The sequence below is a fragment of the Pinus tabuliformis genome, chromosome 8, assembly GCF_031772625.1.
Source record: "Pinus tabuliformis cultivar Carrire ecotype Pingquan chromosome 8, CPIR1, whole genome shotgun sequence".
Lineage (NCBI taxonomy): Eukaryota > Viridiplantae > Streptophyta > Pinopsida > Pinales > Pinaceae > Pinus > Pinus tabuliformis.
The window spans coordinates 2,050,338,211-2,050,410,299 of NC_142294.1; the positions used below are offsets into that span (position 1 = coordinate 2,050,338,211).

Sequence of the window (72,089 nt, forward strand, 5' to 3'; positions counted from 1 at the left end):
GGGGCTTCAGCTGTTTGGTCTTGCTGTATTGGCTGCCCTTCTTTTTTCCCTTCTTCTTGCTGTTCTACTTGCTTTTCTGCTTGCTGTTCTGCTATAGGAGGTGGCTGTACCTGCTCCATCTGCTTCCCTTTATCCTTGCTGGATTCCTGTTGAACAGTTCCGGCTGCTTGCTACTGGGCTGTAGAGGATGAGGCAGCTGCTCCGAGTTGCCTTTGATAGGAAGAGGAAACCTGCCCACAAGTTTCCAAGTCAGCCTCTTTCTCAATATTCTTTGCCTCTCTTTGTAGCATTTGCTCTCTAGTCATTGGCTCTTCTAGAGTGCCCTCTTTCCAACTTAATGAATTGGCATGTTTCTCAATATGAGGCAGTCTTACGTGAGCATAGCCACCCAATTTGTATTTTACCCTCCTGAGGGAAATGAAATGATTAGGGTCATAAGGTACCCATTGGAAACTGGTTTGCAATTTGAGGGTCTCTAGGATCAAATTTGCTTCCTTCCATCCTTCCTCCCTTTTGTTGTATAGAAATGGGCCTAGCTGGTTCCTTACTTTTAGTTGCACCTTCTTGTTTTTACTGTGGAAATGGACAAAGTCTGCATTTCCAAACTGCCTAAAATATTCTACGGCAAAAAGTCTCATAGGGACATATCTTGCCAGCCTATAAGGGTTCAACTCACAGCCATATATTCTGATTACTGTATGGTGTTGGTAAAAGTACCAATCACCAATGCTGTAGGCCTTTGAGAGGTGAAGTATCCTTTGCATCTCATCTGTCAATCTTGGAGGAGGGACACCCAATAACAAGGTCATAGCTGGATGGATAAAAAGGTCTATGAATTCACAGTAGGTGTATGGTGAAAAAGTTATATGATGAAAGACTGAAGACCAAAACACCACAGACCTTGGGTTTCCCTGGGCATTTAGCTTCTTGAGAGGAACAGGTAAAGCATCTGGTTGACAAAATAAGAACAAGTGATAGATGTACCTAGTGTATTTAAACACCTTTTCCCTTTCTAGATTCATCAATTGTTCATGAATCTTGTTGGCAATGTATGTAGCAAAATCATAGTGCACAGCAGGAGGCATTCCAGGGGAGAATATGGACAGCATGGCCATAATGGTTTCATCAACATCCTCATATGACCCATAACCCAGGATGTAACTAATCAAATCCACAAGCATCTTGCCCAGGATGTAACTAATCAAATCCACAAGCATCCTCATATTGATATCCTATAGGAGGGGTTCTCACAACTTCAGAGCTTGGTTGAACGAACAACTGATTAATTTTGATGATCTGAGCACTGGACAGCTTGCCCCCTTTCTTTAGCAAGTCATTGATTGAGAGAGGAGTCAGTGGCTTTGCAGTATGAAAGTGCAACATCTCATTTATGGACTCAGGGGTGATATGGAACAATACTGAACCTGAGGGGCTAAGGACAGCTCTTTGACATGGATCATAGCTGGAGCGGCATTGATTTATCAAGACTGGGAGGACATTGACTTGAGGGAGATTGTAAATGGGCAAATTGGAGTCCCAAATTCCTAAAATATCAGCCCCAGTGAGATATTGGGCCTTTAACTCATTTTGCAGGTGAATGTTAAATTTGGAACTCATGGCAAATGAGTCTATCATCTGGTAATCCCTATCACCCAGGGCCTTCCACTCTAGCTCTCTATGTGGGGCATTCAGAGGTTGAATATTCAGGGCTACTGGTGTTTCCATGGTTAAGTAGTACTATGACTTGTACTAGAACTGGTTTCAGTGGGCAGAACAACACAGAGGGGCACTTTTGCAACAGTGAGGCAAATTGCAAGGAAAAATGGGGTAAACTATGGTGAGAATAGTTTAAAGTGCTCCAAAGAGAGTTAATTGAGCATATGCAGGGACTAGTACCACTGTTTTCCTGGTGAATTTGTGCAGCTCAGGTTTTAAGTCCACGAATGCGCGGACTGACTGTGGGTTTTGTGAAAACTTGGCTAAACGAGGCTCTGCAGGTGAATTTCGACTCAACAATTGAAAATGAAGGCTGGCCACCAGGGATTTGTTGGTAAATACAAGCTTCCTCACTCTTTTAACTTAGTTTCAGACAATTATGGACACAACCAAGCGTGGAGGGAACGATTTGGATAAATACCTGGTGAATTGCCGGCAATGGTTACAAATGCAGGTGGGTTGAGGGCGCCAACGGTCTTCGGGTCAATTTCTGTAGGTTGGCGACGGATGGTCGTAATTTGCATGCACAGGTTAGCAACAGTCTTTTTGGAAAAAGTGACAAAAACCACGAATTTTGGCTAAAATATGCACTTTTTGGATTATTGGCGCTTTTTTTGGATGACGTCAGCATGACGTCATCAGGTGGGGTCAGGGTCGGGTGACGTCAGCATGACATCATCGAGTGACGTGGCAGCCTGTGAGTGGTCCACGGGGATTGCATAGGTGGCGGATATGTCGGAGCGTTGGCGGGCGGGGGTGCTGACAGGGCGCCGAGTTGAACTGACGTGGGCGTGACGTAGTAATGACGTGGGCATGGCGGTACAGCGCAAGCGGTAAGTGGTTTTTCTCGGATCGCTCTGGATACGGTCATGGTATTGTCAGAGGGCGGGCCGAGAGAATATGGGGGTGACGCGTGGCAGAGGCCTGACGTCACCCTCTGACAGTTTCTCGGGCGATAAAGTGCAGTCATCGGGGCCGACCCGATATGGATGTGGGCTGACGGATGGGAAAGCCCAGATCCGACGGTCGACGGGTCGCTAAAGTGCCAGGACATTACGGCAGCGGGCGGAGGAATTTTTTAATATATTTTTCGACATGCGCGCCTGGGCGGAACTTTGGTATATAACGAAAATTTGGGTTTTTCAAAGTATTTTCTGTGGAAAATGCGCATCATGCCAAACTTTGGATAAAGCAGAAAAGTGGGTTTTTTGGTGTATTTGGCGAATAGCGCGGGTTAGGGGTAATAGTGGGTGTTTTACAAGGTTTGTTGCAAATGAAGTGGGTAAATGACTTCAAAGGTTTGTGAAGGGAAAGAGGGGGTAGGGCTTAGGTTATCAAACTGACCAGAGGTCAATTTAATCCCTGTTGTTGGGCATATGGCTATAATTGCCAGGGGGGAGGGAATATTTATACATTGCTTGGGGTTTATACACCGTAGTGTTTATAATAGTAGGGGAAAAGGGGAGTATAGGGGATTTAGATAATAAGAAGTTAGGAGTTAATATGAGTGGAGGAAGGGGGTGAGGGGGTAAAACACTAAGTTTTTATGAAATCAACTTAGTTTAGGAAGTAGATCAAAATGAAAAGAATTTTACACAAGAAATGTGGCTCTTAAAGAGACAAGAATCCACAAAAGACTTTGACTTTCTTTCATGAACATAGGTAGTGTTGAGAGGTTAGCAATGAATGTGATGGGGGATAATCTGGAAGTTTAGACATGCTTCATTGTATTGCTGCAAAATTGCTGAATAAGAGACCTGCACTGGCACCATGTTGTTAGCTTTGCTTAGGCCAGTGAAGTGCCATAAACCATGCTTTCTGCAACCCCAACTACCTACCCATTCTATTGCCTAGCATTTTTTATTACTTCAAAGAGGGTGCATTTAGACTTGCAAACCCTTATGTGCCTTTTCTTTTCCTTTGGCTTTTTTCTTTTTATTTTCTATCTAAGGCTAGCCTTATTTCTTCCAAGGCCCCAGATTAAACAGTTGGGAACCTTCATTCTCTACCTAACTACTTTATCTGCCAAGATTAAACAGTTTGGACAGACTTCTTTCTCTATTGTGCAACAAGAAATTGAAACATGGCATGATCCAGATTAGGCTGTTGGATCACCCATCCAAAATTCATTCAACATCAAGCTATGTACACATATTTCCTTCTCTTGAAAATATGGGATCTTTGCATCACCAAAGCAGAGCATATTTGGAACTTTCTTTGCCAATCATGAAATATGAAAACTATTGGTATAGGTATCTAACACCCTCTATCCTATTTTTCACCCTCAACTATAATTCTTCAAATCTAGACTCTTTGTTGCAAGGTTATCTCCCACAACTATGTTCTCCTCCTCGTTATGAGAAAAGTTTCACATGATCATCTCCCTCTGACACCTCATTTGTGGTTGTACGTGTTGTTACCTACACACCACAATTGGTTAGTTAATTGAAAAACATAAAATAAGTTACCTATTAACCTCCTCACTTCTGAGACATCACAATATCATATCTAACTCTAAATGGTACTCTCCTTCTTTGCTCTATTCTGATTCTCAATCTCTTGGTTTTGCTCTTTCCTCCTTGAGCAGTCTTCTCCACCTCTGTGTTCTAGTCCTAGATGCAATCTACCTTTATATGTAAATGTCCAAAGAGAGCTTCAGGATCTCATACCACAAATTATGCAATGAGATGCCTTATTTTATTTTGAAATACCTTGGTCTTTCTAATGACCAAGAACTCAACCCCTTTTTTCTTAACTTCCAATTTTCTTAGTAGTCTCTGACTTGGTCTTTATATAATAAAACATCATACAGGGAAACTTTGTCTTACAATGCACTTTTTAGTCTTAGACCATAAACCAAGTTTTAGGGTCACACCCACACCTTTGAGCCATCCGAGGAATCTAATTTCCTCATGCTCTTCTTGTCCACACGTGTAGGAATTTACAGGGTAAGTTCCTCAGAAAGAACACCAAAAGGACACCGCTCACAACTAGATCTCAAATCAATACACCAGTATTTTTGACGTGGTTAAAACCCTCAAAGTGCAAGGAGGGAAACAGTCCACGACCTGTCCCAACGTGGGTACTATAGGCAATTTATTAATCAAAGAATGAAAATTTACATAAGCTTCTCTCATGCACGGATTACCCGAACAATGACCCTCCATGCGCTTTAAATAGAACTCATGGACCAATCGGGTGTCAAGCCACGGATCAAGTGTCGGTAATACCGAGGTGAGAGTGAACCGTCGTATCACTACATATCGTGACCGTCGGATTGTAAGTTACAAAATGTACAACGGTAAAGAAACACACTTTACCTAACTCTAACCTAACTCTATACTAGACCAAGTTGAACTTAACTATATCCTATGTGTCGGAATATCCTAACATCCCCCCTTAAGAACAACTTGGGATAGGATTGAAGGATTTACAAATATGACACAATAGGAGAAGGAAGGAGGCACTAGAGCCTATCCCCCCTTAGTGACAACTTCGCGAACTCCAAGCATATATCGAAGTTTAGTGAACTTCGTCTCTGTGAGAGCCTTTGTGAAGATGTCTGCAACCTGATCATCTGTTGGACAATATTGCACTTCAAGAACATGGTCATGAATGAGCTTTCTGATGAAGTGCATGTGTAGTTCAATGTGTTTGCTGCGCTGATGCTGGACTGGATCTTTGCATAGCTGAATGGCACTTTGATTATCACACCAAAGTGTGGTTGGATGCTGCTGCTCAAAGCCAAACTCTGATAGGATCTGACGAAGCCACAAGGCTTCCTTACTAGCTTCCACAGCACCACGATACTCTGCTTCTGCTGACGAAAGAGAAATGGCAGCCTGTTTCTTACAAGCCCATGCAATAGGTCTTGAACCAAGAGTGAAGACATAACCGGCAGTAGACTTCCGATCATCAGGGTCACCAGCCCAATCAGAATCAGTGAAACCAACTAACAGAGGAGCTGCTTTGGCACTGTAATGAATCCCAAATTGTACTGTACCTCGAACATAACGAAGTATTCTTTTAGCTGCTTTCCAATGACTTTCACGGGGGTTTTGCATAAAATGAGCAACAAGCCCAACAGCAAAGGAAAGATCAGGACGAGTATGGGTTAAATACAAGAGTTTTCCGACAAGTTGACGGTATAAGGTAGCATCAACTTCAGGAGAAGTACAAGAGACTGAAAGTTTGACTCCAGACTGAAAGGGAGAAGGGGCTGGCTTACAATCTTCCATGTGAAAATGACGAAGAATATCACAAGCATACTTGGACTGGGAAAGGAAAATACCCTCCTGGGATTGCAAGACTTGAAGACCGAGAAAATAGTGTAAGTGTCCTAAGTAAGCAGCTCATTTTCAAGTTGATGGGCTCTGATTTCATTTTTAATCCCAAAAACTTTAGCGAGTTTTTCTAATGCTTCATGAGGAGTCTCAAGGTCTGCAATGTGGAATCTAAGATCAGGAGAAATAGACATCCCTATCAAACCACGTGCTTGATCTTGTCTATTTTCCCATTTTGCAACCTTGTCTTCATCTTTTGGTTTCTTCTCTTGGTCTGTGGCTATTCTGAAGAGACCTTTACTTCTAAGTAAATCTTCCATGTAGGCTACCCATTGGAAGTAGTTAGTGCTGTCAAGAATGACTTGGCATGGACTTTCCATTTTTTTTTAAAACTGAAGCTGAAGATGCTGAAAGTAAGTGTTCCAATGGATAGATCTCGAAAAAATAGGCGGTTTTTAAAAAAAACGGCTCTAAAAAAGGCTTCCGGATGAAGAAGTTATGGCTTTTTGAAAAAACATTGTTGAAGTTGCCGGCAAAGTGCGCGAATGTGCGGGAATGAAAAAATCTGCCCCCACAAAATGGAGACTTGAACCCAAGACCTCTACTCTCTTAAAATAGCTTTGAACCAATTGATCTATACAAAAAATTTGAGAGAGAGAGCGAGAGAGAGAGAGAGAGAGAGAGGGGGGGGGCCTTGGTTTGCGTGCTTGCCTTGAGAAAGCTCTTTTTCCCTACAAAACACAAAACACAAAACCCAACACGAATATGCAAAGAAAAACGAACCTTGCGGCTCGAAGTTAGCTTTAGCCAAAAAACTAGAAATTTTAAAAACAAATCTCAAAGTTAACTTTAGCCTAAAAACTAAATATTTTTCTCAATGTTTCTGATTTTCCGAGATCACACTAAGGTGCAGGGAAAAGAGCATATGCATGAGAAAAATCCTTCCTTTCTGTTTCTGATTTGCCCAGATCGCACAGAGTCGGAGGGAAAAGAGCATACACAGAAATGAAAGGTATAGATCTGGTTAAAAAAAGGGCTAAATCAACCGAAACCGAAATAAGCAGAGAGAAAATAACAGTAAACTGCAAAAAAAAAACACTGTATACCTCCCGATCTGAAAAATGTCGCAGCTAGGGCTACCGGAAACCTTTTCGCGTGAAACGAAAGGGGTTCCTCACTGGAATAGATGCTCCGAATGCAACAGAGTAGTCCTCTCGACCCGAAAGCAGTCAGAAACAGCAGATCTAGGAAACGACAGCCGCATGCAGTTCTACCAGCTTCAGATTTGGATCACGAACGGACGCGGCCCTCAAATAGCTCTGATACCATGTAGGAATTTACAGTGTAAGTTCCTCAGAAAGAACACCAAAAGGACACCGCTCACAACTAGATCTCAAATCAATACACCAGTATTTTTGACGTGGTTAAAACCCTCAAAGTGCAAGGAGGGAAATAGTCCACGGCCTGTCCCAACGTGGGTACTACAAGCAATTTATTAATCAAAGAATGAAAATTTACATAAGCTTCTCTCATGCACGGATTACCCGAACAATGACCCTCCATGCACTTTAAATAGAACTCATGGACCAATCGGGTGTCAAGCCACGGATCAAGTGTCGGTAATACCGAGGTGAGAGTGAACCGTCGGATCACTACATATCGTGACCGTCGGATTGTAAGTTACAAAATGTACAACGGTAAAGAAACACACTTTACCTAACTCTAACCTAACTCTATACTAGACCAAGTTGAACTTAACTATATCCTATGTGTCGGAATATCCTAACAACACGTTGGTTAACATGACACATAGAACTCGATGCTTGTAGGAGCTTGTTCATCTCAACTTTCCAACTAGAATTTCATCACTTAACCAGTACCACACTTCTTGTGCAATTTAGACTGGTCACAGATATAGTTCTTTTTTTCACGTCCTCTCTCCTCATAAGCTCGAATTCTCTTCATGGTCCGACTAGTCGATTGGGTCTTGCCCAAGGTTAGGGTTAGTACTAGTCGTGAGTGTCAGCTCTTTTCTTCATACTAGCACCAAGGAATGATTTGTTTGGTTCATTTTCATTTCAAATCCACATTGTTCTTTAAGTTGAACCTGAAGGTCATCCAATGCTTCAATGTATTTATCTCATCTCTCCAACTACACGATGGTTTAATTTCAATAACAATTCATTCCACTTCAGCTTGACTATGATAGCTAGTCGAGGTATCATGAAAAGTCCCTTGACATTCAAATTTGCAGATAGGGTGTGGTAACATCGATGTTGACAAAATTCATAGTGATATGCCTTCAAAACATTAAATCTATAAAACTCCTAGAATGTATAAATTGAATTTTAGCAGGATAATCTTAACATGGATTTCTCTATTTTCTATGGGAGCACCCTTAGATTCCTACTCCCTTATCAATACTTGACAAGATTACTCATTCCATTTTGTGCTCAATTCCACAATAATCTTGTGTTTTTCAATCACTTTAGTTAGACACTGCCTCTTCTGAGCTTTAATTCACAATCTCTCTCTACATCTTGAACAGAGCTTCTATTCTAAGATCTATGCTCAACACAACCTCAACTAAAACAACATAGGGGGTTTCACATTGTCTACAACAATCACATCCATGATAATTTAAAAAAATAAAGGAAACACAAATTATTCTATTACTACTTAAGAGCATAATTTATAAAAAATTTACAAAGGCTCTTTGCCCAATTATTCTCATGAGCTACTACTCTATGGGAGCCTTGACTGTCTCTCTAATTCCTTCCCCTCTAATTTTTGAGAGACTTACTCTGACATTCTTGTACACACATTATATATACAACTTCACTTGCTAGAAATATCTCAACAGAAACAATAGGAATGGGAAATCTGTCTAGTAACTTAAAAGTACCAGATTCCTAGCTCTACACGTTACATTGATTGTTGAAAATGCACCAAGAAATTCCTAATTTAATTTCACCTTGATTAAGTTAGGAGAAAATTCGAATTTCAATTTCAGTAAAATACTTGGAGGTAGTTAACTGAGGTGACACAGCTCTTGTCACTCAGTTAACTCAATTGATTCTAATTGAAGACACTTGAGTTCAGTTCTACATGATTGATTTGTAGCAATATATTTAAGTTAATTTGAGTTATTTTCAGCATAACTAGTTCTCACTGTTAGTAGACCTAGTGGAGGTTCATTAAAGGGTGTGTAAATTTTTTCACACTGAGTGACAAGGGTGTGTAACCTTTTTCAGACTACGTAATCATCTATCTAATTAATCAATCAGCCAAAATTAACTCATGCATACAAAGAATTCAATTTCCCATTTGAGATTGGAGTTCAAGGGCAGTGTACTATTAGTTGTAAACTAGTCAAAGTTGTACAGGTCATGCTTGCAGTCAAAGAAATACATATAGTAATTTTGCAATCCAAATTGGTGAATTTCCTTATTAAAAGGGGCATAATTCCCAAGGGAACAATGCAAGGAAATAGGGGCTTGGAGGCTCAAAATTTTAGCTATGTATAGGCCAAGGTCAGTCAGTCAGGCAGAGGATAGAAGATAAAGGTGTAGGTTGAGCTTAAGCTTGAGCAAAGTATATTGTATTCATCCATATTCTTTGATTAATGAAATACATATAGTAAGGGGTTCTGAGCTATTTCTTTCCCCTAGATAAATCTCTGTGTATGTGTGTTAATTCTTGATGCATGTTAATGATTTGTGTTCTTGATTGTGATTTTCTTTCTATAGATGAGTAGAGTAGCTTCAAGTCTTGTGATCTAGTAAATTTCATGAGAAATTTTGAATCTACACATTAATTTATACATGGTATCAGAACAGGAATCACAATAGAGAAGATAATTCAAAGTTTTCTTTGTAGGTGGATCAAATTTATAGGATCAATTCTTCAGAGCTAGCAGGATGGATTTCTATGGACTAAGACTCGAGTATGCCCTTGAGGGTAGCTCGAATTATGTTTCTTGGAAGGACAAGATGGAGGCAATGTTGGAAGATAATGGGCTGAAGGAATTCATAGATAATGATATCCCAAAGCCTCCAACATCTGATGCTCAAGATCTAGCAGAATGGAAGAAGTGTGTAGCAAAGGCGAGGAGGACCATATTGGAGGGAGTTAGAGACCATATTGTCTCAAATAACCATGGAAAGGAGACTCAATATGAAATCTGGCAGGCCTTGAAAGATTTGTTCAAAACAATACTGACCATAGGAAGCTGGCACTAAAGGACAAGCTTCGAAATATCAATATGTAGAAGGGCGACACAATTCTATAGTACCTCAATAGGTTCACACAATCTCATCATGAATTTGGTCAAGTTGGTGTTACTATAGCATAGGATGATATGGTAAGCCTAGAACTTATAGGCCTTCCCAAGAGCTTTCACAACTACTAGTATCTGGTAAATGGGAGGGAGAAGTTACCAAATTGGGAACACCTTTGGTCCAATTTGGTACGGGAGGAGATAAAGCGAAACACTAGGGACAAAATCAAATCCAAGGGTGATGATGAGGAGAATTTTTCCTTGGCCAGAAAGGAAAATAAAGGGAAAGGGAATAAATCCCAATCCAAAGCAGAATCGGGTCAAGGGGGCAAGAAGAAATACTTTTCCAAAATAGTGTGCTTTCACTGTCATGGACTGGGACATTATGCCACGAAATGTTGACACAAGAAGGAAAGCAAGAAGACCGTAGGAGCAGAAGTGAGTGAAGCCTTGGATTCATACTTTGAACTTAATTTTACCCTCATGGCATGCATGGCAAGCACAATGATGGGTAGTGTGTGGTATATCGACAATGGTGCTTCATTCCACATGACAGGAAACAAAGTTTTTTTTAGTGAATTGGAGGAGAAGGATCTGCAGATGCACATTGAGATGAGAGATGATGGAAGGTATAGCACAACCAACATTGGTACCGTTACTTTTCAGAGGGATTCTGACTCCCCTCTAAGGTCAAGGATGTGATGTATGTATTGGATTTGAAGAAGAATCTAGTTTTTGTCGCGATGTTGGAATACCATGGTTACATTGTGATATTCAACAAAAGAAAGGATTTCTTGACATACATCAACATTGGACAAGTGAAGCATATCAGGGTTTTAGTGAAAAACCTCTACAAATTAGATGTAGAAAACTTTTCAACATTGAGCACAAAAGCAAAGAAGGTGCAGAGTTGAGATGTCAATGAATTATGGCATAGAAAACTTGGCCATTTGCATCATGGTTCTTTGAAGATCATGCAATAGAATTCTACAGGCCATCCCAATGGAGCTCTAGAGAAGCGAGATACATGCAAAGGGTGTACCTTGGGGAAGTACACAAAATCCACCTTCAATTATTGAGATAACAGGCTGCATGTAATCCTTGAAAAGATCCACTCTAATGTATGTGGACCTTTCTCGACAGTCTCCACTGCCAAGCACAGGTATTATGTTATATTTGTGGATGATTTCTCATGAAAGTGTTGGATCTAATTCATGCAAAAGAAAAACTTGGTATTCTCCAAATTTATTGAGTTTAAATCACTTGTTGAGAAAGAGGCTGCTAGGAAAGCGAAGGCTCTTAGGAGTGATAATGGTGGTGAATACGTGTCGAATGAGTTTAAAAAATTTATGTGTAAAGGAAGGCATTGGACAGGAGTTGACAACACCTCATAACCCACAATTGAATGGGGTGGGTGAGAGCAAGAACATAAGTATTGTGGGAGCATCATGGGTGATGTTGCATGAAAAAATCCTACCTCTAGACTTGTTGGCTGAAGCATCCAACACAATTGTCTATTTGCATAGTAGGAGTCCTCACAGGATCCTTGGCATGAGTACACCAGAGGAGGCTTTCTCAGGGAAGAAAAAAGATGTGTCACACTTTGGGATATTTGTGATGTGTGTGGAGCCTAATTATATTCTTTATTTATAGGTACCGTTGCACTGGACCCTAGTTCCTAATGGGGTGGAAACACCACCCTCTTAATCGCAGTCAAGGCGAAGCTAAAAATAGATGAAAATTTTCCTTGTAAAATAATGTAATTTCATAGTCAATCTGAGTCTTTTATTAGGCGGATGATCTGATGGTAGAAGTTATGTTAATTTATGGATTTTTTTCCCTAGAAGGCAACCCTTTTTTTATATGACAGAATTGTATTATGTCTATGTATTATTTTTCTAAGCGAGAAAGAGAGAGGAGACTATGTGAGAGTGAAGAGGAAATTACAACATATCTGCTATAGGTTGTATCTCTTCATTTTTCTTGATAATATAAAAGGAAGGAATAACTACTTCTCCATGGACATACCCCAAATTGGGTGAACCACGTATATCTATGTCTCTCTTGTTTTATGTGCTTTTTGTGTTTGTGTTTCTACAATATTTTATGTGTTCCATTGCTCTGTAATATATAATTTTCTAACACTTTGGATCATGAGTTTACTTTCATGTTTCTAAGGAAGCAAGGAAAAATGTCTTGCCAACAACATACTTCGACATCTTTGTGGGGTACATTGATACACCTCATAACTATCGGGTGTACTTACCATCTCTCAGGATGACAGTGGTCAGATGGGATGTGAAGATTGATGAGGAGAAGGCAATGATGTGTTCTCTTGAGAGGGAGCTTTAGTTGCAGCCTGATCATGAGATTTTGGCTTCAAAGGAAGAAGCTCAAGAAGTTATGGAGCAACCACAAGCAGAGGAGGAGACAATGGAGACATCCACTCAAACAAAGACATCCAGAGAAGGAAGGAAGAAGACTAGGGAAGCTGACAAATTATTGCATGATGCTAGAGAGAATGTGGGAGAAACCACATCACAACACATGAAGAGGAGGTCACCGGATCGGTACACTTGGTACATGGCTCTAATGAGTGAGCTAGTTGAGATAGAACCATCCTCATTTGAGGAAGCAGTGCAACAACTAGTGTAGTTTGATGTGATGGTAAAGGAATATGATTCCATTGTCAAAAACAGTGTTTGGGAAGTGTTCCCAACACCAATAGACAAATTAGTGGTTGGTTTGAGATGCCTTTACAAGGTAAAGCATGCAGTAGATGGGACCATAGAGAAACATATGTCTAGATTTGTGGCCAGGGGGTACTCTCAGGTGGAGGGAATTTACTATGAGGATACCTTTTCTCCAGTAGCAAGGTACCCATTCATCAGGTCAATTATAGCACTGTCAATGTAGATGGGTTGGAAGATCCACCATATGCATGTATTGAGGAGGAGGTGTATATTGAACAAACAAAGGGGTTTGGGACTTTTAACACAAATTTGCATGTGTGCATACTCAAGCGAGTGTTGTATGGACTCAAGCAAGCACTACAACAAAACCAGTGATTTCCGCCAGATTTAGCGCCAGATTTTAGTGCATTTTTTTTGTAATTGTGATGAGCAACCTGGCGCTAAATCTGGCTCTATTGTACAATTTTTAAAGCGTCCTTTTTTGCACCTGATTTTGCATCCTTTTTCACGCTAGATTTTGCATCATTTTTTACACCAAACTATGCATCATTTTTTGCGTCAAATTTTGAACCAAGATTTGCATCTTATTTTATGACAGGTTTTGCTTCTAGTTTTGTGTCATTTTTTGCATCTATTTTTCATTCTCTTTTGCTTCCTATTTTGTGTCATTCTTTGCTTCCATTTTTGCACCATCATTTGCATCAAGTTTACACTGTATTTTGAATCCAATTTAACGTCTTTTTATGCATCCATTTTGTGTCAGTTTTTGCATCTAGTCTTACGCTAGGTTTTGTATCTAGTCTTACACTAGTTTTTGCTTCTATTTTTGCACCAGCTTTGGTGCCTATCTTTGCACCATGTGTTGAATTTGATTTAGCACCAAATTTTGGATCCATTTTTGTGCCCATTTTTGCATCTTTTTTTGGACCATTTTTTACATCCACATTTACGTTTGATTTGTCTCCATTTTTCCCATCTCATTTTGCACCATATTTTGCGTCATTTGTTTCATCCAATTTTGCATCATTTTTAACACCATCTCTTGCATCTAATGTTACATCATTTTGAGCATCCAAATTTGCATTTATATTTGCATCTTATGTTGAGTCATGTGTTGTGTCCACCTTTGCATCTTATTTTGTGTCTAATGGTACATTCAATTTAGAGTCATTTTTTACGTCTACTTTTGTATTTGTTTTTGCACCAAGTTTTGCATCCAATTTTAAGCTATTTTATGCCCCTTTTTGCACCATTTTTTTGTGTCTACTTGTGTCCAATGTTGCACCATTATTTACACCGACTTTTTCATCCAATTTTGCATTTTTTTGGTGTCTAGTTTTACATCGTTTTCACCATCCAAATTTGCATCTTTTTTTGCCTCATTTTGTTTCCACATTTGCATATAATTTTGTGTCTGAGTTCAAGCCTAAATTTGCATGTGATTAGGAATCATTTTTTACATCCAATATGGCATCCTTGGTTTCACCTTTTTCCAGCCCCATTTTGCATCTTGTTTTATGTCTTTTCTTACATCTTTTTTTTTTCCTTTTTTGCACCCAAGTTTGCATCCCAAATTTACACCATTATTTGCATCATCATTTGGCATATTAATTTGTAACGTTTTTTGCTTCTTTTTAACGCTCAACTTTGCATCTTATTTTACATCTAGTTGTTGTCTTTTTTTGCATCTAATTTGGTGCCCATTTATGTGTCCTTGTTTTTGCCCAATTTGATATCCTTTTGTATGCCATGTTTTGTTCCCTTCTTTGTGTCAACTATTGCACAATTTTTCACTTCTAATTTAAAACACTTTGTATGTCAATTGTTTGCATTTTGTATTAATTCCTAATTTAACATCGAATTTTACTTTCAATTTTGCATCCATGGTTACATCCGCATTTGACTTCTTATATAGAGTATATTTTTCTTTACATATATGACCCCCTTTATAGATTCATAGTGAAATATATGATAGTTTCTAAATATCATTAAAGCAGATATCACAATTCAAAATCATTTGTAAAGAAATTTAAGAGAAATTGACAACATCCATCCAAAAAAATAACAATGTGTCATTAACAATTTTCAAAACATGTATAAAATAGCAACATAATACTAATAAAATCAGTATTATTTTTCATCAAAACAAGTAAAATTCAAATATGATTAACAAATCAAAATATTTCATGAATATCGTTATTCTACGATAAATTAACAACATACATAAATCAAACTCATCGTATGATTACAAAATCAAAATGTCTCATTGATATAGGGTAAATTCACAACACCCATCTAAACATAACAATGTCATTCTACACAATAATTTCTTCATAAAAAACAATGCATGTGCATGCCTAGCTACCACCACCATGATCATACTCATGATCATCTTGACCATCCTCATTACTCTGATCCATGTCATCACCAACACCGCAACTATCATCATCATCTCCTCCTTCAGCACCATCATCCTCATCCTCATCCTCATCATCTCCTTATATATGTTGAACATAATTTGGATCATCGTCTTGGCAATCATTACCTATAGCATTCTGACAAAAAAAATCAATATTACATGTTAGTATTAATTACATAACACAACGCATGTTTTTGTTATACAATGTTAACCATAAAATGAGGTAAGATATAATATCTAATAGTACTAAAAAATAAAATGAAAATATGGTTTAAAAGTATATTGGAAATCCAACTAAGATTACATACCATAGAGTCCATCCAAACAACAAATTCAACCCATCTCTTTTGCTGCAGCACCTCCTTTTCCAAATGATTTGGAGGTCTTCCATATTTTAGTTCCTATCAATCAGTAAATAGGGAGAAATTAGATAACAATGACTTTCTTCTAGTACAAAATTTATTAAAAAAATATCACATGTTTAATATACTTACAAAGGTTGTTATCAGTTCTTTTAAACCTTTCTGGCCACTACGATGAGTGACTTTTGTCTTGGTTAACCTCGCCTTGGATGCCTTGTCCTTAAACATAAACCAATTCAATTTATTTTCACACAAATACATGTCTAAGATACTTATAAGTATTAATACATTCTAAATAATGTTTAATGAAAAATTCAATACCTGAATGCTCTCATTGCCGGCTTTTCTTTGTGCATCCAACTTCTCATATGATTTTACAAGTTCTTTCCATACTTTAAAAGGTATGTCAATAGGTCTTTGTTTCAGTCTTTGATCTTGAGGTATTTTTTTAATTTTTCTTGTTTGGTTAAAAATTTTGGTTAAAAAAAACCGAACAAGTAATTCACATCAATGGCATGGGGACTATATGGATATGTGTAAAAAAATGGCTATAAAGAAAACATCCAAAAAACATATGAGCTCTCCCTTTGATGGTCACTTGGGGCATATGGCTGGAAAGGAACAACTCCATTTTCGAAAATCAAGGACAATCCTTTCTCAAAGTCCTTCCTAATATTTGCTCCAAATGTCTTAAAATGAAAAAAAAAATTCAAACGTCATCCTTAAACGTCTCCCTTAAATATAACGTTGGACCATAAATTCTTCACTTTTATTGTTATCGGCTCTGGAATGATTTTTCTATATGCAATTATATAATGAAATATGTGTGCACTAATGAAAAAACATTGAGTTTCATTTTTCATAATCACAAACAATGAAAAAAGAATCACACGTAACTAGCATCATTTTGGAAATTTTATATTTATTAAAAATCTTTAACATGTTCTCCTCCCATATCTCATAAAAAGGTGTGAAATTTTTTATATACTCTCCAATAAGCACTACAACAAAACCAGCAATTTGGAGGTTTTACACTAAGTTTTTCAACATCGAGCTTACTAGGGCTTGCACCACCGAGGTTATTAGTAAGAATCTCATGAGGTTTGCATAGCCATGATTATTAGAATCAAAATAGTAGGATTTGCACTAAAAAACAGTTCATAGAGCTTTCCTGCTGGGGATAAAATCACAAGTTCAACTTCTGCAGTGCAGAGCACCGAGAGCTCGTAAGCTTTCTTCAGCAATCCACCTACGTTTGGAAAATGTAGCCTGCCTGCTGGCGATGTTCTCAATCCTCTTCCTCTGCATCTTTCCCCTCACTATTCTTGTATGTCCTCTTTCGTTTTTCCCTCCAAACAAACCCTCTCAAATTGAGAAAGCAGAACAACTCACTCGATGAGAATCCGAATGCAATTATCGCTTCTAACAATAACCCAATACGATACCAGAAGTGATTACACAAAACCTCATTGACTCTTCATTTGTTTGGAAAAGAGCCAAGCATATACTTCTGATGAGGGTTTCCGTCTCAAGTCTGGCTCGCAGGACGTCGCTTAGTCAATTGCGAGAAAAGTTTTCCACCTGCCTGTCACATACGGTTTGTCACACTATATATTAAAATAAGGTTGATCATACTAACAATAAGGTTGTATAGTTTAAAAGGAGGGCTCTCCTGACTGCATTTGGTTGGTTTATAGAAAAGATTGCTGGAATGTGTAATGTGAATGCTCTGCTAACTGTTTTTTAAGCATTTGGAAGTATTAAAACCCCCTAGGATAATTAATGTAAGACCTGTTAATTAATGTGTAAAGATGGCTATTGTCCTTGGGCTACCTTAGTTGTTCGTGTTTAGTGATCTGTGGTATTATGACTCCTCAAGTCACTATTAAACCATGAGAACCATGCCCAGGCAGACTAGTGTGACATTGTGGATGAGAACCAAAACTAGACTCCTATAACCTCCTTTTTCATCCTTTAAATTGCAGAATTAACTGACTGTTCTAGTAATCGTTCTTGAGCACCTGAAGATGTGCACCCTAAATAATAAGAATAATACCCTGTAACATATGAATAGTCCATCCTGTGCATGTAGGATATGCACATGAGGTCCAATAAAATCACTAACCAGAATACCAGGTGTTATTAAAGCCTCTACAGGGTAATTGCAATAGTTCTTCATTTCTTATTACAAGAGTTTCCAATAGATAGGTTTTGAAACAGCAAAATTTGTTCCATAGACATTGGTTACATAAAATTACAAGTTCCAATGCTCGAGGAGAAGTCTTAGCTTACCCATAATCTCCCTACATATACTTGTACAAAATTTGTATTGATCCCACCATATCAGAAGGCCATATACTCTGCCCATTGTTTTCTTCTATCTTTTGTGTTTTTTCAAATATACCATTTCAATTGCTTCACTTGACAACTTTGTTTATTAGACAAACACAATGTCAGGCTTGTCAAATATTAGCTTCTTTTTATAGAGCTCTACCCTTATTTTCTGGCTTACCTCTTCTAGTATTCGAGGTTACGATCTTCATGACATTGTAAAAGAGAAAAAAACGTTTTATTGACTTCTGGTGTTGGAATTGTAGCATCATGCTTTGTTCCCTAAAGCCTTCACAACCTTTTTAGATGTTTGGGGCCTTTCGAGTCCTAACAAGGATTTTTCCGACTGCTTCCAAGTTCCGTCTGCACAATCCTTGATAGACTTATTTGTTTTTTAGTTATCTGGGTGCACGATAATCCCATTCACATGGTTTTTCATGCTTCTGCTAAATTGTCATCCACAAGTGATGTTTTCCACCAAGAAAAGCATGTGTTATTTTGGGCTTGATGATTAGGCATGGAATAAGGGGCACCGGTTCAGCCTCTCTTCTCGATGCATATTCTGGTAAGAAAATGGGACAAATTTTCTTGTGAATGAAAATTGCAATCCCTGTAGTCTTGAAAATGCAAACCTTGACTATAATGGGTCCTCTAGATGGAAATAGGGCAATATGTGTTCTCCTTATGCAACATCGACATATCAGTGATTTTCAGTTTGCCCTATTCTCAGGTGGGTGATATGAATTCCTTGTATATGGCTGTTGACAATCAAGTGACCCTTGCATGTTTACCCCCCATGATGTACATTCAGTTGTAACCTAGCTTGGAGATTAAGCTAATCCAGATCCACATGTTTTTACCATACATTTGCTAAAGAACCTTTCAACTTGTAGATAATTCACTATATCTCATCCACATGTAGTCAACTTACTGAAGATTAATTAACTTTCACATTCTCTTGTTGAAGAGAGTTTGTGCTCGTCCATGCATGAGCTAGATTGGAAATATTATGGAAAGCTCCTAGTAGTCTCTGTCCATGCATTCTGATTTCTATCTCATGAAGGTGTTAGATCTGCGTTAGCTATCCAAGACTTCGGTTCATCCTTTGACTTTGTTAAATTCAAACTTCATCTTATAATTTTTAATACTATGTATTGGGAAGTGTTCTCTCTCTGATCTGATTTGTGCAAAACTAAGAAACAGCTATGAGAAATTACTAATTAGCCTAAGGTCACAGCTAATTACTCCTCTGTTTGGACTGTCATTTCTCCAGTCAGGAGGGTGTCCCTCGTGTTCATGCACTTTCAGCACTTGGAAGCATATGCTTGGTCAATATGAGTGATCAGCACAGAAAGTAGTTTTCATTGATATATGTGTAAGCATCCAAGGACACAAGAAACTTATAAGATCAAATAATATGCAAAATCCCAGTCCACGACCACCAAATATGAAAGAAGAAAAGATGGTTGTGCACTTTTAAGTGATAAAAAATCTTCAAAGTACAGGCACTTAGGTCATTCACACTACTGCAACATACAACACTGTTCAACCATCGAATTTGGAGAGCTGTAAAGAAACTGCATGGTCAAACTCCATCACTGTATTAGTCAAAAGATTGTTTGCATCATGGAGATAAAATATGAGAATGATTGCAATAGTATGCACTGCACAGAGATGTAGGCAGCAATGAGAGAAAGGAAGGATGGAAGAGAACGTTGACTGCTCACTGAGAAAACTCTAGAAAATAATGCCATTCAGTGTTCTCTTATAGCTCCCCAAATTCCCAAAGGTGGGTGGCCTATTCATGCAAAATCTAACTGTTGTTGAGTGGCTGAAGTGAGGAAAATGCTGCAAAATTGCCCGATAACAACCATAAATATGGCTTCCACTAAACCATTGCAATAAGTGGCTTGATCTCTTCATAAGTAAACAAAAACTCATGCAATCAGCTAGAATTCCATTACTAACTAATTTGTCTCAACAAATAAGAATTCCAAATCAGCTTTCTTGTTCAATAATAAAGTTCCATCTCACATGTAAAGTTGCAAACTAATCAACGGGGTCAACTTTGTCAAAAATACAAAATAAACATTTCCCAAACTTCAAGTTTTCCAAATTTAACAAAGAGGAATTTTAAAATCACCCAAATTAAGTTAGGCAGCTCCTTTGCACCTCCTTTCTAAAAATGGTGCCAAGCCGCCCACTGAAAATAGAACTGGAGTCATGAAAAACCACTTTTAGCTAACTACCAGATGTACCGAAGGAAGGGCACCTAGGGTATTCCTGATAGGATTTCCTTATACCTCATAGGCAAACAACCATTGTCCCTTCTATAGATGAGCAGAATAAGTGCTTGGTTCTCTACACTAAATAAAGACAAAGTATAGTACTTATTGCTGACAAAATAGGATTTAAATCGCGGCTCAATTGCTTGACATTCAACTGGTCACAGAATTGTAGAGTGCATAATCATAAGTGATGTTGCGAGCCTCATTGCTCAAAGTCTAAGGGTCTTGCGAGCCATAATCACAGCCATGTATGGCATATCTTGTGATTATGGCATTTTATGAGGTCAATTCTTGTGAAGACATTTCAGTTTATAATAAATTTTGAACCTCAACAGAGTTTTGGCAAGACCTAGCTGAGCTAGGACATCAACAACACAGCTGATATGAATGACATAATCTAGCCTCAAGAGGGAGCCTCTTTTGTTTCATCACTCTAACAATCTATGAAGTGGTGGAAAGCATAACAACTTCCCCTTGAATATGACACCTAAACTGAGTACAAATCCTAAATGATGCAGCCCTTGGTGCATGTCTCTCAAAGTATCGATATTTCAAATGTTGAAAGCTCTTGTGCCCATTTGATATGCATTCGATTGCAGTTCCCCTAAAGAAAGAATCTTATAAAGGCGAGGCCATGGCCAATATGTTAGCCATATCCATTGGAGTTGCCATTGCTTGACAACTTTAGTGTGATCAGTCCCACCATGATTCACATGGGCTTCTACTCAACACTGGTTGTTGGTATTGTAAGAGTCTTCAAGCTCGTTGAACCCATAGTATTGATAAGTGTATTCTTTGGGTCTCTGGTTTTCAAATTCTGCCTATGTTTTCCTCTCAGTATCATTATTTCAAATGCTGAAAGCTCTAATTCCCATTGCTGTGTATTTGATTGTGGTTTCCCTGAAGAAAGAATCTTATAAAGGTGAGCCTGAGGCCAATATGTTGGCCATATCCATTGGAGTTACTATTTCAGCTTATGGGGAGGCCAAGATGAATGCATGGGAGGTGATTCTCCAGTTAAGTGTAGTTGCATGTGAGACTACCCAATTGGTTCTCATACAAATTCCACGAACATCAAAAGGGATTAAGTTGAATCCCATCACATCTTTGTTGCTCCTTGTTGCCTTGTTTTTCTCAGCACCCCCTGGGCCTTAGTAGAATACCCATTTCTGATAATCAGGGTCTCTTCCTTTGATTTGGATTACATGACATTTCTGCTTGTGCCTTGGCTCTTAATCTTGCAGTGTTTCTTCTGATAGGAAAGACTTCAGCCTTGACTATGAATGTTGCTGGTCTTGTCAAGGACTGACTGCTCATAACATAATCTTTGTCTGTAATAAATGAAAAGGTTACAGTCATAAACTTGAGTGGGTGTGGACTGGCTTTTCTGGCTGTCTGTTACTATAATCATTTGAAACTTCAAGCTCTCAAGTCCAATGACAACCAACCAAAGTACCTCAGCAGTGCAGCTGATGCCAATGATGAAGGAGAAGGTTTGATAATGACGAGTGGGAGATTCTCAATCAGAGATTTAGAACCAGTAGAGAAAAATCAAACTCAAGCTTCAGGATTAGGTATTTAGATCATTAATATTGTCTTGTGCTAGAGATTACTGTTCTTGGATTGGCTCCTCTATGCCCAGATCTATTTGCAGGGAACAGGCCAGTCATTCACAGTGAAGAAGATAATGACAAGATTAGTGTATAATTATGGACAGGATGGTGCCATGGTGCCAACCTAAATCTCAAGTAAGGAGACATCTGTTCATCAATTTGTCAAGAAGCATGGCCTATAATTCAATTGCTCTAAGCCTATCACTTCTTCCACCTGTCAAATAAATTGTTTCCTGTTTGTTTAGTTGACTATGGTTCTAATAAATATACTATTGTTTGATGTAAAAAGACAAAACAAAACAAAAAATATGGAAAGTTGTGACCCCATTTTCTAACTACAAATTGAAATCGGATTACCATAGTGACCACCTCTGCTTATTGGAATCAAAAAGGGGGTGGGTTATGCACAATCCTCTGTATCATTTGCTATTACCAGAGATAATTAAAGCCACCCTAAACTCAAGTCTTAACTATGATGATAGGGTGTTTGGGGAGGGGGATCCCTTACCAACCCACTATAATCTGCACAAAAGCATCCTAAGAACATATGCAAAATCAACCCTTCAATGAAATGATCCAAGAATATAGGTACTCAAACATTGATTTTATCAAAGAAAAATACAAGACAGAAAGAAAAGATCATAACAAGGATTAGAAGAGTCTAAGAACAGTGCTCACTGTCTACAGAGCCAAGACGAATGCAGAAGAGTTCTTCCTTCAGTTCCCCATCTGAGAAATCAGTTGCATGCCAGACCCAAGTTTTATCACTACCTGCGTGCTCCTGAAGTGACATTGGGGAATGAACTGCAAGGCAAAAAAAAAAAAAAAACATAATCCAGATAATAAGGATCAACACAAATTCTCGGCACAGAAAGCCTCTTAAAACTTGGACGTAAGATAAGCTATTACAATCTCAGGGGGGAAATTACACAAAAAAAAAACAAACAAACAAATTTACATACTTAAATGGTTTGCACATATTTTCAATGTCTTGGATTGCCTCATCACCATCCGAACCTTTGTAGTATCCTTGTGCTTAAGAAACTTTACTATTCCTACACCACACTCCTTCCATTGATTCCCATCCTTTTCAAACCTGTACAGCTTCGCCTTCCTGCAAGATCAAACATATAAAAAAGAATGGGAATATTAATAAACAATGAAACTGCATTAGGATAATTTTAAGAGCCCATGGCATCCATTAGAAGTAACGTCCGCAATATCCCACCATATCAAATGCATTCAAAGATAAATTACCAACGAACTATTAAAAACACAGGAGATATTCCTTAACATTACCGAAAAGGATCCCACAAAAAAGCTCAATAATAACATCAAACATGTAAGAATACAAATCATCAACTATTTAATAACAAAAGAATGCTCATCCCATACATCCCCATAAAGTACAGAAATGATCAACAGCCTGTTCAAAACATCATAGAAAGTCAACGAAAACAGTTGACAGAAGACCAAAACAGACATATGCCTGAATCATACCACCTCACAACATAAAAAGACAAATCACCCTAATGCCAATAACCAAAAGACAAATTATCAAATAGGCCCAATTCAGTATTCAATGGCTAATCCAAAAACCAAAAAATACGAAACCCCGTATGCTTAACAATAACAAATGACCATCACACCCCCCACTAAACCAGAATAACAGAGAAACCATCATAGATTCTTCAAAGACATTGAAAAAAGGATGGCCTATAGTTCAACAAAATATAAAAAGACTCGTCAAAATACAAAACCCCCAATGATAACAAATAAACCATCAAATGCATCCCCGAAAAAATCTTCATCGGTAGCCTATCAACATAGGAAAACAATTATTACAGACCATAATGAGATCAAAAAATGCTGATCAAAATATCAATGGGACATCAAAACAACAAGAAACTCACAAAATACACAGAAAAGAAAAACCCTAATTACCCGATAAAACAAACCATAGCCCGCTAAATGCATCTACCATAGAGTTTCTTCAGCACCCCATTGAAATGACAAATCCGATCATCATCAACAGGCGAACAAAACATCGAGAACCCGATAAAAACAGATCTTACTAAAAAGGAGAAAAATTAGAAGTAAATAACTGCCCAAATGCATCTTCCTTATAGTCAAGGTCCCATTTATGTGCACAGGAAAAGGGCCACCGAAGAGGCCATGAAAACAACTTTCAACTGAGAAAACAAAATCATGAAATAGCCATGGATTAAGAAATTTACATGTCAAGAAGGACATCCTCCTCTTCTTCACCTGTGGTGACAGTAACCTCCTCAAGCTTAACAATGGGTGCAACCTGAGCTCCAGTGTCTTCTTCCTTTCCGGCATCATCCTCGTTCTCTCTCGAATCGTCATCTACTGCCCATGTAAGAACAGGATCCTCCTGAGTTCCAGCCATCCCAATACCAGATAATGCACAGAGGGAGGGCTCGAATGAAATCTATGGATCCAAAATATGGCAGAAACTCGCCCAATATCAGACACGAATGCGAAACCCCGAGGATTTTGGACAAAGGATTTAACTGTGCAAAAATGCTTCGAAGGCAAAGGGCAATGAGGTCGACGGAGAGAAAACACTCTATATAAGGGTTTTTGAGGTCGATGGAGAGAAAACACTCTATATAAGGGTTTTGAAGAGGGAAGGCCGGTAGCTGTTAAAGATTGAGAGTAAAAGTAGCATCGTTAAAGATAATATAATAAATTATTACAGGGATGGTTGGGGGGTTTCAAAGGGAGAGAAGGCCATGGAATAACCCCTAAATCATCTCCAACATGAGAGGCCTACTTCATTCATGTTGTCATGTTGGGACCAGAGGTTGTTGTGCGTTTTTGTTTTCGCAATTTTGAACTCTTTCCTCGGTGATATATTATTGTGTTTATTGTAATAATAATGGGATGGGGTTGAGGGGTTTGTAAATGAGATAAATATGGAAAAGTAATTAGAAATATTGGTTTTAAATTATTATAATAAGTATTGTTGTGGTTGATCCATGACAAGTTGTAGGGTAGTTGGTTTGTATGGGGTTTAGTTGTTACGAGGTCTTAAGTTCAAATGTCATGGGGAGGGGTTGAGAATGGAAGTCATTTTGGGGGCATCAAAACTATTCTAAGGGGCATCTTCCACTGAGCTTTACACAATCCTCGATGTTGAGGATGAAAATAATATGAATATGCCAAGCTCACTCTACAGCCTAGTATGGTTACAGCCATGTTTGTCCATCATTCCAAGGGGCATCTTCCACTGAGCTTTACACAATCCTCAATGTTGAGGATGAAAATAATATGAATATGCCAAGCTCACTCTACAGCCTAGTATAGTTACATCGATGTTTGTCCATCATCAAAGTTGAAATTTTGCTAGTGTCGGCCAAAATAAATTTAAAAAAAAAAAAAAAAAAAAAAAAAAAAATACAAAACATTTAAATAAGGTTTGCTCATAAAAAATAATTGCCAATGAAGAAATTGGATCCCTCTCCGCTCATATTATATCTATATTTAAGATGGGTCTATGCTAGTGGATAACACAAAAATCACAAAGTGAAGAAGAGATTAATTTCAAGTCAAAGCAAAACTTTGGGACTAGCGCAATTCATCTAACTTCTATTGAAATGCGGTATTTATACGTGTAATGTGATATATATATATATATATATATATATATATATATATAGTGTAATTGTTATTATGTTGTTAAATGGTTGTTTAATTAATGTTGGTTATTCGATGGCAAGATGGTTTTGTAACTCTTAATGATGTAATTGTTCATCTTCTTGGTTGTAGTGTGCCATGTTGTTGACATACAAATATTGTAATGGAGCCAAAAAAAAATGACAGTAAAGCATAGTTGGAAGTTATAAGTTTATACTCCTGGAAAAGCAAAATTGTGGAGTTAAAGAACCACTTCTAGGAAATCAATTTCCATCACATCCATAGGGAGCTAAATACAACTGTAGATTCTCTCTAAAAAAGAATTATTTGTCTGGAGACAGGTTACATATATTATGATGAATTAGTTGGCAACCCAGTTCAAATTTCTCATTCGATGCCCATATACTAATATGGATCAGCTTTAAGTCAAATTTTCAACTAGTTATCAACTAGCTTACTATAAATTTCAAGTGAGTCTACATTCAGCTTTCAATTAGCCTCAAATACAATGTCTTTCTTTTTCTCTTGACAGGGGCCTCTTCATGGTTGTATAATACACTTTCGGGAATTTTTGGTTACAGGCTAATGTCATTTCTAGTCACTGTCTTCATTTTTCTCATAGTAGGGCCCTCTTCGTGGTTGTATAATACACTTTCTACAATTTTTGGTTGCATGCTATTGTCATTTCTAGTCAGTCTTATAATTTGCAGAAGAAAAAAAAAATTGTAAAACCCTGGTTTTACAACAACTTCTTTTTCTCTTCTTCTGGGTCGTGATGCCTTGTCTTCTGGCAACCCATTGTAATGACAGAAGTTACAATCTTTTTGTCAATGTTTGTGCTTTTTTTCTTCGTCGTGAATAACAAAAGGGTCCTTTTTTCTATAGTAATAAGAAGAAGAAGAATAAGAAGAAAGATATTGTAATGGTTATGTCATGGTTGGCATTCCTAAATATAAGCAGATATAGGATAAGCATGCATGCATATTAGAACTTGGTGCGCATGGATGGAATTCAATGTGCCAAATGATGTAGATGTTTCACAAGCATGGGGTGTGACATTTCAACCCTAGTTATCAATAGTGATGAGAGGCCACCAAGGACAATACCCCTTGGACCCTATGATAAGTGTTGCACATTTTGGTGTTAGGAGTGGAAGGGTAAGCTTGGTTCGAGGAGGTTGGTTATGGGATGTTTTTTGGTGCACATGAGGTTGTGCATCAACTACCATGGCTACACTTGAATTAGTGGGTCTTTACAAAAATAAAGTGGGAGAGTTAAGTTTTGTGAACAAAAGTAGCCTATGGGTGATATTTGCATTGATCACTTGTGTTAGGAACCTTTTTAGGCAAGTTAACTAATACTTGGAAGGTGTGAACCATGTAATTGAAATAATTCAATAGTGTCCTCCTTCCTTCAAATGAAGCAACAAAGCCAAGAACGTGACTATCAAATAAATATTAGCCCCCTATTGAGCCCTTGTTGCACATTTACAAATTGCTCAGACATTGATGTCATGGTGTTTCACACTAAGTATATCTAAGATTACATGTGATAGTATATGCCTCATTTTAGTACTAACAACTTCATTAGTTTTGTTCTTATATATTACATACTTTTTTTATTTGTGGTTGTTATGTATGTGATGTTTATAATAATTACAAAACTAACTATGTGAAAGCATCCCTAACATAAATTTTCATTTGGCACTAATAATATTTTCCTTACAACCCCCTTCCTTCATTGGCGGTGGGAAGGAAGCTGATCCTTCCTTCCCCCCACACCCCCCTTCCTTCCTTTGGAAAGAGAGGTAAGAGCAAGAGTTGGAAAGATGCCGGAAAGAATGCCTACCTTTGGTAGTTGTGTTGTCGTATCGAGAGAAAGAAAGTCAGTTACCTGTCGTCCTCCCTTCGGTAGATGAATGCCTACCTTTGGTAGTTACCTTTGGGAGGAGAGAAAGAAAGTCGGTTACCTACTCTTCGCTTCGGTTGCCGTATCGAGAGAAAAAAAGTCGGTTACCTACGCTTTGCTTCGGTTCGGTAGGAGAGAAAGTCGGTCTGAGTACTTTGGGTGTTGTTGGTTGTTCTTTTTTTTCGAACAACTGTTACTTGTTTGAAGAAAGAAGTCTATCTTACTCTGAAAGAGGTAAGGGGCGACACCGCAGGAGAACGGAACGCTCTCCGGAGGAGCCATCAAAGGTACGAGTTCAAGAAAAAAGATAAGCGGTAAGCGATCATAGGGCGAGGATAGGGGAAGGCACGCTTGAGGGACATCCGGGCGAGGGTGGGGTACGGGTAGGGAGAGGGGGGAAAGGACAGGGGAATAAGAGAAAGGAGAAAAGAAAAAAGAATAAGAGAGAGGAAATAAGGGAAAGGAGAAAGCAGTCGACATTAAATTCAACAACTAAAAAGAGGCTCTTTGAGCCATGGCTAGCTCTCAGAGAATTTCATTCTCTTCGAGCTCTATACATATTATACTCGTCTAGACATATGATACTCGCATCTCTATGTTTCACTTCTTTACTCTCTTCTCTATCGAGATAAAGATCTAGATCTAGTATAACTTAACCATTCCAATAGCCAATAGTCTTTAGTCCTATTTAGTACCCTTCTAATAGTCACTTAGAAGGAATTCCTCTTGTAGTAGCATCCTCCCTACTAAACTTTGCTAGTGCTAACATTAGAACCACCATTACAACAAGATATCTTTCTAGTGTTGACAACACCATTATAGTAAGATACCTCAAGAGAGACAGAAAATTTAAAAAGTATGATAGTAATACGTATCCAGAAGATGGTATTGAAACTAGTAATTGTTCACGAATCCATAAGATTGTAAGGTCATTCTCATTATCATAATCATTGTCATCATCATCACCATCATCCTTGGCATTGTTATTGCCATCATTACATTGTCATCATAATCACCATTCATGCCATCATCATCATCATTATGGACATTGTTTGCAATTGTTCATAATTGTAGATGTTGTAAGAAATATCATCAACCCAAAAAATGTGATCAGTGCTAGAAAAGGGTTGTTTAGGACACATTGATATACGTAAGAGAAATAACAACTCTATTTTTGACAGATGATTGATGATGATCATCATCACCACCATTATTATCGTCATTGTCATTTTTATCATCCCCATCATCATCATTAATGTAATTTCTATCGACATTGTTGTAATCATGCATCATCATCATTCATGCCATTATTGTTTTTGATGATGACCTAGATGAAAATGATGATCATGACACCAAAGATAATGCTTATGATTATGACAATGACAACATCTAAAATTGGGAAGATTCGCCAACGTCATTAGCATCGTCATCATCATAATCATTGCCATCATCATCATTGTCATTGTAACCACTATCGTCTTTATCATCATAATCACAATTCATGTCATCGCCATCATCTTCATTTTCATCATTGTCAATATTATTGACATTGTCATCAATTGTTCATAATTGTCAATGCCATAAGGAATATCATCAATGCAGAAAATATGATGAGTGTTGGAAAAGGGATGCAAAAGCGAACATAGAAATTGGGGCAACAATAGAAGTAAAATTGGATGAAAAGTGGATACAACATAAGTAGATGCACAACAACATGAAAAACCTGACACAAAAGTGGACGCAAAAGTAGATGCAGTTGTCAATGCAAACTTGGATGCAAACATGAAGGCAAAAGTGGAAGCAAACATGGGTCCAATGGTAGGTGTAAAACTTGGCACAAATTGTGGTGAAACAAATGTGGATGCAACAACGGAAACAAAAGTATATGAAAAAATGGATGAAACAAAAGTGGATGCAATAGGGGATGCAAACGTGGAAGTAAATGTGGTTGCAATGGTAGGCGCAAGATATGGTGCAACAAAAGTGGATGTAACAATAGACAAAAAATATGCAAAATAAGATGCAAAAATGGATGTAAAAGTGGAAGCAAACATTGATGCAACAGGCAAAACAAAATTGGATGCAAAAAATGGATATAATGTAAGTAGATGCAAAAGTAGATACAAAACGAGATGCAAAACCCAATGCATAAACCTGACATAAAAGTGGATGCAAAAATAGATGCAATATTTGATGAAAAAGAGGATGTGAACATGGATGCAAAATTGGAAGCAAACGTGGATACAACAGTGAGTGCAAAACATGGTGCAAATTGTGGCATAACAAAAGTGGATGTAATGATAGATGCAAAAAAAGAATCAAAGTATGATGCAAATGAAGATGTAAAAAGGGATGCAAAAAGTGAAATTTAAAATGGGTGCAACAGTGGATGCAAAATTGTGTGCAAAAGTGGATGCAATAGAAGTCGATGCAAAACGAGACACAAAACCCGATGCAAATCCCGGTCCAAAATTGGATACAAAAAGGGATGCAAAAATAGATGTAGTAGTTGATGAAAACCTAGACGCAAATGAGGATGCAAACGTGGATGCAAAATTATAATCAAAAGTGGGTGCAAAAGGAGGTGCCAAACTAGGCGCTAATTGTGGCACAAAAATATTAGATGCAATAGTGGGTACAATAATAGATGCAAAAGAGGATGTAAATATGGATGCCAAACAACAGGGAAAAGTGGATGCAACAAAAGTAGATGCAAAATTTTATGCAAAACTAGACACAAAACACGATGTAAAACTTGGCGCAAAAGGGATGCACAAATGGATGAAAAAATGGATGCAAAAAATGATTTAAAAAAGGATGCAAAAAAGGATGCGAAAGTCGATGCAAAAGTTGATGCAAGTGTAGGTGCAAAAAGTGGATGCAAATGAGGATGCAAAAGTATGTCAAACAAAATTAGGTGCCAAACTTGATGCAAAACCTGGAACAAAACCTGGTGTAAAGGATGACACAAAACTTGGCATAAAATTTGGTGCAAAACGTGGTGCAAAACCTATTGTAATACCTGGTGCTAAACTTGGTGTAAGATTTGATACAAAACTTGATGCAAATTTTGTGTCAAGTTTTGCACCATATTTGATAAATGGATGCAAATAGCACCAAAAATGGGCTCTAGATGCAAAAAAAGAAGTAAAAAGGGACGCTAATCGCTGGTTTTGTTGTAGTGAAGCATCTCGTGCTTTGTGTACTGGGATCGATAGCTATCTCATTGGTTTGGGCTTCACGAAAAGTGAAGCAGATGCAAAACCTTTAGTGGTAGAAGGTAAATGTTGATTATTGTTTTATATGTCGATGACTTAATCCTTATTGGTGATGAGAAGCTGATCAAAACTTGCAAGGAAGACATTGCAAGAGAGTTCGAGATGAAGGTCATGGGACTCATGCATTATTTCCTTGGTTTGGAAGTATGGCAAGGAGATGGGGAACTGTTTATCTCTCAGGGAAAGTATGTCAATGAGATACTGAAGAAGTTTTGCATGGAGACTAGCAAACTGATGGACTGTACTCTAGCAGGTAACTAGAAGAAAGAGGATGCCACTTTAGGTGAGGAAGTGGAGGCTACCATTTACATATAACTTGTTGATTCACTCATATATTTGGTGAACACAAAAACAAACATTTTTTATGCAGTTAACTAGCTTAGTCAAGCCATGATTAAGCCAACCAAACTATATTAGAAGGAAGAAAAGCATGTGCTAAGATACATCTCAGGCACTACTCAGTTTGGTCTTTGGTACATACAGACAAAGGGAGTGAATCTGGAAGGCTTCATAGATGCAAATTGGGTGGCTAGTCCATCAGACAGGAAGAGCACTTCAAGGGGACTTTTCAGTGTTGGGTTAGCAGGAAGTAGATATCTATGGCACTCATCTCAGTAGAAGCAAAGTACATGCCTACAATTCAAGCAACATTTGAGGTTATCTGGATGAGAGATATTCTTGTTGGGTCATTTGGTCAGAGAATGGATCCTACGGTGATTTACTGTGACAATCAGAGTTGTATCAAACTCTCTGAGAATCCAGTTTTTCATGATCGATCCAAGCATATCGACATCCAATATTACAATCTACGATATTGTGTGCAGAGGTAGATTATGTTGTAGCAGTACATTCTGATAGAAGAACATGATACATATATTTTGACAAAGGCTTTGTCAAGAGGAAAATTTGAGTTCCATAGTAGCAGAATTGGGTTATCTAATAATCCATTTCTTGCTGAGAGGGAGTGTTGAAAATGTAGCAAGAAATTCCTAATTTAATTTTTCCTTGATTAAATTAGGAGAAAATTTGAATATCAATTTCAGTAAAATACTCAGAGGTAGCTAACTAAGGTGACATTGCTCTTGTCACTCAATTAACTTAGTAAATTCGAGTTGAAGACACTTGAGTTCAATTCTACATGATTGATTTCTAATTTGTAGCAATGTATTTTAGTTAATTTGAGTTATTTTCAGTGTAACTAGTTCTCATTATTAGTAGAACTAGTGGAGGTTCAGTCAAGGGTGTGTAACGTTTTTCACATTGAGTGACAAGGGAATGTAACTTTTTTCACATTGAGTAATCATCCATTTAATTGATCAATCAACCTAAATTAACTCATGCATGTAGACAATTTGAGTTCCGGTTGAGGTTGGAGTTCAAGGGTAATGTACTATCAATTGTAAACTAGTCAAAGTTGTATTAGGTCATGCATGCAGTTAGAGAAGGTACTATAGGAATTTCGCAGTCCAAATTGGTGAATTCCCTTATTAAAAGGGGCCTAATTCCAAAGGGAACAATGTAAGGAAATGGGGTCTTGGAGGATCGAAATTTTGGCTAAGTATTGTCCAAGGTTGACTAGTCAAGTAGAGGATAATAGATACAGGTGCAAGTTGAGCTCAAGCTTGAGCAGAGCATATTGTATTCATTGATATTCTTCGATTAATGCAATACAGATAGTAAGGGGTTTTGAGTAGTTGCTTTCCCCTAGATAAATATCTGTGTATGTTTGTTAAATTCTTGATGCTTGTTAATGATTTGTGTTCTCAATCATGATTTTGTTTCCACATATGAGTAGAGTAGCTTCAAGTATTGTGATTTAGTAAATTTTAGGAGTAGTTTTGAATCTACACATTAATTTCTACATTGACAAAGGACCACTTGGCTAATGATTTTAGAATACCAACACCTCAACATATTTACAATGAACCACATGCTTTACTCAAATTCCTAGTAGAATTTCTAGTTTGTACAATTTATGAGGGAAATCCGCCCCGCAAAGATTTCATGACCCCTATCTAGTCTAAATAGACTGTTATGTCTAGTGGTCTGTTCTCCTTCATCACTATTTCACTTGAAAATTCGATATCTAATGCAATGTTATGGAATGGTTTGTAGAAAAGAAACTTCATCGAAATAAAGTCTCGAGCTCTTCTGATCCCTTATTGGGAATATAATAGAATAATGAATAAAAATGAGTTCAAGAGAATGGAAACATCTATGTTTCAACAACTCTTTTTTACATTGCGCATGAAATATAAAAAATCTAAATTTTTTCTCTAAAATTATGAAGAGTTTTATATATTTGAACAAAAGTATTTTGGAATGATAATTGATGAGCATCCCTTGATAGTTTTGTTGATACTTTTGTTCCAACATTCAAGAGAAAAAGAATTTCAATTACACAAAACAAGATGTAGATTTCTTGTGTTGTAATGTCATGGTATACAAGTGTTTCTATAAGGAACCTTTTTTATGCACACAAAGAAGGATATCCAATGTCTTTTATGTTTTCAAATTTTTTCATCATATCTTGACAACTTTATAACCTCTTTTTTACTTTTGAAGCATACTTTGCAATGTATATCATGACTACATGTTGAGAAAAACTAGCTAAAAATCAACACTAGATTGCCACAGTCTAAGAAGACTAACATTGTAAAAAATTATCATATCATTAACACATGCATGTTGATATTTCTTTTGCATTTATAATATATGAATAATATTGATTAATCATGAGCCTTCAGTGGAGCATTGTAGTGACATGTAATAATATACTTCCTTTTGTGCAAGAAAGAATATACACTACATGGTTATTAATAGAATCATTTTCTATGGGTTGGGTTTTATGAATTTCAACTTAAAGTATATGGATTACCTGGAAATCCCCACAATATACTCAAAGAAACCTAATCTAATATCAATATGATCCATAAACTCCAATGGATATTTGATTGGGAAAATTTTCACAACTAATCTGATAAAAATATTTACTCAACTTTGAAATCTATACTATAAGTGTTAATTTTCCTTAGGCTACTTGAATTATTAAGTTACCATTTAATTTATATGCATGAAAAAAATAAATATATAGAAAATAGAGAACAAGTAAAATAATCACTCACAAAACCATAATTACATAAGATATGACTTGGAAAACCCTTTCAAGAGAAAACATGGGAAGGTGAGGCTTCACTTCTCTCTTTTTCTCTCAATGGAAATGGATGCATATATAAATAAATGAGACATGTGGTTTGTGCATTGTTATAGAACACAAACCTTATTTGTTTGGTTTCTTCCTTTATCCACTTTGAGTTAGTCTACTCATCTATGGAACAAAATACTCTCAAATAGAATGGAAACCCTTTTCCTCCTACTACTATGTTGATAAAACAACCTGATAGCCAAACATGGGTTAAATTTGACCCATTCAACCCTCAATATGAGTTACAACTCGACCCTTCTAGAGTCTTATTCATAGAGCCCACATGACTTGAGTAACAATACTTAAAGTGGCATCCTCTCGAATTATGGTGGTTAATTTTTATAGGTGAACTTCCAATTGTCATAAATTTTTAATACAAACTCTGATTGAGACAGTTCTTATATGATTGGAAAGGTATCGACTCTTAAAAAAATTCATGTGAAATTTTCCAAACAATAACTAAATATACAAATGACCTTCCAAAATTCCCAATCAAAAAATATCAAGATAAATGAAAAATAAAAAAATTATCTATTTTAAATCAAATATTAAATAATTAATGTTCCAATTAATAATATACAAAAAAAATTGTGAACTTATATTATATTTTTATGTTTGTGGAAAAACCTATGAACAGTTTTTGAAACCAACATTTCGGACTAGCTTAGTGAGTCCATCATCAGGGCAATGTGATTTGTATTTTGAGAAGAGAGAGCATGAAAACATTGAGCTATTAATAGTTAATTGAATTTCTAGCTCTGGAAATTCTCATCTTCTCAAAATTTAGAGCATTGTTCATTACGTCCCTTCCCTTTCATTATGTCTCAACAGTCTCAACTGCCAAGCACAGGTATTATGTTATATTTGTGGATGATTTCTCATGAAAGTGTTGGATCTAATTCATGCAGAAGAAAGACCATAGTTTACTTTTCCAAAACTTTTAACTTAACCATAGTTATGTAATGCAAAAATTAACTTATACATATATATCTTCATAAAAAGAGTAATTATATTTTATTAGGTGGACCAATAAGAGATTGTTTATAACCATCTTGCTCTTAGTATGTATACCGCGAAAAATATGCATGTAGATGATTAATTTAAAGTTGGAATTTTGAGATTATAATATAAAGGTATCTAGATCATAACAAAAAAAAAGGATGGGAACATTTCAAAATCCTAGCATCCTCCCCTTTCTAAGTGAACATGAGAATAAGAGATGTTCCTATATAGAGCCTTTAGAGTACTCTTTAGCAATTCTAATCATTTGCTTATATTTTTAGATATTAGTCTTATCTCGAAGGTGGAAAGAGAAATATTTTTCTGATTGTATAAATAGGTTTTTTAATGTATTAAAACTGATAAAGTAGTGTTATATCTCGATTTTGCTTCTTCTTTTTTAAGCATTGTTATATCTAGATTTTGCTTCTCTTTTTTAACCTTCGGAATGCTTCTAATGAAGACAATTTCAAGACTGTAATTTTGTAACTTTTTCAAACAATTAATAAAATTATGATTTTTTTTAAATATTACTTTAAGTGGTTTGGTGGACAATTTATAGGGTTCAAGTCTCGAGAAACATGTTGTAGTTACCCATTTTGTAGTATTTATGACATAATAGAATCTGTGTAATAGTCACAGATGCATTTTAGAATATGAAAGGTGTTTATGTAATCTTTTGTTCATGTGGAACACACTATGTTGGTGACACTAACCGTTCAATAAATCAAAAGACTCAGGAACATGTGACATACATCAAACATGGGAGGATCATCTCCTCAACATTAGCAGAACATGCGGAAAAGACAAAACACCACATCTCCATTGAAGACGCTCGAGTCATTGCTAAGATAGATCATTTCCATCACCGTAAGTTTAGGGAAGCTATAGAGATTGAAAGGAGGCCAAACAATCTCAATAGAGACGATGGCAATTGTTGACACTCTGCCATCTCTCTCTCTCTCTCTCTCTCTCTCTCTCTCTCTCTCTCTATATATATATATATATATATATATATATATATATATATGTATATATATATATATATATATATATATAATTTCTTAATTTTGATTATTTATTTGTATTTTTATCTGGACTATTAATTATTATTTTCATTATTGATTTAATTAATTAATTAATTTAATAATATTATTATTATTAGTTTGACCATTTATTATTTTTATTTATTTTTAAATTTTTAGAATTAATTGTTTCAATTATTTAAGTTTGACCTAAATATTTTATTAATTGTTTTATTGTTTTGATTATTTAGATTTGACATAAATGTTATTTTTATTTTTAGATATTCGTTTCATTCAAATTTTCCATTTGATTAATTATTTAATTTATTTTAGTGTTTTGATTATTTAGGTTTGACCCAAATATTTTTATTTAAGCTTAACCATTTATTATTTTTAAATTTTTAGAATTAATTGTTTTGATTATTTAAGTTTGACTCAAATATTATTTTATTTTATTATATTATTATATTTATTTTATTTATTTTTTTATTGTTTTGATTTTTTAGGTTTGACCTAAATATTATTTTTATTTTTATTTTTAAAAATTCATTTCATTAAAATTTTCTTTTTGATTAATTATGTTTATTAATTTAATATTAACAATTATATTACAACAATTATTTATTTATATTAAAATATTCTTTATTTAGTCAAATCTAATTTTCTCACCATCTATTTAACTTGATGCTTGTAATGTCCCAAGAAAACCGTATTTTACCACAATAAGAAACAAAACTAGATAATAATATTCTTATTTTTGAATTAAGTGTTGATGTTGTCAATCATTAAAGAAAGGTAATGATTTGAATACTAACAGACCTTGTAACTTCTCATAACAAGGAAGTTAGAAAAGGTAGTTGCCAGAAACCCTAACTACCTCCCTAATTATGAATGCTCCAAAGGAAAGCCTAGGGGGCAAGGAGCAGGGAGGAGGAAAAGCAATTGTGCTGAGAGGTCAGACGGGAGATTTGCTAAGTCTAGTGGTGACCAGATAGCAATGGCACTGGGTGCCAAACTCGTAGAAGACATTAGTCTTGTGAGCAAGCTTGGGGGGAGACTTGGACCTGACGGCAAGTCTCATGGTTGGGAGGATTGCAATACTGCAAGTAATAAAAGTAACATCTTCAGTTGAATTTTAATTATTTATCAGTTCAGGTAAGTATCAACCCTAGAATAATCTGCTGACATAAACTGTTGATGAATGTTATGAAAAGTGCACTAGTACAGTACAAGAGTAATTTTTAAGATACTGTGTATACCTAGAGACTTGCATTGATACTGTATATTACTTACAATTTGTATTGATGTTGTTAAATTCTTGAGGATAAATCGAATAATAACAATTAGAGCCTGTAGGTAGCTATTCCTATGTAAGAGCATGGAATTCTTAGATACAGTACCAACATGATTAATGTGGTTATATTCTTCTGTTACAAGACAAGGATTTAGAGAACTAAAACATCTGCATGTCATACAATAGAAATAAACGTGAATAGCATAATGAAGGAGGGCGTAAAGCCGCAAGGTCTAGGAAGAAAGATCGAGACCATAACCGCAGCGTAAGGGAGAAAACGATGTAAAATTAAATAAGAACACAGTAGAAAAGCATTCTGAGATTGACTGTTCTAAATTTCAATAAAAATTTCCCTGCGAATTTTCTATGCTTAACTTTGCCTGAGAATTGCATCATAACCAGAAATTTGCATATTGAACAACATGAAGCCGAAGTATGAAATCTATGCTTAACTTTGCCTGAGAATTGCATCATAACCAGAAATTTTCATATTGAACAACATGAAGCCGAAGTATGAAAAAATATGATTACCACGCGAGACAATAGACAAATCTAAAGTGAAATAACAATAAAAGGTAACCAACTACAGTGAATACATATTGAGCCGATAAATTCATCAAAACACAGGATTTACATATATCAAGAGAATGTACTCATATTCCATATAATAACAACGGTTCAAACAAAGAATTCAAATTCATATAATAGTCTAGAACGGAACAAGTGTCCCGTATAAAATCTTAGAATGTTACAGTAATCTTTTCCATGCCTATAAACTACCAGGCTCCGCGAAGATAAATAGACGGAATTGGAATATCAAGCCATAAATTGGACTCCATATTTAAATAGAAAATTAGAAATGAACGATATAGCTGTAGCCACCAGCCCTTAAGGAAAGATGTGGGTACATCGGTAATGTACTGAAATATCTCAGATTTACTTCCGGACTATCCAGAGAACAAACGAGCAAACCCTGAAACATTGTAGAATAATAGAACAAGTAAAATCCCCAAGAAATCTATCACTGAAGAACTTCACAACCCGCCTACTGTTCAGAACCGCGATACTCAGACATAAATGTTCCTCTAACAGCATGTGAAACCCTAAGTTAATCATGAGACAAAACCTTCACCACAAACCCCTGGTAGTTTAGGCATTTTACTGAAAGCACCAAGAGTAACCCACCCTGGAGCCTCATTGCTACCCACATCTTCTAGGTACGTTTGATAAGAACTTACATGATAACCTGTCGATGATAAAGCTGAGGCATGGGTTGGGAAGTGTCACACGGAATTGGTCAAGGGTGCGGACACGACTGACCTTCCTAGAAGTCTAAGACGTTCTAATGACAAACAAGACAAAATGGAGTGATCTTTCTCTAAATACACCTTTTACAACATGAAAACTACAAGTGTTTAGGCTTACCTTATTCCAAAACGCTGTTGTTGAAGTCCGTTCTTGACGATCCGGATGAGCTCCTCCTTCAAGTCAATTCCTGCAACCACAAACAATCAAACAATTACCAAGCACTTGCATTTCATATAATAAAACATATATTCAACATGCAGACCAAGGAACACATGAAATAACTCATTAACACAAGCTATTGAGAAAAATAAACCAGTTTGTATTAATAACGAAACAAAGAAACTCTTACAACCTGGCCTTGGTGTTGTGCAAGTTCCTCCCAGGGTCCATCAAGGGTTTTCCTCTACTTTGACAAAGCTCACCCTCTCCCAAGTAGAATCAAGTGAAGACAATCTCTCCTCACAAAGGCTCTAATGGAAGACCTAAATCCTGCAGCATTTACCCAAAGAAAATGTATAGCTCCAACCTCCTCTCCTTCTGGCTCAATGCCTTTATTTATAGTGCTGTAAAGAGGTTATTCAGGTCCACTATCAATGGGATCATCCCCCTCTTTGGGTGGGATAGGTCCCTTATTGATGGGATAAGTTCCCCCTTAATAGAGATACATGAACCAACTGGAGGCGCATCCATTTCATCAAACCGACCTCTAGAATGTTCTAGAAGTAACCGCAAGTAACTTTTTCAAGATAAAACTCGCGCATTTTGCCTTTTACAGAGGGACGCACCTGTCCCTTAACATACAGAGCGTCCATGGACGCAGATTTTGTGAACATGGTCAGCGTCCCCGCAGGTAAGGCTAGAGAGAACCTGCGACCCCAGAGATAAACATAGTTTTTACAAGACTTTCTCTCTTCTTTGAGTTTGAGATGGATAACAGAGGCATAAGACTTGCCTAAGAGGGTAGCATGACTGTTGATTTGAGCCATACTAACTGTAAGTAGTCAAGGTGACATTTTTTAGTGTAACAGATTGCCCCCTAAAGTGCGAAGCCTGGAATAGAGTAGGGTTTTGTAATTCTAGGAAGGGTGAAGCGCTTTATCATTTCAAGGATTGTCTTGTGGATGGCCTGGTTGGAACCTGCAATTTTCAACACAAAATACATGGATAAGATTATATCATCACTGAGGTAGGCATTCCCATACTCAGATTCAAAACTTTAACTAATGGACTAACTATTCTGATACAGGAATGATCTTGCAGTACATCATTTTTATAGACTTTTGTAGACACAGTATGGACGCAGCCATCTGTTTATGATTAGTCTACATAGATAATGAATACAAAAACTCCTCGCAGCCTGGATGGTAGAAACTAGATCCAGGGTCTTCACTTCTACTTCCCGAATTGGTACGATTCTAGCCATGTGATTAAATGATTCGATGTCGAACATGTTAGAAACCACTTGATTACCAGTCGATGATGTAAACTGTTAACAAGCGTGAGAGAGACCACCAGTAATGTCAATGGTTCTCAAAGTACCAAGCACAACCCGTGAAATGTGAATAGATGTTTTGATGTCGAACACTTCACGGAATCCTTTGATCGAAAGTCAATGATGTAAACTGACGTCAAAGGCGAGAAACCTGCCATTGATGCATGCAGACTTCAAGGTACTGTCGATTCCTAAGTCATCTTTCTAGATAATGTGTCGATGTCGATAGAAAGCGACCCGTTGCAGGCAAGCCCGCAACACGAAATCATTGTTCAAGTTGAAGAAATGTTGCTGTAAGGACTGACTCAGGGATGGTCAAATGGATGACAAGTATTTTGCAGATGAAAGTTTTGCTTGCAGACCTCTTGAACACATAACGACACAACAGATGGCTTGGTGACGAATAACTCAAAGTTAATCCCCGAAACCCGGTTAAAGACTTTCAAAGTGATTTGGTCAACTGTGAGGTAAAAGATTTCCCAACCCAGGTGAATGAAAAGTGTCGTGTTCAAGAGTGGTAATAAAGTTTCTTCTGAGACAAAAGGTGACAAACAGGTTCATTCTTCTCTCTTTTCCCCCACCATTTCTGGCAAGTACCTCTTTATTTTTAACAAGCTTGAGGAGGATAACATATGCTTGATTATAAGCTCATCCTTCGGACGAGTCCAACCTAGTTTAAATTCGAACCCTAGGAAGGAGTGGTTCGTTCCTGTTTGTAATTGAACAGGTCCTCTACTGTAAAAGTTTAACGAGCCCAGTATAGGAGAAACTCGGCGTTTTTCAATTTTAGAGAGTCTGAAAAAACTAAAGGAGACTCCACGTTGAACTTTTTCGTATATTTGTGTCCCTCAAGCCCGAAAAAGTATAAAATAATACCTGGGGGAACCGCTTGATCTTGCGACCAAGGAGTACTTTCATAATAGTGTCGTCAACCTGAAAAGTAAAAAGCGATCAAGGACACGTCGTTTTATTTCCTTATCGAGTTTGAAACGACAAAAACCCGGCAATCTTTTCCTGATTTTGCGGTCAGAAAAGAGCTAAAAGGGGACCGTCTTTTAATTCCGTTTTAACGAGTGTAAAAGAAACACTCGGCGATCTTTTCATGTTTTAGGAGTCAGAAAAGGGCTTAAAAGATGACTCTGATATTTTTGTTTGTGAAAAATTACAATTTCCCTCGAAATCTCTTTGTCCTGCACAAAAGCAACACATTACTCATACCTGTTTAAAATAGGCAAAAATACATTCAAAAACATCTTTTCATGGTAAAAAATGAACTAATTCATCCAAAAAACCTATAAAAAGACCTTTTACCATGTCATTTTTACCGTTTCACTGTTGAGGTTGAAAAAGGAGCTTTTGACAAGAAACTTCCCGTGGTCGCTGCGGAAAATCTGACCGTCGGAATCGAACGCCGTCTCATCCAGGTATTTTACACATCCTACTCTGCATTTCTATCCGTTTAGAATTAATTTTTAGGTCTTAGTTTCATTTTTTGGGAGGGTTTTGGTTTTGGAATGCGCCTCTCGGCGGACGCAGGTGCCCTTCGGGTGACCTGCGTCCCCCGACTTTTTCTCATACGGGAAAACGGTCGGAAGACGCAGCCCGCCTTCAGGCCAGCTGCGTCCGGGCGCCCTGTGCTACAAAGCCGGGGTGCGTCCTCCGAGAAACGCGCATTTCAAAACCCCAACTCTCTCAAAAAACCACCAAAAATTCCCAAATCAATTTCTAATTGCTATTTTTGATATGCAGGGCATTAATCATGTTAGACTGGAGAGAAAGAGAGCATGTAGAGGAAGATGAAGCTGCAATAAATCATCAACCTTCCCTGGATGCCCTAAGAGCATGCGGATTATACAAATATTGGACCATACCGGGCATGAGGGGCCAGGTAAGATTCTTGGAATGGCTGGTTGAGCGATGGAACGTACAAGAACAATGCTTTTACATAGGAGGGCACCAGCTCGAGATAGAGCCCTCGGATGTATACTTTCTCACTGGCTTGCCAAACAGAGGTGAGCAACTCAGTCTTGCGGGGACTAGGCCGGGTGGCCAATCCCTTGATAGTCTCCGCGAGGATTGGTGCACACGTGGGGCTCACCATTCAAAAGGCATAGAGATAAAACACATCACTCTACCGGAACTCAAAGTCATAGCGTTCACGGTTACCAGAATTTGCGGCGCGGCCGCTTTACACATTGCTTCCGGATCCCAAATGCGGATGGCAATTGACTGTTACCAAGGCACCATTTTCAACTGGTGTGAAGCTGTGTCGGCTCATATGAAGAGCCAACTGACCAAGGCAAAGAACGGACGACTAAAGACTTTTGGATATGGGCCTATAGTCGTGAGCTTTGCCTTGGAGAGAATTCCAATGCTGATCCCTCAGCAACTCACTGTTGATATCTTGGGTCCTCAGCAGCCAAAGCTGATACGATGGGTTGCGGTGATGGCCCGGCATCCTGACGAGGGCGCGACAGTAGTTCGATTCTCAGATAGTTATTTTGACTGGTTAGAGGGCCAGCTTTTTGTGATACAGGACTTTCCATATGCCGGAATGGATTTCAGAGGTGATCCGGACATGGTTCTTCCACAGGGAGAACAATGGGACGACAGAGGTACTTTTATTTTCACAAGTTTTCTAGTTATGTATTTTTTATATATATCGTCTCAAAACTAATAGTAAATCTTTCAAAATGCAGATGTTGGTCCACAGCGTCCAGCCAACCTCCGGCCTTATGATAGACTACATCCAGCTGCACCGGTACCGGCCCCACAGGACGCGACAGCAGAAGTACTAGCTGAGTTGGAGCATGATCTAGAGCGTCTCACGGCAGATATACCTGAGACTACTATGGACGACATTCCTATCAGGCTTCAGCGCTTCGTAGTCGCGGTCCCTGGACCGTTTAGGAGATTTTTGCGTAAGGTAGCCCGCGCAGTGGTGTCGTACAGAGAGCACCACCAGTGATTGACTAGTCACTTTTGTAGTCACATGTGACATTTTTGACTTTTTGTACTATCATTTTGCCGATCATAAGGTGTTTTAAACCTATGATCGAAGACGATGTATATATTTTTTGACACACTTCTATCTATATATATCACTATTACCGGCTTATCTTGTTTAACATATGTGATGAAATGTTTTTAAATTTACTTGCATGATTATCGTAAATGTCTGTCCAACATTCGAGAAGCAATTGCATCTGCTAATGTATTCAAAGACCTTGGAATATGTTGATATTCAATGTAATCAAATTCACGTTCCAAGAGACGCACTCTCAAAAACAACCTTAATAACACAGGATTTCTAATGGCATAAACTCTATTAAGCTGTAATACAACAAGTTCAGAATCTAACCTCACTATCAAACGTCGAATTCCAAATGAAATAGATTCGGATAATAATTCAACCACTGCACTGTATTCTGCAATGTTATTCGTTGTTTGACCGAGGCTTACCCCATGCATAGAAACTAACTCGTCAGAGGGCGAATAGATAACCCAAGCTGCGGAAGAGATATTCCGTGTATTACGACAAGCACCATCAGCAAATCCAATGTATGTTTGGAGAGGCGTCGACATCTACAATATCAAGAGTAAAACCAAGATAAGCCAGAATAATGACGAAAAACCACACTCGCTAAGCTAAGCACACTGACTAAACTAACACACTTGCTAGCTAGAAAGGAAATCTAACCTATCTAAAAATTTCTCCATACCCATCATTTTAAGCATAATACCTCTTTAGGTAAAGTCCATTTCTGGGTTTACCCAAAGAGTCCCCATCAAAATCAACTAACTCATAAGCCCCTTTTGCTAGCTTTCGCTTTACAATGTAGGGCCCATGCCACATGGGAACGAATTTTCCGGCACCTAGCTTATCGTTAGCTTGATCATATAATAGTACTAGGTCTCCTTCCGAAAAACTTCGAGGGGTTACATTTTTATCGTACTGAGCTTTCATTCGTTTCGCGTGAGTCTCGATAGCTAAAGTAGCGTCACGTCGAGTCTCATCTAATTTAGCCAAGTATAATAACCGTTTCTCCTCTTCGGAAGTAGCTGGAAGTAATTCGACAGCCATTTGAAGTGATGGGATTTCGCATTCAATAGGTAACACAGCTTCTAAGCCATAAACTAGCTGGAAAGGGGTGAAACCTGTTGAATTTTTCACTGAAGTTCGATATGCCCATAGCGCCGAAAATAACATGTTATGCCAATTCGTTCGATGGATACCAATGATCCGTCGAATCATGATGACTAGAACTTTGTTGATTGACTCAACCAAACCGTTGGCTTGCGGATAATAAGGAGTAGAGCTATCGTGGCGCAAACCAAGCTGGCTTGTAAGCTCAGTCATCATGACGTTTCGAAAATGGCTCCCATGGTCAGTAATGATTGCTTGTGGGACACCAAACCTAGTTATGATATGATTGAATACGAAAACTGCAGCTGTCTTGCCGCTTGCGTCGAATGTAGGCATCGCCTCGGCCCATTTTGTAAAATAATCAACCGCGAGGATGATATACGCATGCCCCCCGGCCGAGTGAGGGTTACAAGTAATAAAGTCAATGCCCCATTTGGCGAATGGACCAGCGGCAATTATAGGGTGGAGAGGAGCAGGTGGAGCGCGCATCTTTCGATCAAACACTTGACAGTTGTGGCATGTTCTGACGGCAAGGATACAATCTTTAAACATAGACGGCCAGAAATAGCCAGCGCGCAACACCTTCTGAGCTGTGGCATACCCAGACATATGACCGCCACATGCTCCAGAGTGACAATCATTCAAAACTCTCTCAGCCTCGTCGTGAGTTAAACAACGTCGAAAAACTAAGTCTGCCCCCCGGCGATAAAGTGTATCTCCAATAATTTTGTATTGCTGGGATCGAAACCGAATTTTTCGACGGTCTTCCTTGGAAGCTTCAGGCCGAAAGGTTTGGGTTTGGAGATAGATGATTATATCCCCATACCACGGATCTAAAGTGCTAATAAGAAACAAAGATTCGTCCGCAATGGACTCCTCTGCCACAGTCTCTGTGTCAGCACTCGGGAAATCACACATCAATTCCGCAAAAACTAAAGATTTCTTAGACTTGGACTTCTCGAACTCCAAGTCGAACTCTTGCAGGATAACGATCCATTTAGAGTACTTGCCCCCTAGCAGTTGTTTTGTCAAAATATAAATCATAGGGTTGCAATCCGAAATAACTGTAGTTTTGCGAAGAAGAATGTAGTGACGAAAACGCTGGACAGCTTGAACGGCTGCCAGGGCCAATTTCTCCACATGCGAATATTTTAACTCAGTGGGATTTAAGGTTCTACTAAGATAATATATCACATGCTCTGCTTTGAATTCATCTTCTTGAACTAACACCATTCCAATGGTGGAATGCGAAGCTGCGAGGTATAAGAAGTAGTCCTGGTTGTAGTTGGGAGGATGCAATAACGGTGCATGGGTCAACGCGTGTTTTAATGCATCAAAAGATTGTTGGGCAATCTCGTCCCAAAAGAATTGTGCGTTCTGTTTCAACAACCGTGTAAAACCTTTAGTGACCTCGGCGTAGTTTGGGATGAATCGGCGTAAAAAGTTCGCTTTCCCTTGCAAACTTTGGAGTTGGCGCAAACTCGAAGGAGGAGGCAATTTGATGATAGCCTCGACTTTCGAGGGATCGACGCGAATGCCGGCTTTTGAAACAACAAATCCCAGCAATCGACCTGTTTCTATACAGAAAACACACTTGTGGGGATTCAACCGAATTCGATAATGCCTACACCTCATAAAGATTGCTCGTAGGTGGACAAGGTGATCAGCTCGACGTAAAGAATGAGCAGGCAAATCATCGAGATAGGGTTGCACAATGTGCTTGATGTCATGAAATGCATAAGACATCGCCCGTTGAAAAGTGGCCCCGGCATTCTTAAGTCCAAAAGGTAATTTGCAATAAGCAAATGTCCCCCATGGACAAATGAATGCCGTTTTTGGTTGATCGGCAGGTAGAATATTGATTTGATTATAGCCTGAGAAACCATCCATGAAGGAAAACATCTCACTTCCGGCACAATCATCAATAATTTGATCGATATAAGGCGTAGGATAGTTGTCTTTTGGACAAGCTCGATTGATATCCCTATAGTCGATACAGATTCTTATTGTTCCTTGTTTTTTATTGACGGGAACAATATTCGATACCCAATCCGTTAACGGGATCGGATAAATGAAACCTGCTTTCAACAGCTTTTCGACTTCTGCTTTAATCGCAGCCGCTTTTCGAGGGTGAATCTGACGCAACCGTTGCCGAATGGGTTTAGCATCCGGGTAGGTTTTATTTCATGAACAACAATGGCAGGATCAATTCCCGGCATTTCCTCGTAAGACCAGGCAAACACGTCGCGGAATTCTTGGAATAGGGCCTTGTAAGTTTGGATTTCTTCTTCAGTACATGCGGCACCTATATGAATGTTCTCCTCGATTCCGGGCTTCACTGAAATATCAATGGGAATAGTACGAGAAATATTCCCTAAATTCAGCTCTGAATCAGAATGTTTCGTTGGATCCTGAGCGTCTTTGACATATTCAGCGGTAAAGATAGATGAAAAATCATTTTCAAATGCATCATCCTTAGGTAAAAACGAAGATCTGTGATGGAGATCTTCCCATGGTAGATCATCTACACTTAGGATTTCGCGAAGTTGTTCGTCAGATGACACTTCTTCGGGAAACGTTATCCGTTCTAAGGGTGAGGTGAAAAGTGACTCTTCACTGACCACATTCATTTGGTCGACTTCGGTTGAATGAAAGTCGGTAAAAGACATAAGAGCTTCATAAGCAATCTCATACGGACTCAACGGCATAACATCACCGAGTGAGTCTAGCTCAGAGTCAGAGGGAACATACCAAGGATCATCATAAATAATGTTTTCTGACGTGATCATATGAATCGTTGCAAACGAAGGGTCTGCATTGAGTGGAGGGAGAGGAAAAGTTCCCAGTAAACCGGAATCCTTAACTAAACCTACACCAATGTCCCTATAAGGGATTGTCGTTTTACCAACATGTTGAATACTCTCTGAAGAGGCTGGATCGGATGAAAAGTATGTCAGCTGATCAATAGTCACGATCTTACCGTTATGTGGAAACTTAATGACTCTGAAGACCGATGAAACGACCGCTGTCATAGCATATGACCAACTTCGACCCAAAAGAAGGTTGTAGTCTAGAGGGGCATCAACCACTTCCACATCCAGACTAACGGTTTTACCTTCGACCCCTATAGGCAATTCTTGTAGAATACCAAACGGACGGAACCCACGGCCATCAAAGGCCTTAAGGATGGTGGGGGATTGGTTCAACGAAGGAGAACCAAGCGATCTCCAACATTGAATCGACATAATACACGTAGAAGCTCCCTCATCAATCACAGTCCGATGAATAGGCCTGTTTTTGACTATCACTGGAATTTGGAAAGCCATTTGATGGGGGAGACGCGGTGTACTATTTTCTAGATCAAAGATCATTAGGTTCGGGTCCTGAACATCGACAGCTCCGATAGCCGACAAAAGCAATTTTCGTTGCGCTGGACATGATTGCAGCACTTCGAGTGCCGACATTGCTGAAGGTGAAACAGCTAAGTCTTCAACAATGTTGTAATTCTGGGCTGCTCTCGCATGTGGATTGAAAGCAGACCTTCGAAGTACACCCTTGGCGGGCGGCTTAATCACTAAGTCTGGGTTAGGTTTTTCGATCTGTAGTGGATCGGAACCAGGAGCTGAGGTTGATGGGTTAGAGTGAGAAGATTCTGCTTCCTTACCATCAACAGGAGCCTTACTACCATAATCTTGCGATCGAGTCGCAATCCTGACATGAGACATCATCAAAATGGGTTCTTCACTGGCATTCGAAGAAGAACCTATCATCTTATTCTCCTGCTCTGGAAATGGATTTTTTAACACAGCAGGAGTGGGAGAACCTTTGACTATTTTCACTACCTCGGCCCGATGAGGGCAGTCTCTCGTAAAATGATCTTCTTCACAAATAAGACAAGGATATCGAGGTTTGCGTTTTTCGTCATTGGTTTCCGACTTTTCCGTTTTCTCCTTTGGAGCCTTGTCTGCTTTGGCCTTCTTCTTTCCTTTCTTCTTTCCACCGTTTTTTGATTTGGCCGTAGATGACTCTACAGCGTGAATGTCGGCGGTAAGTTCAGGAGGAGAAGACTCTCCTGTCGGAGAATCAGGCAAAGTGATAATTGGAGTATTGGAGGCCTTGGAAGACTTCTTCTTACTCTTCGTAGTCACGATACCAATCATACCATCAGCGGCATGAGATCCCGAAGGAGCAGCAGCGATTTGGTTTGACTTTGGAAGATCCGGAATTTTCTCATGTAACGTACCCGACTGAGTGTAAACTAAGTCAAGGTATTGTGCCTGAGCAATGACTTGCTCCTCAGTAACTACTCCGGCCTTAGCTACATCTTCAGTAATTCTTGGTAATAATGATTTGACAAACCATTCAGCTAAGATTTGGTCGGGGATAAAAACTTTCACTAATCTCCTTCGACGTCTCCACTCATGAATGTGATCAAAATGTACGTGGATGTCGATTGTTTTAGCGAAGTTAATAATTCTGTACCATTATCGTATCTGACTGGTAACTGAAAATGAGTTAAGAACGAGGTAGCTAACTGGCTAAAGTTGTAAAAAGAGGCCCGTGGTAACTCAATGTACCACTTGGCTGCGAGACCAATGAGTGTACGCTGGAAAAGACGTAAGCGGATGGAATCATCTGAGATGGAATTTGATGCACACCAGAGGTGGTAAGTCATCACGTGATTAGACGGATCCTCTCCAGACTTACCTTCGAACTTGGGTATATCGCTGGGCAACTTATTTGGCATTGGCGGCCAGAACTGAAGATATTGAATTGGATCGTTCGTTAGGCGCGTCAAGTCGGGTAAATCTAAAGTCGCAATAAACGGTAACTGCCGGTTAGGATCTCTAAAACTCTGAGTCACAATACCAGCCCCAGGAGGAGGATATCCAGGATAACTAGGAACAGGAGTCGCATTTGGGATATTATATCCTCCTGGAAAACCAGGATTAACCGGACCGTACTGGGGTTGCTGAGGTTGTTGATAAGTGTACCCAGGATACGGTTGATACTGGTAAACCGGTTGTTGGGCAGCTTGCCCAGGTTGATACTGTCCCTGGTACGGAGGTTGAACAAATTGAGGTTGAGTAGTAACAACCGTACTTGTACCAGGTTGGCCTGCAGGCATCTGGACTGTGGTTTGAACCGTGGGTCCAGACAACGGTACAGATGTCTGAGGAGTGGTTACAGGGACAGTAGAAACCGGAGCTGCCGATACTCCAGAAGTAAGCATGGTAGATGAAGCGGTAGTTGCTGCAGCCGTGTGAGGTGGAGTACCAGGTGCAATTGGCGGCTGAGTAACTACGGAAGTTACAGGGGTCTGAACACTTGACTGGACAGGTTGCGGTTGCTGGGGTGGACCAGGAACTGCAGGTTGTCCTGCTTGAGGTACCGACTGTATACTTGGTTGCGACATCTGTTGACCCTGTGACGGATCCCATGTTAACATTCCAGGGTATTGACTCGTAACAGGTTGAGGATACTGAGATCCATAGCCGTATTGAGGATAGGGTTGATAACTGTAAGGTGCAGTCCCATATGATTGCCCTTGAGGTGGTTGATAACCTTGACCAGGGTATTGACCCGTAGGTTGATAACCTTGAGGTAAATACGAATACTGGGGTTGACCTTGACCTTGAGGTTGGTATCCTTGAGGTTGATACCCTTGGGGTTGATACCCTTGGGGTTGCCATCCTTGAGGTTGCCATCCTTGAGGTTGATATTGATACTGAGGTTGACTTTGGGGTACATATTGAGGCTGGGTTGATACCCTTGAGGTTGCCCCCCAGTCACGAATGAAGTACCTTGAGGTTGCCCCCCAGGCATTAACGAAGGTTGCCCCCCAGGCGGTAATTGGCCACCTTGAGGTTGGTTAATGGGAGTTGAACCTGACATCATATAAACATCACCTATACTCAATGGTACATTACCACTGTTTCCAACTAATAACCCATGATCAACGGGTTGAGGAGATGCTCCCGCAAAGGTACCAGAAAGTGATTGATACCCAGTAGGAACAGAAGGACCGCCATGTAAAAATGATTCAGGACTTTGCGAAAACACAGATGACTGACCAGACATATTTACAGGAGAATGAATTCCTCTAGGTGGAATAGGAGTACGAGGTGTAGAAAAACCTACTGAGTTGTCTAAAAAATTGGTTAATGCAAGGTACCAAGATTCACTTCTAGGAGGACTGTAAAAGATGGATTCACGCTCCCTTAGATCAAGGGTAATTAGATCTTCAGAATCAGAAACGCCTATTTCTTCCTCTGGAACAAGTTCTTCTATAGCAATTAATCCAACAGGAAGATTTTCGGTGATAATTCTTTCTATTCTTGGTGAATCAGGAACACTAGGAGTTGGAGTAACAGGTTCGGAAATTTCAGGTTCTTCGCCTGTTTCACTGGCAGATGAAAAACTACCAGCAAGCTCGGAAACTGTAACAGCTTCGGGATTGTAACCTGTTTCTAATCTTTGGTAATCTGGATGGACTACCAAGGAAAATTCTCCTTCTTCAGGTGATCCTACTCTACTGCCACTAGGAGGAGTTACAAGGACCTTTAACCCTTCTAAATTACCTGGGTCGTCTCGAGGAGGGGATCCCCTAAGTCTACGGGATCTTCTCAACAATTCGGCCACAGAAACAACTTCAGGAGACTGGCCCGCAATTCGACGGGACCGTCTCGGTAATTCCGCCACAATTAAAGATTTTAACTACAACACACGAAAACAAAGTAAAAATTTCAAATCAAACCACCTAAAGTCTTCTAAAGAACCAAACAAATTTGAAGCACACGCCTAAATAATCTAGAGCGTCAAACCACACACAAACAGTAGTCTTCCGGACCAAAAGCGCTAGTTGGTGATTAGGCCCAACCTCGCAGGATTCAGTACAGAAATGGCGGGTGGAACAGTTACCCCGGCAACCTGCTTAATGAATAGACTGGACCAAGTTCCTCCACTTTAACCGTCTCGAAGTGAAGCGAACCCCCCAGAAAATCCAAGTGAGTATAACCGACGTCTGCTCCAGGTACAGTGGGACCTTCCCTCCACCGTCACCTTGGGTAGAATCCTAGATATTATGGCCACTAAGGTTACCAATCACAACAATTACACCTGGGGGAACAGTCTAAACTCCGACAGCACGCAAGGGCAGAGTAGCAAGCTCCAATCCCCTTACCGGCTCCTTGACAACAATCCAAGGTTTACCGATAAGTGACCCCTGGCTCCTCGACAATGGTTAATCTGAGGTTTACCGTTTGTAATACGTACTGCCTGGCGTCGTTCCCAACGAGGGAGGAATGATCCCCTCACTGGTTCGAACACGAGCTCGTGCTTCTCCTTTAAGAGGAGCTTTCCCAGAATGTAACTGAAACAATTGGATTTGTTCTACTCAAGATAGACTATCTGTTTGGTTTTGTAGTCTTGGAGAGTTAAGTACTCACCTACTCCAAGACCCTAGCCTAAGCTATGTTGGTGTTTCAGAGCCCTAGAAAAATAAAGATTACTAGATTGATTTTAATTTAAGCGTTACTTTTAAGGTTGTTTCTTAAGTCAAAAGGTGATGGAAGTGAAACCAGTGGTGTGTTGACTCGACTCGAAACCACTACAAAATGCACCTAGAATGATTTATCCACTACTTTACTTTTTCGATGAATTGCTTAACTAAAAAGTTGAGAGAATGCAATCTTTATAAAAGCAACTTCTTAATTGAAGACAATCAAAGAAACAATTCGTTTTTCTTTTCCAAGCATAAAAACATAACCTCTCTTTACATGCACGAAAAAAACTCTTTTCTTCTTTCAAAAACAAAAAGCTACTTGAAACAAGACTTTTTAAAGAAGATGTTTTTGTATTTTTCTTTTAATAAAGCAAATAAATCTAATATAACCAAAAATCAATCTTAACAACTCTTAAAATCTATGAAAATGCACTCATAAGCAAACTAAAGGCAAATTTACTCTAAGCAATCTTAACGAGGCCAAAACTAACAATGATTATTTCTAAGGTGTTTTACTTGATCACAATCAAATCAAGGACTAGCTTATTGCAGAACCAAAAACTAGTCAAAACAAAATTCTAATCTTTTTGTTCTTTTTGTAAAATGGAAATCAATACTTTATAAACAAGCAAATCGAAATTTGACCCAAAACAACTCAAATGGCAAGTTGCTCACAAAAGGAGACTTTACGACAGGCCCGACTTCTAAGAAGGTTGACTAACCAGAGAGATCTAAGGCTGGACAACTTTCTACTATCAAAGTCACTACAAAGCCTTTCCAAAAATCAAACCCTAGGTCTAAACTTCGTTGAAAACCACTAAAACACTCAAAGCTCACAAAACTAGTTCAGATGAAAATTCTTGACAGGGTACTAAAGGATCTGGGCAGAAAACACTAAGGAAAAACAAAATCTAAAAGCAATTTAAAGCAAAAATGGAATTTTCTTAAGTTTTACAGGAAGACGCAGGCAACCCGTTGTCACAGGTGCGGCCCCGCTCTGTGCAAACGGAAACAGCGCGTCCAAAGACGCACTGTGCAGTACTCAGAGGGTGCGTCCTTCTGGAAAAATGAAGAAAAACCAAATCTAACTAAATCTAAAGCTAAGCCACCCAAATACTAATTCTCACAGTCAAAAACCAGAAAATAAAAATGATTTTCTCAAAGCAAAGTTCATATAAAGGAAAAGACTCTCTCATTAATGGATTCCCCAGTGGAGTCGCCAATTTGTCACACGGAATTGGTCAAGGGTGCGGACACGACTGACCTTCCTAGAAGTCTAAGACGTTCTAATGACAAACAAGACAAAATGGAGTGATCTTTCTCTAAATACACCTTTTACAACATGAAAACTACAAGTGTTTAGGCTTACCTTATTCCAAAACGCTGTTGTTGAAGTCCGTTCTTGACGATCCGGATGAGCTCCTCCTTCAAGTCAATTCCTGCAACCACAAACAATCAAACAATTACCAAGCACTTGCATTTCATATAATAAAACATATATTCAACATGCAGACCAAGGAACACATGAAATAACTCATTAACACAAGCTATTGAGAAAAATAAACCAGTTTGTATTAATAACGAAACAAAGAAACTCTTACAACCTGGCCTTGGTGTTGTGCAAGTTCCTCCCAGGGTCCATCAAGGGTTTTCCTCTACTTTGACAAAGCTCACCCTCTCCCAAGTAGAATCAAGTGAAGACAATCTCTCCTCACAAAGGCTCTAATGGAAGACCTAAATCCTGCAGCATTTACCCAAAGAAAATGTATAGCTCCAACCTCCTCTCCTTCTGGCTCAATGCCTTTATTTATAGTGCTGTAAAGAGGTTATTCAGGTCCACTATCAATGGGATCATCCCCCTCTTTGGGTGGGATAGGTCCCTTATTGATGGGATAAGTTCCCCCTTAATAGAGATACATGAACCAACTGGAGGCGCATCCATTTCATCAAACCGACCTCTAGAATGTTCTAGAAGTAACCACAAGTAACTTTTTCAAGATAAAACTCGCGCATTTTGCCTTTTACAGAGGGACGCACCTGTCCCTTAACATACAGAGCGTCCATGGACGCAGATTTTGTGAACATGGTCAGCGTCCCCGCAGGTAAGGCTAGAGAGAACCTGCGACCCCAGAGATAAACATAGTTTTTACAAGACTTTCTCTCTTCTTTGAGTTTGAGATGGATAACAGAGGCATAAGACTTGCCTAAGAGGGTAGCATGACTGTTGATTTGAGCCATACTAACTGTAAGTAGTCAAGGTGACATTTTTTAGTGTAACAGGAAGCCCTCCGGAAAAACCTCTGTGCAACTCCTGTGTGCCTTCGCCAAACCTAGAACCCGGAACAGACAACGATAATTATAAAGAAACAATGGCATTAAGTCTTAAAAAAATATGCATAATAAATTCATGAAGACTGCGACCTGGTTTTTAACTGGAGCTAGTTGCATCGGTGAAGGGATACTTTTATACTCGTCAAAGGAATCTTTAATCCTAGACATACCTTTGTGGAACGAAACCTGGATGGCAGAGCCGAGTTCTCCAAAGTGAAAGCCTCACAATAGCAACATACACCGAGGAATAAGGGGAAAAATGTGACACTTCATTCACAAAAAGAGTATAGATGAAATTCCGAACAAGGCACCACCGTCGAATCATGAACCCAGTCTCCTCTCCGTAGATGCAGCGATTGGAGCAAGGGAAGCTGAACAGTTGGTGGTAGGTTGGATGGAGCATGGTCGCACCATGTCTCTGTGGCAGAGCAATTCATTAATGTCGAAATAAATAAAACAAATCCTTGTGCAGTACTTCTAATCTAGCAACTTAATACCAAGTACCAGTGTCAATAAATCCTAACAATAACATTAATAATATATGGATGTATTATCACTAATACAATAACTGTGAATATTAAATCATCTTAATTGTAATGACAGTGGTGATTAAAGTCAAACATATTTTAATCCATCCAGGTTATTAATCGAAAATTTTATTTTTACCATGATGACATGATTAGGAGAATGGAGGTGTGACAAGTGGTATGAGAGCCAAGGTTACCAAACTGAGGCCTCTGGCGTTAAACTAGTAAGTACATTCAATTGGTGTTAACTCACTATTTTGTTTCAGGTTCAGAGACAGAGCAACAGAAGCATGAGAAGAGCGGACAACATTCCACACAGAAGCATGGCAGGCCTAGGACCTACAACATTTCCTGAAACCAATCCTGAAGTATGGGTACATCTAGGAGAAGAACCTCGTAACACCAATCCTACGATATTAGAGACAGTACATGAATTAAAGAATGAGATGGCCCGACTACAGGAAGACAATGAAAGACTAATGTTGGAACAGGAAAAGATTATGAAAAGCCTATCTGATAAGCAGAATCAGCATCAGTTGATTCCCAGTCCTGAATAGGGGCATATGACAAGAGAATAAGAATACCACATAGAGTATGTGGAAACAGAAGGAGGGGAAGAAAACCAAGAGGAGAAGTCAGATAATGCTTCCAAGCACCAAATACCAAAGAGGTAGAGGACAGAATTACAAGGGGAGTTTCAAAAAATAAAACCACCACTCTTCGACGAAGAACTGGAGGAGGAAGTTGAAGCTTGGCTTATTAACATGAATAAATATTTTCAACTATATGAATATGATCACAACTTAAAGGCCCATTTGGCCATTTTCTAGCTACAAGGGAAGGCCACCTTATGGTGGGAGGAGGTCAAGACTGTATGAGGGGTAAGTGAACAAAATATAACCTGGGAAAAGTTTCAGAAATACTTTAAGGAAAGATATTTGACTGAGTGATTTTACGATGAGAAAGCAAAGGAATTCCATGACCTGCGGCTTGGACAACAAACAATGGATGAGTTTATTACCCGATTTACCTCCTTACTTCGATATGTACCTTACATACGAGAAGAAAAGGCAAAGGTACAGCGGTTTGTCAGTAGTTTACCCTTGTTTATGAGAGAGCGAATTGAGTTTGATAACCCAAGAACAATGGATGAGGTCATACGAAAGGCCAGGATATGCTATCAGCAAAGCAAGCAAAAAGGAGAAATTATGGGAAATAAATGGACTAACAAGAAGGGCAATAAGTTTGTTGTGGGCAATAAGGGAAATCATGGCAATATCAGCAAAGGATCTTCCAAGGGACAAATTAACAGAAATTTGCAAAGAAATCAGTCCAGATTTAGGCCTTCCCATGAACCCAAAACCAGTGAGCTATCAGGCAGAACTGAAATCGAAGCAACCGCCAGACCTTCGGTGCAATGTTGGGGATGTGGAGGGCCACATTATGTTAAGAATTGTTCTAACCGGAAGGGCACTTAACAGACTTTGCAGATCCACGAAGCATATACAGTAGGCGACATAGCCCAGAGTATTCTGAAACTTAATGATGCCTTTGAAAATCATCAAGCAGAATACTAACCGACTATGGTGGATTTTGAAGGTAAAATCTTTGAACATACTGTATCTGTTTTAATTGATCCTGGAGCTACGTTAAGTTATGTTAATCCTAAGATAGTGGAGCAATGTAAATTACAAACTGTCAAGTTTAAAAAACCCTGGTTAGTACAGCTAGCAACAGGGGCAAAGAGACATGTATTGGCCAAGGTCAATAATTTTCCTTTGGAAATAGCAGGTCAGCCTTTGGTGGTAGATCTAAACATACTTCCCCTAGGATCGTATGATGTTTTGATAGGTATGGACTGGCTGGAAAGACGTTGGTCCATTATAAACTGCAAAACAAAAACTGTTTGTTTTAAGAATGAACAAGGAGACAAACAGGAAATGCAAGGCATCCTGAGACCGTTACAAATACGGCCAATAACCGCCTCTCAATTGGAAAAATGCATGAGGAAAAGATGTCAGATTTATGCCATTCAGGTTGGTTATGCCAATTCAAAGGACAAGTTTGTCACCCTGGAAAGTATTCTAGTAATTCAGAATTTTACAGATGTATTCCCTGAAGAAATACCAGGATTGCCACCCAAGAGAGACATAGATTTCACCATTGAATTGGTGCTAGGAGCAGCCCTGGTGTCCCGAGCCCCTTATCGTATGAGCACGCCAGAATTGACGGAACTAAAAATGCAATTACAAGAGCTGCTGGATAAAAACTACATCCGCCCCAATGTGTCGCCCTGGGGAGCCCCCGTGCTATTCGTCAAAAAGAAGGATGGGACCCTGCGTATGTGCATGGATTATCGTCAACTGAATAAGTTGACCATAAAAAACAAGTACCCTTTGCCTCGCATAGATGAACTATTTGACCAAGTAAAAGGGGCAAAGGTATTTTCAAAAATTGATTTACGATCTGAATATCACCAGATCAGAATCAAGGAGGAAGACATAGCTAAAACCGCCTTTAGGACCCGCTATGGGCACTATGAATTTGTAGTGTTACCCTTTGGGTTAACCAACGCCCCTGCAACCTTTATGTGTCTAATGAACAATATATTTCATCAGTATCTAGATAAATTTGTGCTAATCTTTATTGATGATATATTGATATATTCCCAGAATATTGAAGAACATAAGGAACACCTCAGGATAGTGTTGCAGACTCTCCGGGAACATCAACTGTTTGCTAAATTCAGCAAGTGTGATTTTTTCAAGGAACAGATTCAGTACTTAGGCCACATTATTACCAAGGATGGAATCACGGTGGATCCCAAGAAGATAAAGACCATAATGGAATGGCTGGTACCAAAGGACGTAACTGATATAAGATCTTTCATGGGATTGGCAGGATACTATAGACGATTTTTGGAAGGATTCTCTAGAGTAGCCTATCCTATCACCTCCCTACAGAAAAAGGGAAAATTTTTTAAATGGACAGCTGAATGTCAAAAGAGTTTTGAGCAGCTTAAACACCTGCTCACCACCACGCCCATTTTAAGCATAGCAGATCCAAGTAAGGACTATGTGGTGTGTACAGATGCCAGCAAAGAAGGGGTAGGTGGAGTATTAATGCAAGATGGAAGGATAATCGCCTATGAGTCTAGGAAATTAAAGGAACATGAGTAGAAATATTCCACTTATGACCTAGAATTAACAGTTGTCATTCACGCTTTAAAGATGTGGCGTCACTATTTGATGGGTAAGAAGTTTATGTTAATGACTGACCATCACAGTTTGACTAATTATTTTAATCAGCCTACTTTAAATGCTAGGCAGGCTCGGTGGGTAGATTTTCTAAGTGGATTCAATTTCAAGATCAAACATCTGAAAGGGAAAGAGAATCGGGTAGCAGACGCTCTAAGTTGAAAGGTACATTGTCTCTATGAAATTTCTTACAGCAAAGGGTGTACCACCTTCGACGAATTAATTAAAAAAGCAGCAGAGCAGGACCAGAAATATCAACAAATAGGACAACAAGCTCAAAACACCACCAGTCATGAATATCAACAAGGATATGCGATGGATTCCGCTGGTATGCTGAATTATAAGAAAAGATTGTATGTACCTAACCAAGATAATATTAAAAATCTGATTCTAGATGAATATCACAAAAGCCCCTATGCAGGACACCCAGGGTACCAAAAGTTAATTACAGCACTTCGAAAGGAGTACTATTGGCCCGGTATGAAAAAGGATGTGGCAAAATATTTGACACATTGCCTGGAATGCTAGCAAGTTAAAACAAAACATCAGCACCCTGCTGGGTTACTACATCCACTACCAATTCCGCAATGGAAGTGGGAGACCATCTCTCTGGATTTTATCACAGGATTTCCCAAATCCAAAAAGTTCAATGACTCAATCATGGTGGTGGTGGACAAATTGTTGGGCATGGAATCCCCCCAAGGCATGTTTTGGGGTTCAAAGCCCAAGTCTTGACCCAATATTGTTGTAAAGGCTTCGCGAATTGCGGGCGCGGAGCGTGAAATGTATGATAGAGTCATAGGGTTGTCCGCCCTAGTTTTGTAATGTAATGTTGGCTGGATAGACCTACCCATGGTCCGCAGACCATGGGATTGTATAAATAGAGCGAGGCTCTAAGTGTAAAAGAGAGATAAGTAGAGAGAGAGGGAAAGAATCTAAGCAACTAAGTGAAGTGTGTCTTTGGGTCATAGGGTAGGAGAAGGCTCTGTAACTGAGTGCACAGAGGCCTAGTAGTTCGCAACTAAGTGCGCGGACCCTGCAGCTGAGTGCACAGGGCGGAGTCAAGTCTATAACCAAAGATGGAATTAATAAAGAGAAGTTTGTTACCAATTTGCGTATTTGTTCTTGGGTTAATGCAAGTTTGATATAAATTGCAAATATACTGTTTATTTACTGCGCGCACTTGTATGAATGGTTTATATTGTTAAGTATAACTTAAAGTATGCAAGTAGGCTAATGTAATCAACTAACATTGGAATACTAGTAAGGACTTGGGTAATAACACAAAAGCGTAGCGTTCGACCCCTAAGTAGGGCTACGTGAAGGCAATATATCAGGCTGCGAGGTATGGGAAAGTGCGTGAAGTGACTTGCGTGCAAGATCAAACTGTGAATCACCAGAACTCATCAGACATCTCCAGGGTGTAGAAACCTGATTCTAGCACCCTCCCATACTACTTCGAGTGAGACCTCAGTCCGTGTTACATGGACTATTGCCGAAAGGGGTAGTAGTACCAGGATTCGTTTGGCTAAATCAACTCTCAACGTGGGTCAGGCCCCAATAAGCCAACAAATGGTTCCATTGTTAGGACTAGGATCTGCATAAGAGATGTCTGATGTCGTATCATTGGAATCCGACAAAGAAAGGAATTGAAGAGTGGCTGGATAGGAAGATTCACGATTTCGCGGCACAGGAAAATAGGAATCTGTGAGTATCGAAGGAAGAGTGGTTAGAGCGTTACTTATATACGGAAATCCATGAAATTTTCCTTGCATCCTTCCCCTCTGAGTTGTACAAGTGGATCGTGAAGCTAGAAGACAGTCAGGGAAGGTGTAGGCTCGACAAACCTATTTTGTGTACTCCAGAGTTGGTGTGTAGACTAGAAGCATCAGAAGATAAGATCGCACGCATTATGGATCATTGGCTCGATCAGATTATAGGAGGGTTTATCACCAAGTTCGCGGTAGATACTTCAGTTAGCTACAACGAGGCAGAATGACGCTTCCTCAAAGGACCGTGAGGTAAGTACGTTAAATCTTTGAACACTTGGATTAAGATGCTACTATGTGAAAAGTGGGTTATGCAAATAAATTGATGTTTGGGGCTACACAAATTGGGAGGATCTACAGAAACGAAGGTAGCTCAGAGATAGAAACTAGCCCCTTGATTTCACCTCCGCGAGAAAGTGAGGAAGAGCTCGCAAAGGTTTCACCAAGAAGTGTGATCAGTTTGATAAGGCAACGTATTCCGCACATACCACTCCCACCTACACCACCACCAATTTCACCATCTTCAACCCCGTCTTCACCCACACCAACTCTGCCACCACCACAGTTCAATATGTTAAGTGCACTAAAATTACCGGTGTTTAAAGGAGTAGGGAATGAAGATCCGAACCAATTTTGGTTCATGGTAAAGGTTGTATGGGAAGCGCAGGGAGTCATGGATGACAACATAAAGAAAGAAACGCTTGTTAACGCTCTGTACGATCGCGCACTGATATGGTACATTAAGCATTCCAATGACAATCCAAACACAGGGATCGCGGATATCCAAGTTGCGCTAAATAGGGAATTTAACAGGCCAAAATCAGAGACACAGCCGATTATCGAATTTAAGGAAGTTGCGATGCTTCTAGGTGAAATTCCCTGGGAGCTGGATCAGAGACTGAAGGGTATGATTCATGAAGCCAACATGACCTTGATGGATGGGTAACACCACACATGGTTTGTAGCATCACTAACGCCACATCTAAGGACCGCGTTGTCATAGCCGAAGCTATCTACTCAGGCCAAGACCTTGGAGATCACAATGAGACTGCAAGAGACCCTGATACAAGATCCTAACCTGGGAGTCCAACAGATCCACGCGCAGTTGAAAAAATTGTGTCTTGAGATGTAGAGTTTGAAGCAAGACAGGACAACTCACCTAGAAGCACGCGAGGAGGTATGGTGCATAAAGTGCAAAGGCCAGGGACATGACAAGAACCATTGTCCAGCCTTCGCAAACTACCTAGCGGGAGGAGAGCCAATGCCATTTAGATCAGAGGCACAAAGTAGGACTAAGCGCGGAGCTTGCATTATGGTGTGCGATTTGTCAGATAGGAGGGAAAAATGCTACAGATAACTGCCATCTATTACAAAAGTATACGCAAACATCCCAGTAGTTGTTCTGTAATTTCTGCAGGGCAGTAGGCCACGATGAGCGCACTTGTAGAAGTTATGAATTGATGATGGATTGGACTCCTACCTACAGATTTTAGACCGAAACACAGGCCCTCGATCAAAATGCAGGGATGGTGTGCACTAGATTTCAGGGGCATGGACGAGGTCGAGGTGGAATGGGACCAGGAAGAGGTCACGGGCAACTGATCTATTACAATCGCAGAGGACCAGGGCATTATGCCTGCGATTATACAAATCTGATGAGGCCATCATTCTTATATTGTACCCAGTTTTGTCCCATGCTGATAGCGAGGTTGCGCAATAAAGTAACACTCCAACCTCCCCTGACTCAGAACCTGCAAATGATGAGGTTTGAGCCGCACAAGGAAGAAGCAAATGTAAATATTGTGCTCCGAAGTGGTATAACAACAGGGGATGACAAAGGTAAGCAGCCCAAAGATAGTGCCTGGGTTTGCAAGTCTTCAACAAAGGAGCCAAAATTTGATTTGGAGTGCGCGAAGGAGACATTCATGGAAGCTAAGAAGAGTTTCATGAAGGCCTCCACTTCAGGTAGTAAAGATAAACTGGAACTTGGCATGGACCCATCAATGCTCACTACCTTTATGGAGACATGCATGAAGCTGTTGCATGACAACAAGGCTATGAAGGGGCTGCAAGAACTCATCATTAGATGTGCTAGGACCACGCCAAGAGAATTGCGCGTAGTCCGAAAGCTCGGGAAGCACACAATGGGAACAGGAAGAGAGATGAGATTGACCATGCAGATCAGGGAATATGAAATGGATCAAGTGATTTTCGATCTAGGATCGAATGCGAGCATCCTTCCAAAGCAGACATGGGAGTGCAAGGGTAGGCCCACGTTGCAATGGTCTCCTATTCAATTGCGAATGGCAAACTAGTAAAAGATCCTACCTATGGGAAGATTGCAAGGAATAATGGTAGATATGGAAGGTGCGAGCGTGCTTTCGGATTTCAAAGTGATAGAGATTATTGATGACAAAAATCCCTATCCTGTGCTCCTGAGAATAGATTGGGCCAATGACATGAATGGAGTGATAAATCTAAAGAAGCGCAAGATGATTTTTGAGAAAAAATCACTACGCATAATAGTACCTTTAGAACCTACGGAAGGATCGCGCTACACAGAGCCAGTGCACGACTGCGAGAGCAACGATGATCTAGACTGTATCTACAAGATAACCATGTGGGAGTAGGACTGGGTGAATCCAACAGCGGATGGCAGGATTTCGTGGGAGCGCGAAAGCTCCTACACCTCAGATTTGGATGAAGAGATAGAACGATGGCATAATTGGTTACACAAGGTAACCACGCTCAACTGCAACATGATGATAAGGTCACTATGCTGCATGGCAACAGAGGTAAGAGATCTGCCTATGTATGACGGGTTGACAGCGGTGGATGATTTCCTTAACAAATTTGAAAGCGAAGTACCGAAACAACAGCGTTTCGACACTCTGAAATGGTTACTACGTGCTACGCCCGCAAGATGGTGGGGTACGCATCAAAGAAGTTTTGAGGACTGATGAAAATGCAAAAGGATGATGCGCATACAGTTTGCTACACCTTAGATGTGGCTAACAGACAAATATGACAGGGGGGATGATCGACGATCACACCTCATGAAATGGACCAAGGTCTACGGGGAGGAGCCACAACCTGAGTGGGTGCACCTATTCTGTCATACCCTGGATATCATACCCATGAATTGGTATACTGAGACAGAGCTCCACCATGGCACAAGTGAATGGGATATCTTGTGCAAAGGATTCCTGTTAACCTTCACGTTTGAGGATCATTGGTGGGATACTGTTGATGATGCACTACAAGCAATAAAAGTAGCTATCTTCAAAATAGCCCAGGAGCCAATAGAAGTGCTTCAGCTAGAATGGGTGACCCAGCTGAGCTGTGCACTGAGGTGTTACAATGTCAATATTAAGGAGGATGACGAGGATCCACGGAAAATTAACATTCCAGAAACTGAAGGCTATCGCGAGGTTCAAGGATCATTGATTGAAGATCCTGACATCACCGCACTGCTAAAAACGAAGTGGGTAAACATTGGGACGGAGGCTAAATCGAAGTATGCAATGCTCAGTGACTATTGGGATGATGCCATGATGGAAAAGGTCGTTGAGCTACTCTGTGAATACTAGGACTTATTTCTGACCAAGATTACGGACTTGAAGGGGATCGTTAGCGATTTAGGTATGATGAAGATCACCCTAAAACCTAACACAAAGCCAGTTAAGCAGAGGCCTTACCGCTTAAATCTGAAGTATAAGGAAAAGGTATCCGTAGAACTAGAAAAAAATTTCGCAGCTGGAATTATTGAGCCGATGAAAGAATCTGACTGGGTGAGCCCTATGGTAGTGCAGGAGAAAAAGCAGAAGGGCGAGATAAGAATATGCATGGACCTCAGAAAGTTGAATGGCGCATGTGTACACGACCCATTCCCAACCCTGTTCACAGATGAAGTATTAGAAAATGTTGGCAGGAAAGAAGCATATTCTTTCACCAATGGGTTCTGAGGATACCACCAGATCAAAATTGCGCCGGAAGATAGGAGCAAGACCACCTTCACTACTGAATGGGGTTGCTTTCAATACACCGTCATTCCAATGGGTTAAAAAAAGTGCCAGCCATCTTTTCGCGCATAGTTGTTGCCGCATTCAAAGAATATATCCACAAATTCCTATAGGTCTATCTGGATGATTGGATTGTTTTTGGATTAGTTAAGTGTTGTAGCATTTTTGGTTTTGATAAGATAGAATATTTGAAAAAACTGTCAAGTTAGGATATGGACATAACAATATTGAATAAAATGTTTTTGAATATATCTTGATGATGATGTCCATATCAAAGAAAATGTTAGGTTAGATGCCCTAAAAAATCAAGGCAAAAAAGAAAATGTTAGGTTAGAAAGAAAAGAAAACAAATAAACTCTGAAAGTGAGCAAGTATAAATGCCAATACTATTTTTCTGCAAAATAATGGTTGTGTGCAGCTTGTCATAAATGCCACAACCCATGACAGTTAAATAGTTTAATCTTGACTGCTTCATGCTTTAAATTTGATGTTATAGTTAGAGAATAAAGATCTGGCCAAACTATTTAATCTTGGCAGATCAATAGTTAGGTAGAGAATAATAAGGTGCTCATCAGTTTAATCTCAACCCTTGCAGGTTATAAGGTTAGAATTAGATAGTTTGTTTTTTAAATAAACAGAAAGGAAAAGGGTTTGCTAGCTTAAATTCACCCATTAAGTGAAGAAAAAATGATAGGATAAGAAAAGGGTAAGAAGAAGAAAGGTTGCAGAAGTATGATAATACATTGGACAAAATGTACATTTATCATGTTTTACCATATGTTTATATGTCCATGATGCAATTACACAAAAAAAATGAAGGTCTACAAGATAAATTAATTAACTTCCATCATCCCCATTCATCCCTATATTTACTAATATCCCCTTCCGACCTTCATACAATTCATATTCATTCATTTTCCATAAAAAACTCCTTTCCTAAGGTCAAAATCCTTTTTGCCTAGGAAAAGTGAAAACCCCATTTTAAATCCCCTTTTACCCAAAAAACCCACAAAAATATGTTTAGCCTAAGTATTGATGTATAAATAAAAAGCAAATAACCCATGAAAAAGCTTTATACTTAGTGTATTTCTCCTTTTCGCTCATATTTCATATTAACACTAACTTATCATATTAAACCCCTAAAAGTCCCATTCCCATATATATTAACTCCCTTTATTAAAATATCCCGAAACCATAAGTTTTATTATAAAACTATGTATTTCATAAAATATTGCATCACAAACCTTTCAACGTGCATGCACTCTCCTCCGCAGTACGATATGCAATGCACGATGGACTCGGACTTGATGCAATATATATCATAATTCATTGCCATTTCGCATCCGCCTCCATCGCAAGTCCCGGCTAAAAGCATTACCCTTCGCCATTGCAATCTTCGATATGCGATGGGAACCCGGACCCAATCGCAGTATTATCCATGGTTTATTTCCACATTGCATCCGACCCCTATCGCATTCCTTTGTGATGGGCCTTTCCTTCACTAAAATGTGATCGCGATATGCAATGAACCCAGACCTGATGTCATTTATCCATCTGAATTCATACAATTTCAAGACCACCATACTGTGTTTTGTGAAGCTTTTCTTTGTTAAAATGTTTTTATGATTTAAACGAAGAATTAACCTAACCATCCATTTAACCGCTAATCTCAGTTTTAAACCATAATAAAGCCATACCGCCATGATTAATCATGGGCCCCTCGACACTGCTCTTTCGCTCCACCACCGTTCGATCACATGCATTCAAATCCAATGACCCTCAGCAATTTTGGGTTGGCTCTCTGTACGGGCATTAAACTGCATGTGCTTCATAAGCAGTGCGATCAAAACCAAAACCACCTACCACATAACAACAAAATGACCACTGTTCACTTTGCGCCATATTTCAAAAAGTAGGTTGTTTTTCTGTTTAAACGAAAAAAACCACCATTTTGCTATGTTTTGTCTGTTTTCACAATGAAACCTCCATAAGCCGCTGTGATCAATAAAACCATTGTTTTACCTTCCGATACGCTCTTGACTCCTTCTAATATCCTTTCGAGCTCAGTAAAGCCATTGACGACCTTCTCTGTCACCTATGTTTTTCTTAACAATTTCTGTTTTTTGCAGGTAAAGACTCCTGTTCCAGGCTTACAAAGAAAAAGCCCGCATACAGTTAGAAGACAAATATGAAGATCATATCAAATTACTTTACCATGTGACATAAAATCTAAAAGGATTTACTGTTGAAAAACACAGTAAAAACCCAAAAATGCACAATAAAGGTAAAAAGAGCACAGTAAAGGCTACTAAGCAAGCTCAAAGGATATTCACAGAGTTTAAAGAGTATCAGATGAAAGATCAAAATGAAGGAATCAACCAACGTAAAGGATACACACAATTTAGCAGTTTAAAGGGGAAAATATCAAGCAATAAAGCCAACACAACCTGAATAAAAGGGACAACAAGAAACAGTTCAATAGCTGCCCCTATCTTCTTGTATGAAGATATTTCCTTTCTTAGAATAATTCTTAATCAGTTTCAGGATATTTTCTTAGTTTCATTATTGTGTAAATAACACTCTTCTCGAGTTATTAGGGCTTCAATGTTCAAGGTTTATAGTTCATTGCTTGCTAAGTTATGATTGTTCATCCTACTTTGAACTGGTTGCCCCTTTGAAGGAAGCTTTTCTAGACACTTGATGTAATCAGTCTTTCTGGAACCTTAATACAAAGCAGAGGATTATAAATTTGGTTTTACATAGTTTGTGTTACCCTGTAAGTTTTTCAGTTATCAATCATTATGTTTTTCTTCATATGTCTCAATTTATTCCTATAATCTCGTGAAGTGATCATCTATTAAGAGAATGGATTAATGAACTGTCTATTTAGCCAATCCCCTCTAATCAATAAATCATCAACATCTTTTGTAAGCTTAAGTATACTCCCTTGAATCTTTGGAACGTAGTTTAGAAGGTTTTCATACTTATGATTGTTTTGTTTTACAGTCTGGAAACTATGATAATCATATTATTTTCTATCTTCTTCTCACCACTATTTGATCTATATCACTATGTAAAGCTTTATAGAAGCCCTTTGCTGAGATATTAATATTATCCAAAGGATTAAGTATTTCAATTCTACATATCTCTTCATTCATTGGTCTTCCAAAACTAAAACCAAAAACCCCAAAACAATTATTTTAGATGCTCTCACATTGGTAGATGACCTACTACTATCTCAGAAGTACAACATCAAATTGGTGTAGTTGCTGGGGATTCAAATTTCTTTTAAGTTTCCCTTGGGACAATGATATTATTTCTTTCTTTTACTTTAAGGTGATTAAAGGTTTAGAAAGGTTAAAATCATTCACCTAGGTGACTCCACACTCCCAAGCTGGCACCTTTTAAACATACCAGATCTCGTTTAGAAGCTGACATAGTTAGTCCTCTGTTAAATCCTGAAAGGCTTCTGAGAAAAACCAGTTCTAAAAGGGGACACCAACCATATTCTTCTTCCTCTTCAGTCCTACAGTCTGAATAATTAGAATCGTTTGACCCCTATAGTAATATTCCATATGATCCTGATTACTCCCATTTATCACCTAGGGTTGTTGAACTTCTAGAGAAAGGAGTTGATTTTAAGTTAGCCTACCTTATTCATTCATTAGAATCTCATCCAATACCCACACTACCACCAGGATCACCTAAAACTGAATCTGATTTGGGTGTTGATCTACCAGAATATAAACCCACAGATTTCATATCCCCTACCATTTATCCATTTCCTCCCATTTTTGACCGACCTAAAGCTTCTTCTTCTAAACAATCTGAGGAGACCTTCTCTATATATACCAATCCTCTCTTTGAAACAAAAGAAGGTATTCCTTTACAGGTCCCAATGTTATTTCTTAAGACTCCTTTGAAGTCTTTCAGGGGATCTCCTCCTCCTTCACCTCCAACTAGTTCATCAACTCCTAAATCACCATCTTCTTCCTCTACTTCTTCTTCATCCTCTACATCCACACAAACACCACATACTCCACTTGGAAAACCTCATATACCTCAAGCACCTCATACACCACTTGTTGTCATGGCTTTCCGACCTATTGTATAGGCTAGATATGCTACCTTAGTCTTACCTAATAACCTTGATGCATTGCCAGCTGGATACTTAAAATACCTTCCCAAATACAATGGAGAAAGTAGTCCCTCAGCTGAGGACCATCTTCAAACTTTCCTAGACATTGTAGACAAAATGAATATTGAACAAGAAAACATTTATATGAGATTGTTTGTACAGTAACTTGAAGGAAATGTGAGGATTTGGTTTAGTCAGTTACCAGCAGCTTCCATTAGAAATTGGGAAGAGCTTACTACCATATTTAAAAATCAATGGGGCGTGAAAAAGGATCCTCTTTACTTCCTCACAGAATTTGAAGAGCTTAAAAGGACCTTCGATGAACCAGTATTAGATTTTATCAAAAGATTAAATAAACTCTATCACAAAATGCCTGTTGATTGTAAGCCCCCTGTAGCAGCAGCTAAGTCTAGATTTTCTAAAGCTTTTGATGATGACTTTGTTGTTATGCTACGAGAGAGAACTTCAAGAACTCTTGAAGATATGAAAACAAACGCTATAGAAGTAGAAGCAAATAGGGTAGCCTCAACTTCTTTAAAACTTAAGGAAGAAAAGGCCCAAAGAAAACTCAAATTTGTTCAAGAAGCCTCTAGTTCCTCTAAGACTAAATCAGAAGACTCAAAAATAGATGAAATAACATCTCTTCTTAGAAACCTATCAAATAGGATTTCAAAGATTGAGACCCAACCTAGGACAATACAACAAACAGTTACTAGACCCCAAAACCAAAATCAAGGTCAGTATAAAAGAAATCCACCACTACAAATTCTTCAGAGACCTAGCAATGATCAACAGGTTCCTACTCCTCTAATGATAGATGACCAACAACCTAATGATAATAATATGACAATTACTGAAGATATTAATAGTATGGATTCTTCTTCCAATCAAATAGCCATCATTGCTCTCTCACAACAAAATCAAGTTCAAGAAGATCAAGAAGCTTCACAGATCTCTAAATATCATGCTTTCTCTCAAGTTTTGATTGCAAAATTAAACAAGAGGTATGATCTTAAGCCTATGCCTAGTCCTGGGATACCTCCAAAGGAAATCCAATAATTGAACCACATACCAGAACTATTGAAGCTCAAACAACTCTTATTCAGCCCTTAGATAAGTCAATTGATACTACCCAAACTAGTAAAAACGTTTTGACTACATTTAATGTTGAAAAAGAATTAGAGAGGGTTAAGATCCCAATTCCACTATCAGAACTTTCTAAAAACCTTGGTTATGAAAGCCAAGTCAAAAAATGGATACAAAATACCTCGGTTCATGCTAAAGGTGATGTCATAAGTTTGCAAGATGAAAAACCAGCAGTAGTTTTTGGCCCTAGTTCAGACATGATAGATGAGATAGTGCCTCCTTTCTATGTAACTCTTAAAACAAATGATTCCATGTTGTATAATTGTATTCTTGATTCAGGAGCATCACACAACCTTATGCCAAAATCTATCATGGACCATTTGAAACTTGACATAACTAAATCCTATCATGACCTGTACACCTTTGATTCTAAAAGGGTGCCCTGTTTGGGATTGATCAAGGATCTAGTGGTTACCCTTGCCCAAATTCCAGTGAAAAGTGTAGTACTTGATATTGTTGTCACAAATATCCCTCCCATGTTTGGAATGCTCCTTTATAGGTCTTGTTGTGCCAAATTAGGGGAAACTCTACAAATGGATATTTCATATGCTACTATTGCTGTTTATGGAGGAGAGAAATTAAGATTATATAGAGAGGTAAGATTTATACATACTGTTTGTAAGACTGACTAGCCAAGGAACCATCCAATTTATGCAATAGATCAAGAATTTGGTTGTTTTCAACTCACTTCAAACCAACATAAAACTCAAGTCAAAATTGAAGAGGTAGTTGAAAGTCCTAAACCAAACCAAATTGATATTTGGAAACTGTTCTTTGATGGCTCTTGCACGAAATATGGGGCAGGAGGCGGAGTAGTTTTAATTTCACCTGAAAAAGAAAATATAACCCAATCATGTAAATTAGACTTCGAAGTTACAAATAATGTGGCTGAATATAAAGCGTTCCTTTTAGGATTGCAATTAGCCAAAAGCTTAAAAGTTCAAAAATTAAGTGTTTTTACTGATTCAGAACTTATTGTTAAGCAAGTAAAAAATGTTTGCTAGACCAAGCACCCTAGACTTAGGTCCTATCGAAATGAAGTATGGGATTCAATTGAAAACTTCTTTGATGCTTTTAATTTGACTCATATTCCCAGAGATCAGAATATTCATGCAGATGCCTTAGCTATCTCTGCTAGCTCTTTTAAAATTCCTAATCATACTGATGTACTCTATCATATACAAGTCAAATATAGGCCATCTATCCCAAATAATCTGAAACATTGGCAAATATTCGAAGATGATGAACATTTGAAATCATTTCTACAGGTAATAGATGATTTTTCATTTCTACAAATTGATGAATATAGAACTAAAATAAATGAAAATGCAGATGGAAATGATACTTCAAATTTTAAACCCAAATTTCTAATCATGACATTATTCACTTATCTAATAATTTTATTCCAAAAGGACTCATTCCTTTAGAAAAAATGTTTGATCAAAATGATGTCCTCCGAAACCCTCAGTCCATTTCTTCAGAAGATGACATAGAAGAGATTAACATTGGAACTAATGAAGATATCAAAAACAATAAAATATGTGCATCTATAGACCCTGAGATCAAAGCCCAATATCTTAAGTTACTGCAAAATTATAAGGATTTTTTTGCTTGGACTTATGCTGATCTAAAGAACTATGATACTTCATTAATACAACATAAGATTACTTTGAAGCCAGAAGCAAAACCTTATCAACAGAAACTTAGAAGGATAAATCCAGCCCTTCTACCAATTGTAAAAAGGGAGATTAAGAAAAATCTAGATGCTCAGATCTCCTCCCTCTTAGATATTCTAATTGGGTTGCAAATCTAGTTCTTGTTAGAAAGAAAAATGGAGAAATAAGACTCTGTGTGGATTTTAGAAATTTGAATAAGGCATCATTAAAAGATAGGTATCCTTTGCCCAAAATGGATCAATTACTTCAAATGGTTTCAGGAGCACAAAGACTTTCTATGCTTGATGGTTTTTCAGGTTACAATCAGGTGAATGTTGATACAACAGACAGAGAGAAGACAACCTTTACTACAATCTGGGGTACATTCATGTACGCTAGGATGACATTTGGCTTAACCAACGCTGGAGCAACATTTCAGAGAGCTATGGACATAGCTTTTATGGGTCAGGAAATAAATTTGTGGCTATTTATATTAATGACATAACTGTTTTTTCTAAATCTGATCAGAAACATCTAAAGCACTTGATGAAGGTTTTTGAAAGGTGTAGAAAATTTGGAATATCATTGAACCCTAAAAAGTCCTTGTTTGCTGTCAAAGAAGGAAAACTGTTGGGTTGTATAATTTCAAAGGGGGGAGTAGTAATTGACCCGAAACGAGTATCTTCCATTGAATCATTGACCTTACCTAGAATCAAGAAGGAGATTCAAGCTTTTCTAGGTAAGATTAATTTTCTAAGGAGGTTTATTCCAAATTATGCAGAGATTGTAAAAGGTATAACTGACATGCTCCGAAAGGACCATGAATTCAAATGGACTGCCTCTTCTAGGCATGCATTTGAACAAATAAAAAGGGCTATCTCTTAAGCTCCCACCTTAGCCAGCCCTGATTATACTAAGCCATTTAGTATTTTCTCTTTTGCCTCTGAAACAACCCTTGCTGCGTTCTATTACAGAAAGATGAAGATTCCCATGACCAACGCATAGCCTTTTTTAGCAAGGTTATGAGAGATGTTGAGCTTAAGTATGACATCATTGAGAAGCAAGCCTATGCCCTCATTCAAGCCCTGAAATCATTCCAAATGTATGTCTTACATTCACCTATACTGCTTATGTTCCTAATAGTGCTGTGAAAATTGTCCTAATCCAGCTAGACACTGATTGGAAAAGAGGTAGATGGATCACTCAAATTCTAGAGTTTGATCTAACTATCAAGACTACCAAGTTAGTAAAAGGTCAAGGATTAACCAAGATTCTAGCTGAATCCAATTGCAAAGTACTTGGAATCAATTCTATTTTAGAAATACAAGGGAAGAATACACAAGAAGCTTCTATCCTTGCACAAGGGAAGAAAACACAAGAACCTTCTATCCTTGCAGAAGCGGAGAATCCAAAAGAACCTTCCCTTCATCCTAAAGG

At 38.6% G+C, this 72,089-nt stretch overlaps 1 protein-coding gene and 1 long non-coding RNA gene across 2 annotated transcripts; both read right to left on the bottom strand.

Moving 5' to 3' along the window:
• Positions 1–15,101: 15,101 nt before the first annotated feature.
• Positions 15,102–17,955, bottom strand: LOC149244696 (uncharacterized). The gene is made up of 3 exons (XR_016246761.1): positions 15,885–17,955; positions 15,699–15,791; positions 15,102–15,526 (listed from the first exon to the last, which is right to left on the bottom strand). It is a non-coding gene; the product is annotated as an uncharacterized LOC149244696 (long non-coding RNA).
• A 1,576-nt stretch (positions 17,956–19,531) lies between these two features.
• On the bottom strand, positions 19,532–23,074 carry LOC149244697 (ran-binding protein 1 homolog b-like). The gene is made up of 3 exons (XM_089374965.1): positions 22,947–23,074; positions 22,663–22,788; positions 19,532–19,931 (listed from the first exon to the last, which is right to left on the bottom strand). The coding sequence occupies exons 1-3, from the start codon at positions 22,993–22,995 to the stop codon at positions 19,897–19,899; spliced, it is 210 nt and encodes a 69-aa protein (XP_089231091.1). The 5' UTR covers positions 22,996–23,074; the 3' UTR covers positions 19,532–19,896.
• Between the last annotated feature and the right edge of the window lie 49,015 nt (positions 23,075–72,089).

Excerpts from the sequence above, each read along its gene's own strand:
- LOC149244697 (XM_089374965.1), bottom strand. The coding sequence starts at position 22,995 with ATGGTGATGAGGCAATCCAAGACATTGAAAATATGTGCAAACCATTTA. Across the intron at positions 22,789-22,946 it reads AATATGTGCAAACCATTTAA|TTCATTCCCCAATGTCACTT; the intron begins GTATGTAAATTT and ends TTTGCCTTGCAG. Across the intron at positions 19,932-22,662 it reads TCGTCTTGGCTCTGTAGACA|CATTTTCCTCACTTCAGCCA; the intron begins GTGAGCACTGTT and ends GCAATTTTGCAG.